The sequence below is a fragment of the Uranotaenia lowii genome, chromosome 3 (assembly GCF_029784155.1).
Source record: "Uranotaenia lowii strain MFRU-FL chromosome 3, ASM2978415v1, whole genome shotgun sequence".
NCBI lineage: Eukaryota > Metazoa > Arthropoda > Insecta > Diptera > Culicidae > Uranotaenia > Uranotaenia lowii.
In genome coordinates, this window is record NC_073693.1 from 116,204,522 (window position 1) to 116,276,610 (window position 72,089).

The 72,089-nt window shown below is 35.7% G+C and overlaps 5 protein-coding genes and 1 long non-coding RNA gene across 6 annotated transcripts in view; 3 read left to right on the forward strand and 3 right to left on the reverse strand.

Moving 5' to 3' along the window:
* LOC129758074 (mucin-2-like) overlaps positions 1 to 8,227 on the forward strand; it is an 11,966-nt gene extending 3,739 nt beyond the window's left edge. Inside the window, exon 2 of the mRNA XM_055755506.1 lies at positions 7,076 to 8,227. Coding sequence (XP_055611481.1) covers positions 7,076 to 8,164 — 1,089 coding nt within the window. The 3' untranslated portion in view covers positions 8,165 to 8,227. The remainder of the gene's footprint in view (positions 1 to 7,075) is intronic.
* Positions 8,228 to 13,859: 5,632 nt separating this feature from the next.
* LOC129751701 (phenoloxidase 8-like) lies at positions 13,860 to 22,335 on the forward strand. Its single transcript, XM_055747364.1, has 5 exons — positions 13,860 to 14,427; positions 14,494 to 14,949; positions 20,623 to 21,250; positions 21,314 to 21,569; positions 21,969 to 22,335. The coding sequence occupies exons 1-5, from the start codon at positions 13,903 to 13,905 to the stop codon at positions 22,168 to 22,170; spliced, it is 2,067 nt and encodes a 688-aa protein (XP_055603339.1). The 5' UTR covers positions 13,860 to 13,902; the 3' UTR covers positions 22,171 to 22,335.
* Positions 22,336 to 31,128: 8,793 nt separating this feature from the next.
* Positions 31,129 to 52,841, reverse strand: LOC129754354 (phenoloxidase 2). The gene is made up of 4 exons (XM_055750368.1): positions 52,286 to 52,841; positions 42,560 to 43,643; positions 31,449 to 31,707; positions 31,129 to 31,377 (listed from the first exon to the last, which is right to left on the reverse strand). Exons 1-4 carry the CDS (start codon positions 52,808 to 52,810, stop codon positions 31,176 to 31,178), a joined length of 2,070 nt encoding a protein of 689 aa, XP_055606343.1. The 5' UTR covers positions 52,811 to 52,841; the 3' UTR covers positions 31,129 to 31,175.
* Positions 52,842 to 52,999: 158 nt separating this feature from the next.
* Positions 53,000 to 53,430, reverse strand: LOC129757375 (uncharacterized). The gene has a single exon (XM_055754580.1). It carries the CDS (start codon positions 53,343 to 53,345, stop codon positions 53,085 to 53,087), a length of 261 nt encoding a protein of 86 aa, XP_055610555.1. The 5' UTR covers positions 53,346 to 53,430; the 3' UTR covers positions 53,000 to 53,084.
* A 7,872-nt stretch (positions 53,431 to 61,302) lies between these two features.
* LOC129757577 (uncharacterized) lies at positions 61,303 to 63,052 on the reverse strand. The gene is made up of 5 exons (XR_008739736.1): positions 62,265 to 63,052; positions 61,981 to 62,187; positions 61,724 to 61,892; positions 61,554 to 61,650; positions 61,303 to 61,419 (listed from the first exon to the last, which is right to left on the reverse strand). It is a non-coding gene; the product is annotated as an uncharacterized LOC129757577 (long non-coding RNA).
* Positions 63,053 to 71,527: 8,475 nt separating this feature from the next.
* The window catches only part of LOC129756260 (RAB6-interacting golgin), a 1,711-nt gene continuing 1,149 nt past the window's right edge, over positions 71,528 to 72,089 (forward strand). Inside the window, exons 1-2 of the mRNA XM_055753069.1 lie at positions 71,528 to 71,675; positions 71,744 to 72,089. The exon at positions 71,744 to 72,089 is cut by the window's right edge and continues 132 nt beyond it. Of these exons, the coding sequence (XP_055609044.1) occupies positions 71,600 to 71,675; positions 71,744 to 72,089 (422 nt within the window). The 5' untranslated portion in view covers positions 71,528 to 71,599. The remainder of the gene's footprint in view (positions 71,676 to 71,743) is intronic.

Here is a 72,089-nt window from a genome sequence, read left to right on the forward strand (position 1 = left end):
AGGAACGTTTATATAAGTACATTTGAACTTTTAGGTTTGTATGGGGAAGTTGAATATTTTGTGCTGAAAATCAACTTAATTTTTGTTGCTTTTGTAAGGCCGAGTCTTATGCTTGTGGTTTTTGTGCTAATTTCCAAATTTTTTAAAGAAAATTTTCCTTTAAAAAATTTATAAATTGGCACAAAAACCATAAGCAGATTCGGTTCCACGGAAGGAACCAAAAAGAAGAAATAAAAGTGATGTTGATTTTTCAGAACAAAATATTCAACTTTCCCATACAAACCAAGCAGTTAACAAACGTTTCTTAAAAATTCTTCAATAAGGAATTCAAAAATGACCCCAAATCGACTCAGTCTTGTATACAAGAACACAAGAAGCTTGTATCGATATTTGGTACCTCACCCTGTTTCCACTGAAAAGATAGGACAGGGAAAGGAGCTCCTTTACAATTTTTGCTTAACTTGAGAGCTTATCAAACAAATGGAACCAAATTTGGCATGGGATAGCATGTGAAACGAAAAATGGTTTAACGATCATTTGAAACTCCACCATTGGGGATTTAGGAATGGAGGAGGGAAGCTTCAAGCATTTTTTGGGCAACTAGAGAACTTATATAAGAAATGGATCCAAAATTCTCATTAAAAAGGACTATGGCACGAGAATGGTTCTATTATTTTTTGAGACCCTTCTTCCAATGAGTACATAAGAAGGAGAGAAAAGTCTTCATACCATTTTGATTAAAAACATAACACAAAAAAAATTATAAAATACTTTATTTTTAGAAATTGTAGCAAAGCACATCGAATCAGCTAGTAATTTACATTAATCCAACAATTGTCACGTAAAAAAAATGAAAAATTTTCCAAAAAAAAAATATGATGGAAACAAGAACATGGGTTCAAGTATCCCGATTATCTACTAATGACATGGAATTGTAAATTTTTAAGACTTATATTTTGATTATCAAACATACACTTAACTAATGTACAATTCGATGTTTAAAATAACTTTAAATTTTATTAAAAATTTAAATAACTTCTGTTAGCAATTCTGTATGCACCAGGAGTAAATTTTAAGAAAACATCTTCATTTAAGTGGATTTATAAATTCTCCGTAGAGCTGTTAATTTTTTTATGATAATTTAAAATAACTGTTTGCTTGTTTTCCTCAAACGTAATATTTTAATTTATTCAGATTTTGTTAACTTTGAATGTAATTATTGCATATTTAAGCTGATAAATGTTTGAATCAAAGATTTCCCAAAAAGAGATTGCCCCCCTAAGTATGCCCCCCCTTTACATATAAGAATGTATTTTGACATTTTTGTCGCGAATACAGCGTTATTTATATACACTGGATTCTTTTTTTTTAACGATCTTATTTTACACGGTTTTATTTTAAACGACTTTTTTTAAACGATTTTCTCGAAATAAGACGATTTTTCAACATGTCAAAAACAGGTTCTACGCATTCGTGCTTTTTGTCTAAACCACTCTTCGGTGGTAAAATGATTCGGACGTTGTTCCGGAAGTTCCGGAACAACCTTGGCATAAAACCCAAAACAAAGCAATTCAAAATAAATCTTTGAGCTTCCCAGTTTCACTCAAATCACCTTAGAATGGTCTTCCTGGTTGGGAATGATCGATTTACAGTCCAAGTTGGCCACTTTACTCAAAATGAGCGATGAATTTTGCCCGGTTGTTTCGAACTTTTTTTAAACGATTTCCTTTTTTGCACGAACACAACAATCGTTTAAAAAAAGAATCCAGTGTAGATGTAGAAACACTAAAATTGAAATGCATGCATATCTTCTAGGAAAATTTAACATTTTTTAACTGAAAAATTGAAAGAAGCTTAGTTTTATGATTTTAAACAACTTTTGTTGAACGCAAAACATTATCGTTGAGGAACAATTTTGAACAAACTTGAAAAATTGCATAACCACAGGGGCTTAGGAACATGACTTTCAGCACTTTACACTTCAATAATGATTTTCTTAAATTTTGAAAATTTTATAACTTACTCGTGGCTACATAGCTTCCCAAATCTTGTTAAAATTATTATACAAATAACTGAGATACTTCCACTTTTACGAAAAGTAAATATTGTTCATATTTATACGCCTTTTGACGAAGTTTATATTTCATCTCTTCTATCTCACTTAGGATCATAATTTCTTCAAAGATCAATGCAGAATGGTTGAAACTTTCAGATCTTACTGCCAAAAGTTTTTTTAGATAGAAAAACGCCATGAACTAGGATTTCTGATGCTTTCAAAATGATATTGTTTCAAAAAATAGGTTCATTTACATTTTTTCCACGTTTTCAAGATTCTCTTAGCTGTCGGTTTTTTTAAAATAAAAAATGAAGGTTTATTCATCATTTTATTGTGTTTTGATTCAAACAAGTTTTTTATCCGGTTTTGAGTAAATTGTATTAAAGTTAAAATTTCTGTATTTCAAAATTTTATAAGTTTTAATAAAACTTCGATTTAATAGTAAGGTTATCGAGTATGCTTCGAAAAAACTAATTTCAGTTATTTGGGAAATCTATTTAAAGAGGTTAAATGCAAATACAGTCTTAAAATGTTTATAATAATGTTAAAATTGGACTGTTTCTTAGCCCCTGCGGTTATGCAATTTTAAAAAAATGTCACGCAATTGTTTTCCTCAACAATAATGTTTTTCGTGCATCAAAAATTGTTTAAAATCATAAAACTAAGCTTCTGTGAATTTTTCAGGAAAAATAATGAGGTTTGAAAAGGTTAATTTTTCTTAAAAGATATAATATGAACACAGGGAAAGGAAATCAAGAAATCCATCTCTCAAGTCGCAGGTACAGACCAAGGTTGTCAAACTAAATTCTGTGAATTTATAAAAAAAAATATTATGACTTTCTGTGATTTTGCTTAAAAATTCTGTGATGGATTTCTATGGTGCTATTCCTAACAATTTCTTGAGAAAATCATGACAAATTGGGTGTTTTTTACATTTTGGTTCAAGAAATCGATAATATTTATCCAATCCAAAGTTTCAAATTCAAAATTTTCATAGACAACAAAAATAATAATTTTGAAATAACGTAAAAAAAACTTATAAAAACTGTAAATTCTGTGATTATTTCGAAAATGCTGTGTTCGGTGAAACAGATTCTGTGAAATTTGCTCACAATTCTTTGAAAATATAGATTTTTCTGTGATTTCGGTAACCTTGGTAGGGGAGAGGCGGGCTTAATGCGCATACTAAGGAGAATACTCATTTTCTCCCATATTCCACAAGATAGGAGTCTGAAAACTATATGCACATGAGTGGATATCTGTTTTACATATGTAAGCGCAATTTTTCTGTTAAAATCTTTTACAGATTTTGAGAAAATGATTTTATAATAAAAGTAGTCAAAATAGCCGATTTCCGAAACCGGGCGGGCTAAATGCGCATATTTTTTCAGCTTTATTTCAGTTCCACTTGTAATGTTTGCGCAAATTTTGATTTAAAATGGTAAAAACTGATGTTTAGCATACGTCATGACTATATAGCCTTATTTCATGGTAGTATTTTGTTAATATCATATTTTTATCAGATCAATACTAAGCTCTTTAATTGTAAGATTGTTATAAGAGCGTAGATTAGATGTTTCAATAAAAGAAACTTTAAAAAAATATATGCCTTGTCTATATTTTTAATAAAGTGTGATACGGTCAAAATTTGGTCAAGGGAAAACGCGTGTAAATCGGTGAAATCGTTTATTTAAAAATCAAATTAAATTTCTTTTTCAAGTTTAATTGGTATAAAATTCAGAAAAAATATTCAGTTAGGCTTCCGCTTTTCCAAATCCGAATTGCCGGGCCTTATACTTAACCCCTCCCGATCAGAAGAAAAAAACTAAATTATATCAAGATGAGATATTTTGATATTCATTTTTTTCCTATCTGGATGAGTTATAATTTAGTACTCGTAGGATGTTAAAATATCTCAAATTATATCAAAAAGTCCATGCAACCATAACTAATTCATATCAGCCGTTGTTATAATTTCAACAAAATTATAACTCATCCAGATAGGATATATAAACAAAAAATCTTATAGGACTTGTATGCAAAAAAAAGATGGTGATAAGAGATGAGAATCGAACTCATCATTTTTCCATTTCCATCCCATCCCGCCAGCTGTGTGTCCTTGCTTACTACTCTACCTGAGCTTCATAGAAGGTGGGTGTTTATTTTCGTATTGATCCTGAATAGCTCGATCCCGGCTGCTGGTTCAGGGAAAGCGCGCAAACACAGGCAGCCGTATGGGTTCCATAAAATTGGCCAATGGGAATTCATATAAGTGTACCTGACGTATTGGAATTTTGAAGGATCGGCCCGATCGGGATCGGACTATTGGAATTCTCAAAGGAAAGCGTGCGCACGGGAATCAGGCAGCCGTTTGTGTGGATTCAAACTGGACAATAGGAATTTCTATACGTTTACTTGAAGAAATGGAATCGGACTATTGGAATTTTAAAAGGGATGCGTGCGGACGGGCAGGCAGTCGACTTCGAGTGTCGTTTAGATGAATGGAAGACATTGAAAGTTTACCTGTTGCATTGAAATTAGAATGAATTGGAATAGGATTATCAGGATTTGAGAAGAAATACTAGAAGTACCTACTAAAATGAAGGTTCCAAAAATCCAATAGCAGCTTTTAAAGCATGCAGGCAGATCAAAACAGAGAAAACAACAGTACTGCCCAGTATTTCTATTCGACTCATACTTCTAAATAAGAGTATACAGATTGATTATAGTACTAGCACTGATAAGGTACTAGAATCAATATAAATACTTAAGCTTTGAAAATAGAAATGAAAAGATGCCTCAAAAATAATTATTTTCATTCATATAGGTAATCGATTAATTTCGTCTTAAAGCTTAAAAAAGTACGTTTGAAAAATTGTTTTCATCAAAAGTAGATATAATTATGTTTTAGAAAAAAATAAACAACAAATCTCATTTCAAAACTAAAACTGTATCAGATATAAATATCTTGCTGAGATAGGTTTGAGTAACGATTCTGATATGCTCTTCTGATCGGGCTGCCATCAGATTTTGTACAGCCACCTTGTCCACTTTCTTTGCCGCAAAAAGCCAGTTTGCCTTGAACTGATGCTCGTCCTTAGCAGTTTTTTTGGTCTTCTTTAGGTTCCGCTTGACAATAGCCCAGTATTTCTCATTTAGCGTGTTGGGAGGGTTCTTGTCCTTGGGAACTACCTGCACATTTTTGGCAGCGTACCACTCCATGGCCTTTTTACCGTAATGGCAAGAAGCCAAATCCGGCCAAAACAGTACGGAACAACCGTGTTTCTTCAGGAAAGGCAGCAGACGTTTATTCAAACACTCTTTCACGTAAATTTCTTGGTTGACAGTCCCGGAAGCTATGAAAATGCTGCTTTTCAAGTCACAGGTACAGATGGCTTGCCAAACCAGATATTTCTTCGCAAACTTTGACAGTTTCATGTGCTAGAAAATATCTGCTACCTTTCCCCTTCCTTTTGCCGTATAAAACTCCTGTCCCGGAAGCTGCTTGAAGTCGGTTTTGACGTGGGTTTCGTCGTCCATTACTACGCAGTCAAACTTTGTCAGCATCGTCGGGTACAGCCTCCGGGATCGCGCTTTGGCCGTCGTATTTTGTTTATCACCGCGATTTGGAGTCACTACCTTCTTGTAAGTCGATAGTCCGGCTCGTTTTTTGGCTCGATGTACGGTTGTAGACTATACACCCAGCTTATTTGCGGCATCTCGGAGAGAGAGGTTAGGGTTGAAACTACCGGCAACTCTCTTTGTTGTCTCAGCGGCTTCCGGTTTTCGATTTCCCTCCGATCCAGACTTCCTGGCTGTCGAAAAACGTTCCCCAAACACTTTAATTACATTTGTAACGGTTGATTTGGCAACTTTTAGCGATTTTGCCAGCTTTGCGTGCGAGTAGCTCGGATTTTCGCGATGCGTGAGCAATGTTTTGATTCGATGCTCTTCTTACTTGGACAGCATTTTGACAACTGAAGAGTGAATTCCAAAATCAAAATAGGAGCAACATTCTAGACACACACACCTTCAAAATGAGGGATGTTCAGGTTTTTTAAATGCAAAATTGAAAGAAATACGTCAAGTTGATATTGACAAAATTTTGACCGTATCACCCTTTAGAGACATTTTATCTACCTGATATGGGCATTCAACAGCTTCCAAAATCTTAATATTTATAACTTTGCTAAAAGCTTCAATAACACTTCAGTTTACAGACTCTGTACGCCTGATTATTAAAGTTGAATATATTTTAACAAAACAGTCCCCCTACAGATAGCTTGCCAAACGAGATACTTCTCGGCAAACCCTAATAGCTTAAAATGCTTGAAAATGTCTACCACCTTTTCCCTTTCGGTTGCCGTAAAATATTCTTGTCCAGGAAGCTGTCTGAAGTCTGCCTTGGCGTAGGTTTCATCATCCATGACCACGCAATAAACGAAGGTTATCGTCCTACTTATATGCTCACGAAGGCCCGCTGTCTGCCAAATGAATATACATAACCTAGCCCCGATTCATTGTCCATGGACTTCCGAATGAACACGAGTTGATTTTTGAATTTTCTGAACTGTTCACTTACAGAACAAGCCTTAATATAAGAACTGTTCTTAAAGAGTGTTGAAGGAAAATTTTAATGTTGATGTGAGGTGATTTCGTAAAGGTAAGAAATTTCTCATTTTTAAAAAAAATCGAAAAATCTCCGGAAAAAAAACAATTTACACCGTTCCAAGAGAACTTTTATCAAACACCTCTTTTAAAATTTTAAAGCTTGTAAACATTTGTATACACTCTAAAAAATAAGCTCGTAAACATTTGTATACACTCTTAGCAAAAAAAAATATGCAAACACAACAATGATGAAACCTTCTCTAACAGTAATAACCCTATAATAATCGAGTTTCAACCACTTTTTAATTTAAATCTATGGTAATAATTTTTATAGTTAAAATAAAATATCCAAGCGTGTAAGCGTTCGAATAACAATGAATTTTTAATTGATTTTTATTTATATAATAGGGCATCTTTTCCATCTGCCTGCTCATAACAGTGGCCAATGCAACCCTAGACAGTCCGGTTGCCCGCGTTTCATACGATCCCAAATGTGGATGCTACAACACCATAACGATCAGTACCCTACCAAGGCCGAGCACAATTTGCACCACAACGGTTCCTGTCTATGAAACTGTGGCCACCGATATCCTGACGCTGGGTCCGGTAACAGATTGGAAAACGGAAACCGATTTCATCACCCTCTCGTCAACCACCAAGACCAAGACGAAAACCAAAAAACACTACGCAACGACTTATACTGATTCCGTTTGGGCCACCAATACCGTTATCTATCAACTTGAACCTTCCGTTACATACGTTGATGAACACGTCACAGAAACAGTTACGGAAACAGCAACAGGTCCCACCTCAATCATTTACGAAACGGAATACGCCACAGAAACGACCACACACACAAAAACCAAATATATCAAGAAACACACAAAAACTTTAACAAAAACACTCACCGACATTGAAACAATCTGCCTGAAAGTCACCTCGACGACTGCTGCGGAAAATGTCGTGACCCTGGATCCTTCAACGACATACGTGACTGAAACCGAGACCGATACCCAAACCGTTACTTCCACTATAACTAAATGGATCACCAAAACCGTCAACCATCACGATTCATCAGAGGAGGACTATGATGTTTACCATTACTCGACCCTGCGACCAAAAACGTGTACCGAGTACAGAACGGAACTGACAACCAACCTGATAATCGGCCCCACTCCAACCCTAACAGTCACCAGCACCGAAATCTACGGAACGGTCGAAACGATCACCGTCACCGAAACGGTTCCAATCGTATCGCTGGTCACGGTTCCAACGGCCATACCGTCTGGCGCCTACGCATCACTGTACTGCCCTGCTGGCCGAGATCGGAATCACTACCGGCCAGTTCATCTTACAGCCCAGTGGCCACCGTATGGACACCATAAGTCATCCCACAGGATCAAACCGTCGAAATCGGAGCGTATCGTTTCGAAAACAACGTCTAACGACGATTACCTATCCAATTCGGAACAGGACCTGCTGGATGATCTATTTTGAAACACTAACGAGCACTCGGGTAGACTTTAGAACACTAACACGGTAGATTTAACAATGCAAAAAATAAATAAATGTAATCTCATTGAAATTGTTGAATTATATATTTCTGAAGAATTCCTTCGCAGCGTATGGTCAGTCTTTTGCTACTTACACTCTTAAATCTTTCACTACTGCTTTTTGGTGACAACGAAGTTGTAGTTCAACTCAGGCTCGAGATCCAGATCCCTGGCTGCCAAAACGAACAAATTTGTCGTTTGAGTTGAAACTTGCGGTTTTGCCGTTTTACCCTCAATTTCCATAAATTTTCAATTAATTAAGAAAAAAGCATGTTTGGACTTCAAAATTTAGAAGAAAATGAGACCCATTTACCATGCTTCTCACGAAATATACTAAAAATGAAGGACAATTAAGGGTAAAACAACCATAACTCTATTTTACGATGCGTACGGTGGCTCAAATAGCCTTCATTCGATTTCTCAAAAAAAAAAATCATACAAGATAAAGGGTGATACCCCCCTCATTTTGAAGGTGTGTGTGTGTGTGTGTGTGTGTGTGTGTGTGTGTGTGTGTGTGTGTGTGTGTGTGTGTGTGTGTGTGTGTGTGTGTGTGTGTGTGTGTGTGTGTGTGTGTGTGTTTGTGTGTGTGTGTGTGTGTGTGTGTGTGTGTGTGTGTGTGTGTGTGTGTGTGTGTGTGTGTGTGTGTGTGTGTGTGTGTGTGTGTGTGTGTGTGTGTGTGTGTGTGTGTGTCTGTGTGTGTGTGTGTCTGTGTGTGTGTGTGTGTGTGTGTGTGTGTGTGTGTGTGTGTGTGTGTGTGTGTGTGTGTGTGTGTGTGTGTGTGTGTGTGTGTGTGTGTGTGTGTGTGTGTGTGTGTGTGTGTGTGTGTGTGTGTGTGTGTGTGAGTGTGTGTGTGTGTGTGTGTGTGTGTGAGTGTGTGTGTGTGTGTGTGTGTATGTGTGTGTGTGTGTGTGTGTGTGTGTGTGTGTGTGTGTGTGTGTGTGTGTGTGTGTGTGTGTGTGTGTGTGTGTGTGTGTGTGTGTGTGTGTGTGTGTGTGTGTGTGTGTGTGTGTGGAATGTTGCTCCTTTTTTGCTTTTGGAACTCACTCTTCAGTAGTCAAAATGCTGTTCAAGGAAGAAGAGCAGCGTATCAATATTTTGTTCGCGCATCGCGAAAATCCGAGCTACTCGCACGCAAAGCTGGCAAAATCGCTAAAAGTTGCCAAATCAACCGTATTAAAGTGTGTAATTAAAGTGTTTGGGGAACGTTTGTCGACAGCCAGGAAGTCTGGATCGGGGGGAAATCGAAAACCGGAGGCCGCTGAGACGACAAATAGAGTTGCCGGTAGTTTCAAGCGAAATCCTAACCTCTCTCCGAGATGCCGCAAATAGGCTGAGTGTATCGTCTACAATTGTGCATCGAGTCAAAAAAGGAGCCGGACTATCAACTTACAAGAAGGTAGTGACTCCAAATCGCGATGATAAACAAAATACGAAGACCAAAGCGCGATCCCGGAGGCTGTACACGACGATGCTGACGAAGTTTGACTGCGTGGTAATGGACGACGAAACCTACGTCAAAGTCGACTACAAGCAGCTTACGGGACAGGCGTTTTATACGGCAAAAGGAAGGGGAAGGGTAGCAGATATTTTCAAGCATATAAAACTGTCAAAGTTCGCGAAGAAATATCTGGTTTGGCAAGCCATCTGTACCTACCTGTGGCTTGAAAAGCAGCATTTTCATAGCTTTCGGGACTGTCAACCGAGAAATTTACGTGAAAGAGTGTTTGAATAAACGTCTGCTGCCTTTCCTGAAGAAACACGGTTGTTCCGTACTGTTTTGGCCGGATTTGGCATCTTGCCATTACGGTAAAAAGGCCATGGAGTGGTACGCCGCCAACAACGTACAGGTGGTTGCCAAGGACAAGAACCCTCCCAACACGCCAGAGCTCCACCCAATTAAGAAATACTGGGCTATTGTCAAGCGGAACCTAAAGAAGACCAAAAAACGGCTAAGTACGAGCAGCAGTTCAAGGCAAACTGGCTTTCTGCGGCGAAGAAGGTGGACAAGGTGTCTGTTCAAAATCTGATGGCAGGGGTTAAGCGTAGGGCCAGGCAATTCGGATTTGGAAAAGCGGAAGCCTAACTGAGTATTTTTCCTGAATTATATACTAATTGAACTTGAAAAAGAAATTTAAAGAAAAGTTATTAAAATAAACGATTTCACCGATTTACAAGCGTTTTCCCTTGACTAAATTTTGACCGTATCACCCTTCAGATTGTTTCACTTTCGTCATGATTTTACAAATCTTCAGGTTTCTTCAAGTTAATTTTCAGGTAGGTGCCCATTTTTTCTAAACAGTGCACGTAGTGGCTGTTTATTTCGATGGTGTCCAAAGTTTCCGAAATGGAAGCTTTAGATCATGGGTGGCCAAACCATGGCCCGCGGGCCACATGTGGCCCGCGTTGGTCGTTTTGTGGCCCGCGAACCTTTTTTCATAGTTGATTGTTTTCCTTCTACATCATTTAAAAAAAACCAACTACATATATTGTTACCGATTCAATACGGTCTTTAACAAAAAAATCGGAATCAATACATTATTAAATTCAAATATTTGTTCGCGGTTAGTTTTTTTTATAAATTTTGTTTTGCATAAATATATTGGCTCACTTATTCTACATTTAATTCTTTCAAGTAAACTGTTATACACTCTATTTAACAAGCCTAACGTTGAGAGATCGACAGTTATACCAGCTGTCCACTAGTCCACTAGTTTCGACCACTTCTCACCGGAACTACTAAACTGCAAGAGAGCACGGCCAAGAGAGTATTTGGACTTGGAAAAAAGGAGGGTCCTTCGTACGCGCGATGCCTACGTCTCGTTCACTGTTGTCGGGACTCGGAAGTAGAACGCATGTATATTGCTGTGTTGAGAAAAAGAGTGTGAAGTGTACGGCTTAGAGTGCCGTTGTGAAGGGAAAGAAGCATCCCCAACCGCTCCGAAAAGCGCTCCGTTGCTTCCAGGCGCTTTGTCGGATTTTATCACATCCCGGCCACACTCGCTAGAAACTCGCCAAAAGGTTTCTGAGGACTTCCATACGACACCTCTGGAGTCCTTCCCACGTGGTATTATTACCGGTTCATTCAGAACCACATTGAACGTTCCCGGACTGTGGGCCACATTCCTGCCACAGTCGAACCGATTTCGACGTCAACAAGAAATTGGCTGAACGAACCCCTGGTGAAACAAGTTGCGATTGTCATACCCGGAAATCAACATCTTGGCAATTTCAGCAATCGGTGATCCTGAACTCCGGCGATTTGAACCGTGATCATCTGAGGTCCTCCATCAGCTTGGCCGGCTGCACCACTATCAAAGGCCTGGACAAATGGTATCCCAACAAAACGGCAAGTTAAATAAACCTAAAATGACCCGTATGTAATCATCTTAATAATTGTTAAGTGAGCCCCTTGTTTGTCTTTGGTGATCGTATTTTTCCACCCTGTTGAGATCAGCTATTGGTCGTTCCAGTCCTCCCCGAGATCATAGAGACGACCCTGAGAGAACGTAAGTACCCTTGAGCTAGCTGGTAGTTACGGCCAAAACCTTAACTTTCAATATCAAGCAAAAGAGAAACATTTTTATGCTCTTCAATTTTTACAACATTTCATATATTATTTGTACTTTGCAATCGCGTATTATGCAATAAATATTTGTTATTTAGTAACATCATACAAGTGGTATTGAAGGTTGCCTCCACTATTCTGGGAGTGTGAGAGTCTTGGAGAGTTGGTATATTTTTAAAGAGTTTGGAAGGCTTCAGGGAGATATGCTCATAAATTGCGAAAATAACTTGAATAACTCAGTACATTAAAATGATTATGGAAAAGTAAAAACAAATATTTCTATTTATTTTGATCTATAAATTCACCGTATTTAAAAATCACTCACAAGATTTTTACAAAACATAAATTTAGTATTTTTTGACTTTGTTGTCGTAAATTTAATTTGTCAGCTTCGATTGAAACAACTCAAACAGGAAAACAGAAGCTCAAAATAATTGAAATCTTTGTAAAATTATCACATCATATTGAAATCACACCATTATCAGAGTTATATCGGTACAAAACTTCTGCTATTTGTAATTCGAATTCTATTGTCGATACTTCGTTTACTAACAAAAGTTATTCAGCTTGTTAAAATTGATTTGAAAAATATAAAAACTCATACACTTTATTTGTATTTAACTTCAACAGAAAAAGATAACATTTTTAAAATTAGATCGAAATGATGTATCTCAGTATGAGTAACGTTTTTTTAATTTACGTGCAATGGTATATAAACTAATAGACAGTGTTGAGCATTAAAGCGCTGATGGCTAATTAATGTGCTTTGTTTTTGTTAGAAAATTCATTTTTTCACCACATTTGTGGTAAACAAGATCCACCAAAAACAATTGAAAAGCAAGATGACTTATACAAAGTTTCCTTCAGGTTGTGGAGCTTTTTTATCTGTAAATTCACCAAAAATTATTTTTTTATTCTTATTTGCTTTTTTTTTATTTCAAAGTAAAATAACAATGCTTATTTGAAAAAAAAAAGTCTTTTTTATGAACGGCTTCCTCACTTATGGAATTTAAATTTAAGCAAACGGAAAGTTTTAAAGAACGTTATTAAAAATTTCAAACATTTTGATTAGGTATGTGCAAATTTTTAATTTTGTTTTTTATGATTATCATTAAAAAGCGTTAGGAAATTTCATCTGAACTGCGAAAAGCTTAGGAAGGTTATTTTAAAGTTTTTGTGTTGATCAAATAAAGAAGAACTGATAAAAATCTATACTGAATCTCAAAAATCTATATTTTTAAAACATGTAAAAGAAATGTGTATTTTGTAAATTTATATTTTAGGTAAACCACTGAAATTCGTTTGCATTTAATATTGAGGAAATTTTTTTTGTGTGGCCCGCAAGCAAGTCTTTGTATTAAAATCTTGGAGTGTTTCTCTTTTCAACTCTTGAATATCGTTTTTCTCTATTGGTACTAAGTTTACGGACGAACAAAACGATTATTGTTCAAATTCAAAATTCAAAACTCTTTTAAGAAAATTGTTTAAGTCTTAACTGTATATCAAAGTAGATAAATAAATCTCTATACAAGCATTTTGAACTTTTTTTTTTTTCAAATCACATCGTTTGAGTAAAACTTACCTCATGTTTAGGTTAAACGCCAAGAATTCAGCTAAAATTAATTCTTCAATATTAGACAATATTTATATTTTTTTTGTTGATCTGTGTAATGAAAACATGATTTCATATCTTCAGAAGGGTAAGTACAATATGACGAAATAAGAAAAAGTTTGGATTGTATTCATCAGTACTAAGAATATACCAAGATCCAAATCACATATCAATCATTCAAAGAAAATTTCCATATTCATCATTAAATTTTAACCACAGGTTGACTAGGTCAAATCATTTCAAATGAAGGTTAGAATTTAGAAATGACATTGCATCGGAAGCAAGGCCATTACAAAACATGCAAGCCATTCATGGCTGCTCTTCTATGATAAGAAACGATAATGAAAGTAAGTAACAAGCGTAATCCGGCAGTAGGTTGTGGCATCTGCGGTTTTTGTCGAAAAGTGCTAGATTTCATATAAATTGTGCTAGTCGTCGGGTCAAAGTATCAGTTCCCTTCTGATCGTCCCTCGGAAGGTCACTTTGGAAGCGAGCCCTGTGAACGATGACGGATAAGAACGCGATTTTGGCGCTGCTGCAGCGTCCTCTGGAGCCCACTTTCTTGCCCAAGGACGATGGCAAGACGGTGCTGATTCTTCCGGAGGAGTACATGCCGGATCGGTACAAACCATTAACGAACGACATCCAGACCCGATTCAGCGATGGCGCGGAAGTTGAGATTCCGGTGAAAAATGTCGGCACTCCGAGTCTCGCTTTTGCCGAAGTGATCGATAAAAATGGAGCCTTTTCGCTGTTCGTGGAAAAGCATCGGGACATTGCCGGGCAGTTGATTAGTCTGTTCTTGGCCCAAAAGGATGTAACGTCGCTGATGGGAGTGGCGTCGTATGCCAGGGGCCGCTTGAATCCCTATTTGTTCCAGTATGCACTGACGGTCGCCATTCAGCATCGGCCGGATACCAAAGATTTACCGGTTCCGGCTGCAATCAGTTTGTTTCCGGATCAATTCGTCGATCCGTCGGTGTTTCCGAGGTTGCGTGAAGAGGGGAACGTTGTGGAGCAATCAGAACGGGTAGTTATTAAAGTGTTACAGTTAATTGGAGGAGAAGTTTTAACGGAAAAAACGATTTATTTCTAGACAACGATCGACATTAAACCAAACTATACGGCATCGGATCGGGAACCGGAACAACGGATGGCTTACTTCCGGGAAGATATCGGCGTAAATATGCACCATTGGCATTGGCATCTGGTGTATCCAGGAGGCGGCCCAGTCGAGGTGGTCCGAAAGGATCGCCGCGGTGAGCTGTTCTACTACATGCACAGCCAGGTCATTGCCCGCTACAATGTCGATCGATTCTCGAACAAGTTGGGCCGGGCTCCTTCGCTCACCAACTTCCGGGAACCCATCAAGGAGGCATACTTCCCGAAGATGGTCCGTAGCTCCAACAATCGAGCCTATCCGGCACGTGCCGTCGATTCGCTGATGCGGGACGTCAACCGAGTCGATAATGACACGACGGTGTCGATCAATGATTTGACGCGTTGGGTCGACCGAATTCATGAAGCCATCGATAGGAAATCGATCGTTGATGTGAGTATTTGAAACTTGATTTAACTGATCTCTAACTTACGGTCTTTTGAGTCTATAATATTCACTAGTCTTACAAAATACACCTAATTCACTTAATTATAACAAAACGATCAAGGCATAGTTTCTCATATCTTGAGATAGTTTTTTAAAGATTTGATTCTTATAGAAAATTTAAAAAAAATCGGGCAAGAGATGTGCAAATTTAATCATTTTTCGATGTCGTAAAATCTTGACCCAGTATGACGGAATGGCGTAATGATATCACCTAGAAATTTTATATATTTTTATAATTCAGTTACCAGTGTGGTCTAAACTGCATCAAAATGCAAATCAAAGTTTCACCTTTTTAATCTCGTTACCATAAGCTGGAATATGATTGTTTTTCATCACGCGTTAGTTAATTTCAAAATATCATCCATCCAAACATTTTTTATGATTTCTGCTAGTAGAATTTTTTGTTGTATTTGTTACTCCTAGATGCCCTTATGCTTCTTAAAAAACTTTTTTGGCAGAAAAAAATGTAAAATTTAATTCGAACAAATTGGTAACTTGTCCTTCATGCGTTATGACACCTCAAATAAATCAAAAATATTAAATATTCAAACTTTTTTATTTTGTTTTTCATTAAAAACGACGTTTGTAGCAACTTACCCTTTCTTTTTTTGTAGGGTTAAAATCGTATGTTTTTGTAAGTTTAAAATGACTGGAATAATCAACAATTTTTTCTGACTACTTAATTCATTGTTAGTTTGTTCATATGTTCCCCTAACATTGATCAACATTTATTATAATTTATTTGAATATCATGAAAAAGAATATCTAAATTATGACTATAGGAACGGGGGGGGGGGGGTTGGTTTGGAGGATAAAACAGACAAGGGCATCTTAAACGAAATTTTCTACTGTATCACAAAATTTTAAATTCTCAATCACATTTTGATCAACATTTATCATAATGTATTTGAATATCATAAAAAAGAATATCTAAATCATGACTATTGGAACGGGAGGGGGGGTTGGTTTGGAAGACAAACAGACAAGGGCATCTCAAGCGAAGTTTTCTACTCTACCTCAAAATTTCAAATTCTCAATCACATTTTGAAGATTTAGTAAGGTTATTCAAGATTAACTATGTTGACTCAGAACTAAAGCTCAAACCTTAAAAACTTATTCCAGGTTCAGGTTTTTCGAAATTGATGATTGAAATTCAGTTCTAAATTTTAAATTAGATTAAACTTATTTAAAAGGTTCTGGTTCCTTATTATCAAAATCAAAATTGTATTTTTGTTTTCTTAGGTCAGATTCTGTATCCCGATCAGGATTCGTGATTTTATGTTTGAATCATCTTTAAAATAAAAATTATGAAGGTGTTTTAAATCTTGGTTCAAATTATGTTTTATTTTTCATAAAAAAAAATCTTCATGTATTAAGACACGTATAACGGTTTTCAATAGTTTTAGATAATTATTTTTTGATATTGAAAAAAGAAAATAAGGAAGCATCCTCAGTTTTTGTTTCACATTAAGATTCGAAGTTCTTGAACTAAATTCTCATGCATCTTTTAAATTCTTATCTGGAATCCAGATGCAGAAATCGTTTTGAAGTTTGAAAACATATTCAACATTTAAATTTTGAAATCAGATATACAAATTGTACTCAATATTTTCACTCTTTGAATAAACAAGAGTTGATAAAAAAAATCATTTTATTTTCAAAATTTCAAACATTGTTTTATAATTGATGATTCGCAACATAAAATTATCTTCAGATAACAAATTCTGATTTAAAATTTAATCTTTTGTCAGATTCGATTTTTTTTAAAACCTTCTGCGATCCGAAACACCTTCTCTTAGGTTTCGATCTTCATTTGAACTTTTTCACAGGAATCTCAAACATTACATTTTTTTAATGAACTAAATTTTCAAAGCTTTGAATGCGGGCATTGTGTGTCATTTTATTATAATACTCATTTTTTAGTTATGGTTTAATTTTTATTTTTTCAATTCCTTAGGAAGGAAAAATACAGAAAATATCCAATTATTCTTTCCAATTTGAAACCTAAGATACAATCTTTCATTCATAATTTTTACCTTGATTTTAGTATAGATTTTAATTTCAAATAATTGGAATTCATAATCTGGATTCTGATAGTTTATATATCTGAGTTATAAGTTTGGATAAAGTATATTTATTTTGGTTTAGATTTCTCTTTCTTTGCGTTTCGATTTTCGACAGCAATACCAGATCGCATTTCTCTAAAATGATAAAAACATTATTAAACAGCTTGAACAACAAAAATCTCAAAGTGTAGTGATAAGTCCAAAATGTTTCAATGCGAATAAATTGAAATAGATTATCTAGTTGTGTTCATTGATATTCTTACAAAGACATTGATGATGGTTTTGAAGTAGTCATCCATCGCCAAATGTTGCTCGGCACTAAATCTATTGAGCTTCGAGAAGTCAAAACATAACTGGAAGATATCATTCCGGTTAGATTTCAATGAGGATACCAGACAGGGTTGCCATATGTTTTTTTCTAATCTGTATCGGCTTGATGAAAAAATCAGTATTTTTTGCTAAATAAGCAGGTTGAAAATATGTTTTCATTGTTTTAACTCAATCATAACACAAAAATTGTTAGTTATAAATGGACTTAACAATGTAGAAGCATTCAATGGAAATATTATTATAAATTGAATCCAATGTTTTCGACCTTTTAGTTTCAAGTAAATTGAATAAGAAAATTAACTAAAGGCTGATCTAAACCAAATTCCAAATTTATTTTGTTTGGCTTCAACTTACCATGAATTTCTCGTATTTTTGGGGATATTTTTTTTAATATTTAAATATTTCTGGAAATCCATCAAATTTACAAAAAAAGCTAATTTTTGGTTAAGATCAAAGAAAAATCATTGCAATTAGGTTTTGGGAATCGAGCTTTCTGCTATCTCAAGTTCGAAAAGTTATTTTTTTTATTTTGTTTATTTGAAACGGCTCATATCGAGGGTTTTAAAGAGCAAACCCTTGTTTTTGTATTTTCAATTCATTAACTTGTACAGTTGAAGAAAAAAGAATATAGAATAAGGGGAGACGAATTTATACACGAAGATCTATAGATTTAAAGAAAAGATATAATTCGAACATGTAATCTAGGTCCACCGCAGCCAAGAAAAGTTAATGTAATTGATTGAATTGATTAGTTATAGAGGTTTTAATTAGGGTTTGCGAAATATTGATGGAAATCTTTAAGGTAGCAACTATAATATTTATTTATTTTTCAGAGAACCGTTAAAACCGTGTCAATTTAAACCCTGATGATTATTTATTGAAATCAACATAAGACTTTCAAATTTCATGCATGATAAAAAGTTTGAAACTTATTTGACATTTGGATTTTGATTAAAATTAATTTATGGAGATCAACACAGGTGCCTTCAAAATTAAATTGCATTTTGTATTTTAATTTGAATTAATTTAAATTTAATAAGTGTTCCTTTTCAAATTAATAATCTAATATTTTATTCCTAAGGAGTTGTATATTAAAAACATGACGACTCAAACTTTATTTATTTTGAACGAATTGTATCAGATATGAAATGAGAATATTTATCTGTTTCATTTCAAAACTTTAATTGAGTGACAATCTTAATCACCACGATGACGAAGATAAAAAAAATCCGCTCTTGGGCTTATATAGCTCAGTTGGCAAGTCAGTTGTTTCCTGAGACGATGTCCGTGGGTTCGAGCCCAAGAGTAAACATCAAAATCAGTTGTCCTACCAGATAAGCTTTTTTAGCGATGCTAGCCATCAAATCTGCTTTTGAGTGTAAATATGACATTGTCAAAAGTTTGGCGGCTTGTAACTTTATTCAGGCGCATTCAGAGTCAAAACTTTTTATTTGTGACCCCCAATTAATTAATGCATCATAACTTTGTTATGGACACTCTCTGAAAGCTTAGAAAAAACTCTCGTTTGGGAACTTAACTGTCAATTTACTCTTCTCGCCTTAAAACGCTATATCTCTCTTGTTTCTCAGAAGATTTGTTTCAAATTGATAGTTTGTGAAACCTTGTAATGCAACTCAAATGATTCTCAGACAATGTTCAGTTACAACAATTCATTTTTACGTTAATCAAGTCTAAGAAAAATTCGAAAAAACATGTTTCGAAAAACAGACTCAAGACCAGGTACCAAATGCTCATAAAAAAATCACTTAGTGTCTCAAAAAACTGTAGTTGAAAGTTGACGTAATTTGATACATTTTGCTGCACACCTACATTTAAAAAATTGACAAAAATTCTGTATTCTTCTGTGACTGAAACAATTTTGACGATGATTTGATTGTAAAGTATTGTTTTTACACACCACTTTTTCAAAATTTATGAGGTCATGATCTGTAAAAAAAATCATTGAAATATATTATACTAAATATATTTTCAATAATTATATCAACTCCCTTTTTTTTAAACATGTTTTTTTTTTATTTCCTTTTCTTCTTGGACTTTGAGTAGCTTATAATTGAATTGTTGTAGATGAATGCGGTCTGAAAATCATATTTCAGATGCATCACGAGGTTAAATTTTATACAAGTCGGTTAAGAAACAAGAAAGATACAGCAGTGTTTGAAAATCTGTATAAAAATCTGTATCAGTATCTTATCTGTAGTAGCGTTGAAAAATCTATATAATATAGAAAAACTGTATATATGACCCCGCTTGTACTTGATCACATTTTCAAACAAAAACGATGTACATATCTCCCTATAAAACAAGACTACCGAAATGCTGGCAAAGTGTCAATAGTAAAACCTAATAAAAAAGATGTATCTCCCTGTTGATGATTTTGGCTTTCCTAAGCTTTTCTTGGTTTGGTGGTTAAACAATCTTTTAAACAACATTAGTTTGCAAACACAATGCAGCTGAAGATCACAAATAAAAGGTACAATTAGAGTTTTTTGTTTTATCCGAAAAACAAAACCCAAATTTTATTTTAAAAAAAATCATCCTCAGGATTTCCATAACGGAAATGATTCTTAATGAAAAAGTTAAGTTCTTAATGTTAAAGAAACATCTTCATCTTAAAAAACTGCACAAAATTCTATATTTTCCCTGTGTATTGTTCAACATTATAAACGCATCCAGAACACAAAAATTCGGCATTTTATGTTTCAGAAACCAATAGACAAAAATCTGCTCATTTTATATAGATATTTGAGTAACGGTAAGTGCTGTGTTAAATTTTGTAGAATGAGGTTTTATTATTAGATTTATAACAATTCAAGCCAAATTTAATACTACAATCATTAATTTGGTTCAAGTTGCATCAAGAAATTTGATCCGAAAATCTGATGATTTTATTCTTTTACTATTTTTTGAAAATTTGTTGTTTTTTCCATCAAAGGTTCAAATTATTGAATTTACCAAATAGTTTGGAATATTGGGCTTGCTTGATCTACCAGACTCTCAAGTCGGTTCTTCCTACGGCCTTGTACCACGAAACATGACCTCCAAGAATACAATCTATACTTCAAAACTATGTATGTGAAAATCATAAACGAGTTTTGAACCAAAACAAACCTTTCAAGACACCAGGCCCTGAGGTATTCATAAATGAACTAAAATCGACTCAATCTTTCATTTCACCCTATGTTATTTACTGGTAATTTTCTAGTCTTCCGGCCGTACGATTCCACTGGACGATATCAAGGGTATCGATATTCTGGGAGATTTGGTTGAAGCATCTACCTTAACGCCGAACAGAGCCCTGTACGGTAGTGTGCACAATCTTGGCCATGATGCGCTCGCATACATCCACGATCCTGAGTACAGATACCTGGAGGACTTCGGAGTGATGGGCGACGTTACAACTGCCATGCGGGATCCCGTGTTCTATCGACTGCACGGAATGATCGATGACATCTTCCGCAAGTTCCTGGAGACGCTCAGCCCTTATACTTCGGCTCAGCTGGGATACCCCGGAGTCAAGGTCGATAGCGTTGGCCTAAAGGTCACAAGAGCCAATGCTCCGCCAAACGTTTTAGTCACTTTCTGGCAGAAATCCTCGGTTGATCTTGCCGCTGGGCTCGATTTCGGCCCCAAGGGCAACGTATTTGCCAGCTTCACCCATCTACAGCACGCTCCGTTCACTTACGAAATAAAGGTTACGAACTCTACAAATGCGGTGAAACGAGGCACAGTTCGAATTTTCATCGCTCCCAAGAGAGACGATCGAGGTGTTATGTTGGCGTTCCGTGAACAGCGAGCCTATTTCATCGAAATGGACAAATTCAGAGTCAACCGTAAGTTTCTTGGTAAGTGAGGGTCACTTGAACAAGAGTCTTGATCGCCTTTTCCGCTTTCAGTGAGACCCGGTTCCAACGTCATCAACCGTCGCTCTGATGAGTCTAGCGTGACGATCCCGTATGATCGGACCTTCCGAAAGGTCGGAACGGCCAATCAACCTACCGATGTGATCGATCGCGATCGTTTCCGTTTCTGCGGCTGCGGTTGGCCCCAGCACATGTTGGTTCCGAAGGGCTCTCCCGAGGGCACCCAGTTCGATCTGTTCGTGATGGTGTCCAACTTTGACCAGGACACGGTTAACATCGACTTCGACGAGTGAGTACTATTTAATCATATTAAAGTCATAAAATTCAATTCTAAATCTCAAATTTGCTTAAAAAATTCCTGGAATGAGTGCTTTCATTGTCCCAAATCAATTACCCCAATTGTATATTTAGTTCACGACTATTCCTTGGTTTCATCGTCGGTTCATTTCTATTTCACACATCTTGTTTAACAACTCACAGTTGAATATTTTATGTGAAATTTTTCAATCCTTACAAATAAAAATTGGGTCAAAAATTCAAGTGCATCTAGGTCAGTTTATACTGCAACATTCATTTTTCCCCCAATTGAAGCCCAGTTCACAGTCAATCTAGTTTAGGTAGGTCGGTACCGCTATGTTATATCCGGTTATCTGATACGTTCCCTTTTTTTGTCTTTCTACCTTCACAGAAAAGTGGACTGTAACGACTCCCACTCGTTCTGCGGCTTGAGAGACAGGCTTTATCCAGACAAGCGAACCATGGGATTCCCGTTCGAGCGAAGCACCCCGAACACCGTAAGGACCGTTAAGGACTTTATCGGATCGAACAGCAACATGGGCACAGCAGAGTTCAACATTCGATTCACCAATACCGTCATCGCTAGGACTTGATTCAATCGAAGCGCCCGCCGTTGGCCCACCTTCCCATTTAACGATCTACGCTCCAGTTCAAGATTATTTTTTCTCGATATTTTAACTCATTTTATTAAGCATATATTGTGACCACGACAAAAGATAATTTTATATTAATATATATTAAAAGGCAAACACTTGCAATGCTGTGTACAACGAAATGCTTTCCGGGCGCAAATACCACACTCCATTATTGTAGCCATTCGAATCGTCTCCTCAGAATTAAAACGAGGTATTTGGGAAAAGAGAAAACTTACAATCTGACCGTTAAAGAAATCTAAAAATTCCAGTTTTTTTCGTTCGTTAAAATTGTTGCATCTAGCACATTGAATCGTAAATTATTTTTATATCTTTTGAGGTGTTTTAAACTCAGAATAATTTATCTGTGTTTGCATAAAAAAATTTTAATCTAATTCACAATATTTATTTATTTATTTGTGGTGGTTCCGCCTCACGACAAAACCTGATGCACAATATTCCACTACATTTCGATATCTACTTCAAAACGCTGAGACCTAACTGTCGTGCTTGGAATCGAGTTCCCCGAGAAATTATCTAATTTCACTAACAATTGGGATTGGGCCTGCTAAAAAGAATAAAGCCTGCTCTTTACTCTTACACAGATTTCCATAAGAATGACAGCTAATCGGAGTGAAATCAGAGTGAAGTGTTTAACACACGAGAAATCGTACACCGGAATTGCGAGCGCGCCCATCGCCCATTCCTCCGACACACAACCTTCCTCCGGAAATTCATTAAATGTATGACTGTTTTTTCTCAAATTACACGCTAAACTCATTTCACAAATTAGTACAATAAAATTTGATCCACCTGGATCCATCACTGACAGCTATTACGTTTGTTCAATGCATTATGAATTCCGCAGTTCTACTAGCCTTCTATCAGATATACTTAAACCGATATACATACACCACTTAACGAGAAAACGAGAGACAAGAATAGCGCTATCTGGCGACAGAAATGGAAGTATTACACAGTTCATTTTTTCGGAGGTTCGATCAGGGATGCCAGGTGTTCTGATTTTTTATCTGAGAATCGCAAAAAGTGTGGCGTAGCAAATCGAAAAGGCTGAAAATAAAATGAGTACTTTTTGAATAAATATAAATTATTAACAGCGCAAATTCGTACAATTCTCAAAACGTCATCCAAACCTTTAAACATCGTGATTGTGATATGACAATCGATTTAGCGTAAAGTTTTATAAACGAAAGAATGAAAATTGAATGTTATTAGACTCAAAAAAGTTCTAAGTCGCTTGACTTCGTAATAAATTACAATTTTATTATGACTTCTTAGATAACTAAAAAAAATATTGAATAGGCGATGGAAGCGCTACCGAATTTGAGTGATGATTTTCCATTAGTGCAAGTGGGAAGCAGCTAAAATTTCACCCAAATTATGACAGATCTTACGGATTTTTCTTAAGGAGAGAAAGAATAACTTTCGATTACATCGCCCATTACGAAGTTCACGATAAAATCTGTGCTTATCTGTTTTTCATATTTTTGTGTAACTGGCCAACCAACTGCGATGTCTTCGGTCAACAGATGACGCAGAAGTTTTACTTCAGAAGCGGTTCCTTAATCCATTCCAGGTAGGGGAACATGCCCTCTTATGCGCCACCTAAGCGAATCGCTGTTTTTCTATGTATTCCACGTACAAATTATGGTAAAAATGGGTGTAATCGTTGAAGAAAAGTGTTTTCTACAAATGCCTATGATTTTTTATCAGTCAAATTGCTATAGTTGCTTCAGAAACTTGATTTTTTGAAAGCATATTCAAAGCCACAGAACAAAACTGTGTTGCAAATACGCGCCGCTGTGTATTCAATACGCCCCCAGTAGCCGAACACTCCCGAAAGCAGCCGAAGACCGAAAACACACCAATACTTACAGACACTTTGACTGAAAAGAAAATCAAAATGGACTAATCAAAATTAAAAAAAATAAGAAAAGTAGATTTTTTGGGCAGAATTAACGCTCAAAATATGGTTTTAGACTTTTTGTTCATTTTTAATGAAAATGCGGGTGAATCAAAGAGGAAACTGCTGATATTCATGCCGATGTTTTTTCAGGCTTCATCATTGATGGAATCTTTAGTGTCTGCAGTCATAATGAATCGCTGGCTGAAAATCTGCATGCAAGAAAATCATATAATGAAAATTCAATTCAGTATTTTCTGTGCAAGATTTCGTCAGATGTGAATTTGTGCGAAAAAACAGTGCGGTTTAAGAGCTACTATTTTCGGATTATCGAAGCGCTGAATCGAAAATATGACTGCGTTTGACTGGGCAAAAATGACTGCAGGTATGTTTATAAAATTAAGAAATTTACGAAATATTTTACTTCACTAAACTCCGCAGTTTCTTGGCAATTTTTCCGGTCCTACTATGACAACTCATCATTGTTTCTGGTTTTGTACATATTTAAGGCAAAGTTTCTTTACATAATAATTCACGAAACAATATTTGTTTCCTTTCACAAAGATATTGGTCGTGAACCATGAGCGGGTCATACACGAATCCTAACATCAAATAAGGAGGGTAATTAAAAGTAATTACTGAGATCCATATTTTGTTCAGAAATATTTACAAGTATTATATGGAAATATTTTCCTTAACTCCTTTTTATTTGTTTGTTGATTCACTAACATTTTTATGGTGTGCGAATAGAAATAAAGAAATCCATTTATTATAACTGGCATCCATGATCAAGTCGAGTCCGGAATACACGCTATTTACAAATTAGAAGAATTTTTCAAATTAGTGCTTCCATTTTGTCCGCTAGAGGATGCTTATGGTGTCGCCTTCTCATTATATGAAGAAAAAAATTGTGGTGAATATTGGTTTCTATTATGTTTGCTTCTATAATCACTGCATTACTACCAGCCTCTACACTTGGATTTTGAGTAATACAGAAAATGTTTCCTTATCGAGTCTGGCAAAGAACTTTCTGAGTTAAGATTTGTCTTCAATTTTAAACGAATGGATCTGAAATTATATTCACTGAATCGTTCGTTACACTTTCTAATATTTTTGTATTAGTTTTTATTCTTCTTCTTTACTTGTCTGACCTTATTTTCCTCTATTGTCTCTTTAACCATCTTTCAAACTCTTTTCTATTACTCTTATTTTTCCGCTGTATTTATTTGTTTTGTTTTTTATACCCTCTTTGAATGAAGATCTTTCAGCAATATTTTTCTCGCTTTTTTTCTTTTCTTTGCTCTGTTAGTTCCTCTACCACTTATTTTCTTGACTTTCTGCTTTTTACACTACTATGTTTTCTTTCTTTCTATTTTCATTCATTTTTTTTGCTATTTTTATCGTATATAATTCCATATGATCAGTTTTTTTTCTGTTTCTTCATTTCTTCCTTTTTATTTCTTTCTCTGCCAATTTTATCGGCCCTTATTTTTTTCAGTTTTATTTTCACTCTTCTTAACTTCTTTCTATTCCTTTTCTGTTCAATCTTTTGCCGTTTGTCTCACTCTCTTGTCTCTTTACTTTTTTCTCCTATTCTTCTTATTGTTATTCGTTTATTTATTTCTCTTTTCTATTTTTTCTCTATTTGCTCTTAACACATTGCAGACCAAACACGAGATAACTCGTTTTTTCGCTCGTCGCAAGTCTGCTACACTTAGAAGCTTATAACTCAAATGATCTTTAATCATTAAACTATCTTCGACAAAATTGAACACAATACTTGCTATCGTAACTCAAAGAAGCTTAAGTTGTAAAATTTGGTTCAATGATTTTTAAGATATAGAGTGCCGAATTCCGGTGTTTCTCGGATTAGATTTTTTCGCAGTCCTTAATGTGTTAACCAGTTTTACTAACTCTCTTGTTTTATTGCTGTTCTTTTCTCTTCTTCCTATTATTTTCACCTATGACATTAATTTATTCTTTTAGTCTCTGTTAAGTTTGCATTCTTAACGCATTTCGTGTGTTTTTATTTATTTTGTCTCTTTTATTTTGTTTTACCTTTCTTTTCTATTTTGTCTTTGTTCTCTTTCCCACATTTTTTCGTTTTAGTTATTCTCCTATTATTTTACTCTCCTCCTATTATTTTATTCTCTCTATCCTCTTAATTATTTCTCTACATCTTATTTCTAGTCTTTTTTCTTCCTCCGCCTATTTTATCGGGTCTTATTTCTATTCAGTTGCCTTTCCATTCTTTTTAATTTTATCTCTTGTCTGCTCTTTTTTTTCGTTTTATGCCTCACATGTCTGTTTTCTTTTTTCCTATTCTCCTAATTTTTCTTCGTTTATTTATTTCTATATTTTTTTCTGTTCACTCTTATATCGATTAAAACATTCTCTTAATTTTCTGTTGTTCTTTTATTTCTGAGTTATTCTTTTAGTCTCAGTTTAGTTTGCTTATTAACGTTTTTTTTGTGTATTTGTTTTTTTTTACTTTTTCCTCTCTTATCCTTTTTATCCTTTTTCTGAAAAAATCTTAAACCGTTTCACTATAAGGATTGTTCGATCTTCTGAAAAAAATCGATTTCCGAGATCGAGTTTTCTGAATGGTTCCAGATCGATCCACCTAAAAAATCGAAGCAAAACTATCAATCTCTGCAAGATCGATATTTCAAAGTTTTGTTTAAAAGGGGTGCTGCCCGAGGGCTGGTTCAAGCTGAAGTCAATTGTTTAAGCGACAGAAAAGCTCATCAATTTGAATTGAAATGTGTAAGCAAAAAAAACATTTTTTTTTTTCAAATTCAACTTCGGAATTTTTTACTTTTTAAGACTGTTTATGACATACTAAAAAAAGATTAAATATATGCTTTTTCCATACGACATATACTAACAAGTTAAAACTATTAGCGCGTAAGAAAGGAATGAGTCTTAATATTGAAACTTCAATGATTAAAACAATTCAAAGAATTAATGTTAGTTCACTTGAGGAAATGCTAACTTTGAAAAAAAAAACTATAGATTTTTATTACTGCTTATGCTTTTAAGTACCATAGATTCAGCATTGTGCAAAGGTAACGTTTTCAGCTTTTATCTGGAAGGCTCAGAATAAGATTTCAAATTCATCAATCATCCTAATTTTCAATTTTCATTGAGAAAAGAAGCAATTTTGAAATATTAATTTGAGGAATGTAATAATCCTAATGTCGATATAAAATAAAACCTATGTATTTCAAGAAATTTGTTTTATTGTGGTCTCATTCAAAAGCTGAACAGCCTCTTATTGAGCTTCAACTATGAAACTTGAAAGTTTTGAAAAGAATTAATTCTTGACCTTAGTAAAATGCTTTAGATGCTTAATTCAAGGCTGAGTAAAATTTCAAGTATCATTTCAATGGAATTTTCGATTACTTCAGATTTTCCTCAAGGGAATAGACGAGCATTATTATAGTAAGCATAAGTAAGCATTCCAGAACGCACGTAGCCGGGCTGGGAAATTCCGGGCAATTTATCGAAAAAACTTGCCATTAAGGGCAATTGGTTTAAAAAATTTCTTACCAGAAAATATCCTTTTAAATCTAAGCAAATGTCAGACAATAATCCAAAAAATATTAAGCAATGCCTCATTGGTGTTTAAAGCATCCGCATTTTGGTTTATTTTGATGAATCAAACTTCTACAAAACCGCTTTTTTTCGAAAAATTTAAAACTATGATTTCAAACGTAGAAATCACTATTCAGAAATTTAAACTAAAGACAAAGTAAGAGGAAGAATTACCATGTCCATGTTGGTTAAAATCCCATCTAAATAAATAAAATAGAAAAGAATAGAATATTGAGTTATTGATGATTATGTGCAAAATTTCATTTTGATCCAAGTTCCCCCAGTTAAGGGCACTTGAAAATATTATTATTTTTATTGTTATTTTTCTTTATGGTTGTTAAAGTTGTTCTGCTTGTGTTTATTTTTTATTAACAGAGCATGTTGTCTATATTCTTTTTGACCTTCTGATAAACTCGCCATAAAAACTTTTGTGAAGTTGAAAAAAGCTTTGAAGAAATATAGTAGAAAAAGTTGGAAGTGAAATAGAAAACAATTGTTTGGAGACCTATACAGATATTGAAAGACAAAATGTGATTTCTGACTGACTGAAGGTTTTCGTATTTAGTTAGAGAAAGTTAGGTTTGAATAATCTTTTAAGGTTTTATTATGACACTTTACCATCCTTCTGTCTTGTTGAATATTAACAGTAATTAGAAAAGATTTCAATTATTTTAGAATTTCAAGTAGTGGTTATTCGAGATACCTTAATGATAACTCTTCGCAAGCTTCCTCATATCCTGCAAGCTTTGTGAGAAAATTTCAAAATTATAAATTTTAGAACATCCCTTGACTTTTGTGGTTTCCACCAAACAGATTCTTGAAGATAAATGAATCTATTGCATGTAAATAATATGATCTGGATCGGCTGTTATCTCATCAAACATAGCAGTGAAGTTGATAGCTTTTCTATGGAGATGAACCGGAAGTCTCGAGTGATTGCTTGTAAGCTTGGAGTGGATAACAAATTGTCTACGGCTCCACTCTAAACACTAAACTGTAACCTGTAACTGTAAAGAAACATTCGAAATGATGCTGTGGCAGAAACGACTATTCTACATGTATATCGCCTGCCTGATACTAGTTTTTTTTTTTTAAAAAAACGAGCACACACACATAGTATCTCAATGAAACTTCATGTTTCTTTGAAGAGATCTTCTTTCCTTAACTCTAAGCGTACATCTTTCGAAGTTATGATGGCTAGCATCTTACAAATGCTAAAATCGCTAGACCACAGAAAGTGTACTGTGTATGCCATGACCGGGATTCTATCTCATGAACCTTTGCGTAGAAGACTTGAGCTTTAACCACTACGCCAAAGCCACTGGCTTAAAAAAAGGAATCACCGGATATTCAAATAATTCTTAAAAAAGAAGATTCTGAGGTTTATTTCATTATTGTAAGATTTATAATAGAAATTGGAATTGTTATGAAATGTGTTTCATGTTAGGAGAATCTCTTGGATGGTTATGTAGTAGAGGTGCTTTTCTGGTAGTTTTTACTGCCGAAAATAATAATAAAAGTTTTGGAAGCGATTCATTCAGTCCTGATTTAGCTCAACGAATTTTAATTTTACGTGGAAATTTGTGGGGAAATGTATAATGCTTCATTCAAAAATCAACAGAAACGTACTGAAAGTTCGAAAAAAAAACATTTGAATATTCTAAAATTCTTGCAGTACATTTCATGTGAACAAACCATAATCCTAACTTGTACCCCAGAAAAGATATTTGATGTTTTTTTACATTTATATATTTTTTTAAATTAAGCGTTTTTGACTGCAAATTTGAAAGCTTAGGATGAAATGTGCTGAATGACTGTCGTAACCGGTGCTCACATTCGACTTATTCCCGAACTTTTTTCGAAGCATTTCCGAAATGTACATCCGTCCTCTAAAATAATCTAGTTCAAACTGAATTTCATAACCTTGTTCTTTTGGTCCAGATTTTGTTCCTCTCCGATAAACTCATTCAATCATTCTCTTTTTCTCTCTATTCTTACATACTTCCTCTCTATAGCTGTCACTTTTTCTCTGACTCTCGCATAATAACTCTTTTTTTACTGGTGTTCGTTCTTTTTTTCCACTGATATTAATTATCAATTGGTTTCTGTTCTACAAGTCAGATTCATATTTCTTTTTCGTTTATTTTATATCTTATATTTATTTCTTCTATTCACTACAATGACTATCCATACAATTGTTTTTTTTTTGTTCCTCCTCCAAAGCGCTTCCTAATTTTATTGAACAACCTATCAGCCCCTTCAAACCCCAGTTTTCAGATAATGAATGACACGAAGAAAGAGACTTGGAGTAAACGGGAAGTTTCGATTTAATCACCCCAATAACGCAGCTTTTATTGATTTAGCATATCGAATACGTTCCGATACAAGCATATTTACGACGTTAATTCAAAATACGCTCATCAATCAAAATAACTACATTGCCCACACTCCGCATTTGTTTAGTGTTTCAAACACAAAACTTCAGACCCAACTTGAAGACTCTTCGTAAAAACTCATACGAATCAAGCAAGCGCAACATTGTAGATGCCCAGTTCAGTTTCTGACGGAACGATATCAGAAGAGCCCCACCGAGATAATTGGAAAGTTGCCAAACCAGATCATTTAATAGACGGGAAGTGTTACTGCTTTCAAAAGTATCCCAAAAATGAAATTTGATGGGCAATTGGTGAAGAAAGGAAAACAAGCGCAAGCGTATAAGCATAACGAGACAAAGTGGCAAGGGGTTACCAAATTGTGCGAGCAACGTGGTTCTACGAATATACAATTGAAATGTTGATTGGATATCGCTTTGTTAAATGAAAACAAGAATGTTTAAAAACCAAATGAAAAAGTTTAATCCGGAGTGAAATGTAAATAAGAGTCAGAATACCGTCACCCTACACAATGTTCAATTTCGAAAATTCCTGCGCCGAAACCTGCCGATGTGGACAATTGTCTACATGGGGAGGCGAGGTAAATCAATGGAATTATTACATATTTAAGTAGGACCGTCGTTTTTATGTGACCGTTATTATCCGTCGAAAGCGCATCAACAAGTCAAAATTATGGTGTTTCTTGTTAGTTGCGGCAGCTCTTTCAAAAACAATTTGCCATCACTTACAGGTATCGAATTGATATGTTTATCACACAATGTTACCAGGTGGGATTCGGACATGTTTTTTCCTCTTGGAGGATCAATACCACATGAAAAAGTGCCGGTGGCTCAGAATTATTTGAGTTTTTTTCAACCTTCAGAACTAGTATCTACTCTTTAGTTTTATTAAGCAAAATTTTGAGTATTTCGGTAATCTTTTCTAGGTTATGGATTTCAGATATTGAAATAAGAATGTTCAGTGATGTTAATCATTGCCATCGAGAGCTTTATTTCGGTAATAACATAACATCTTTTTTTATTTTGACATAGTTTGATTAAGCCATTAACCACCTAAGTTCTAGCAATAGTGGTATTGCTGAAGCGGACCTGGATAGTTCCCGATTTCATGTTGGTGTAAGGACTCATGAAATCTGTCAATGTGCCCACCGAAGTTGGAGCAACACGATCGAACGGATATCCCATGGCTCGTTTGTCCGGATACAGTTTGTCCTTGAGACCACAGAACGAGTGCGCATCGTTACATGGTCCAACACTGAAAAAAATTTAAAAGTGAATTATACCATCAATTTTGATTAATATATCCAGTAAACAAAAATCACTCACTTTTCTTCCGGTTGATTGACCGCGTCCAGTGTGTAATCGGAAACCATGGCAAACAAGTCGAACTGTACTCCATCGCCGGCCGAACCCTTGGGTACCAACATGTGCTGTGGCCAACCGCAACCGCAGAAACGGAACTGGGCCAGCGCCGAAGCATCGGTCGGTTGAGCAGTGGTGCCAACTGCTCGGAAAGTACGCTCATACGGGATGGTTACGCTAGAGTCCTCCGACTTTCGGACGATTGTGTTCAGTCCCGGGTTCACTGGAAATATTGAAAGAAATAAAACATATTATTTAAAAAAAAATCTAGACTTGCAAGGAAAAACTGATTTCAGTCGGTTTTTTAGAATGTCCTTGATAGGTTTCGCTGTTTCGAGAGCTAGAAGTTTGGAATTTGACACGGATGCTGAGAAATAGTGGAAATTGTAGTCCGTTGCCTTTTTGGAGAAAGTGTTTATTTTAATATTATGTGATATTGTCGTTTACGTGATACGATTTTATGTGGAAAATAGTTGATCCAGTAAACTTTTTTCTATGAATTCAATGAAAAGTTTGATTATTGAGCTCCGCAAAACAACTTTGAAATAGCATTCAATGAATAATACCGTTGAATTTCAGTATCAATACAGCAATCATTAATATCTTTTTGACGAAAATGTGAAAAACTGATATCGTAGGTGTAGAGTCTGAACTCTGAATGAAATGTTTTTTTTTTTTCTGTTGGGGAGAGAGTCCACTGCGACCATTAAGTTGATCTATTGTGGTTTACCCCGCGTTATTATTTTTACTTTGCTATGCTACTTGACACCCCTGAACTATTGGTTGGGGTTGCAGTTGTTTACCGGTAGCACTACGAGCACACACATAACTAGGTAGGATCTCCAAGTGCAATCTCAGTTCCCTTGAAAAGATCCAACCACATGCATGAGCTGCATCATTGAGGCGTACAATTCCAAGGTATACACGGCTAGCACTTCACTAATGCTAAAACCGCCAACCTTCATCATACTATGTGTGCCAGGTTATGTCACGACCGGGATTCGATTTCATGATCGTTGGCTTAGAAGACAAGAATGCTATCCTCTAGGCCACGATCTGCTGGCGACGAATGAAATGTTACGCGAGACTTGTGGTTTGTCCCTCGTTGCAATGTCAGACGAATCAGCAGGAGATACGTCAAATCGAAAGAGAGGGAAATACTACGGCAGTTAACTGCGAGTCGTGAACGTGATCGGTCCATACAAGGCACCGTTTCTATTGAGTAGAAGTTAATTGAACGGAATAGAGAAAATTAATAGTTTTTGGTACGTCCGAAGATTCTACAGTAGGAAGTGTCTTTCAATGTATTTTCTCGCTACGCCTTAATTTGCTTGGTTATCAAATGGCAAAAAAATCAGTCAAAGTTTATATTTATTTTTACGGGAGCCCCCATTTTAAAATCGTAGCGATGTTTCGATACAATTGTTTAGTTTTGCTGGTGCTTCAAATTTAAAAAATATTACTCAAAAATTGTTCGAGTTGGGCGGTACTCTACTTTACTTTTGTATTGGCCTCCTCAGGGCCAGATTAAGCTATCGGAGGGGGATTAATTTTTCTCGGGAGGCCTAATCGAAAATGAATACTCTGATCAATTCGCATTTTCCAAAATTGTCTTAATCAGTTAAATTCAAAGATAGTTACAAAGGGTGATACAGTCAAAATTTGGTCAAGGGAAAACGCGTGTAAATCAGTGAAATCGTTTATTTAAAAAATCAAATTAATTTTTTTTTTTTTCAAGTTTAATTGGAATAAAATTCAGGAAAATATTCAGTTAGGCTTCCGCTTTTCCAAATCCGAATTGCCGGGCCTTACGCTTAACCCCTGCCATCAGATTTTGTACAGCCACCTTGTCAACCTTCTTCGCCGCAGAAAGCCAGTTTGCCTTGAACTGCTGCTCGTCCTAAGTAGTTTTTTTGGTCTTCTTTAGGTTCCGCTTGACAACCCAAGTAACAATTTTAGCTTTATTATGGTCAGCAAAATTTCGTTTGGACTATAGCATTAATCTTCATAAAAAGCTAAAGCGCATTCTATAACATCACCTGGACTCTAATAAAGCCAAAATTAGGCTATTTGGCCCTACCCTAGAAACGTCATCATGACATATCTTTGTTGGTCATCAATTCTGGTCACCAAAGCTTTCAAAAAGCTATTATAAAACATGTTAGGAATTTTTGTTTTTTTCGATTCTGTGAGTTCTCGGAGTTTTTTTTTCCAGCAACCATAATGGTTGATGAATGATGATTGCATTATTGAGATATTTATGATCTGGTAAAATTAATAGCCAAAATACCAATGTTTTTACCATATTATGAGCCTCTTTTGTACTGCCAGTCAAGATTTTAGGTAAAATGTGTATGAAATAGTATCTTAAAATAAATGCGCCTCTTCAAATCTGACGGTCAATCATGATGGAATTGATGGAAAATGGGCTTGAAAAAAATTTTTCCAATGCTTGCATTGTGAATCCATCAACATGGCGTCATTTTGTGCCCTTCGATTTTGCAACCAACATGGCGTGAGTCGATTCATAGTTTTATTATGGTTTAATGATGACCCCAAAAAAAGCTACGATTTGACGTTTCTCTCGCAAGCCAATCAATTACACGCTTAGGATGAGTTTCCAATTTCTGAGTTGTTAATCCTTAGTACAGTAAATGAGGACATACATTTTAAATAAAAACGGATTGGTTGTTAATCACCCGTGGAATAAATCATGAGTTGAAGTCAAATTTCGTTGTCTGACGCCATCTTGAAATCCAAGATGGCGGCTTTCGCTGATCGTTCAAATGTTGTAAATGACTTAAAATCGCATGAAATCCCATCAATATTTGTATTGGGTGAAAGGGCTAAACGATTAGAAGTCGAATTTCGCTATCAGACGCCATCTTGAAATCCAAGATGGCGGCATCCGCTGAACTTTTAATGCTGTAAATTACCAAAAGTCGCATTAAACAACCACTATATGGATATTGGTTGAAAGGGCTAAACTAGAAGAAGCCGATTTTTTTCTTTTCGACGCCATCTTGAAATCCAAGATGGCGTCTTCCGCTGAACTTTGAAATGCTGTTAGTCACTGAGAATCGCATGGAAGGCCCACAATATTGGTATTTGGTGAAAGGGCTAAACTACAAGAAGTCGAATTTCGCTATCGGACGTCAACTTGAAATCCAAGATGGCAGCTTCCACTGAACTTTATAATGCTGTTAATCACTGAAAATCACATGAAACTTCCACAAAATGGGTATAAGTTGAAAAGGATCAACGAGTAGAATACAAATTTCGCAATTAGGCGTCATCTTGAAATCCAAGATTGCGGCTTCCACTGAACTATAAAATGATTGAAATCATTGAAAGTCACTAGAAATTCCCACAATATGGTCATTGGGTAAAATGGCTTAATCAGTTTAAGTGGAATTTCTCTATCAAATCCTCTTGAAATCCAAGATGGCGACTTTCGCTGAACCTTCAAATGCTGTAAATAACTAAAAAATCGCATGAAACACCCACAATATGGGTATTGGCTAAAAGGGCTAACCTAGAAGTAGTCAAATTTTGCTATCAGGTGCATCTCGAAATCCAAGATGGCGGCTTTCACTGAACTTTAAAATGCTGTTAAACACTGAAAATCGCATGAAACTCCCACAATATAGGCATTGTGTGAAAGGACCAAACGAGTAGAAGTCGAAGTTTTCTATCAAACGACATCTTGAAATCCAAGATGGTGGCTCCCACTGAGCTTTAAAATTCTGCAAATGACTAAAAACCGCACGAAAGCTTTACAATATTGGTTTTCGTTGAAAGGGATAAACTAGAAGAACCAGACCCTGATTGTTTTTGGCAACCCGCTCGAACATTTTGTGTTGTTCAAATCGAACGATTCTTTCCTCAACATTGTTTTTTCTTTGTACTACATTTTTTATCATGTTTTTGATGCATTTAGCACTTTTCTTGTTTTGTCGATAGTTTTTGTTTTTTGCCATTTGCTATTTATGTCATTGTATTATGTCTATCATGCTAATATGTCTAAATTGTATTGGTCCTATTAAAGCGAAAACTATAAGGTTATGTTGTTTCTGTTATTTGTTTGATTTAGGAACATGTACCAAAATCGGATGTTTCCAAAATCGAATGTTTCCAAAAACGCTCGGGGTCTGTATTGTGGTTGCTTTGAGCGATTTTGGGTCACTTACAGCATTTCAGAGTAAAGCGGAAAGAGAAAATCGACTACTACTCGTTTAGCCCTTTTACCCAATACCAATATTGTTGAGGTTTCATACGATTATAAGTCATATACAACATTTTAAAGTTCAGTGGAAACCACCATCTTGAATTCGGATGGCGTCAAATAACGAACTTCGACTTTTACTGGTTCATTTCTTTTAGCTAATACCCATATTGTAAGGGTTTGAGGCGATTTTCAGTCATTTACAGTATTTTCAAGTTGAGTGGTAGCCGCCATCTTGGAATTTAAGATGGCGACGGACAACGAAATTCGATTTCTACTCGTTTGTTACTTTCACCTAATAACAATTTTAATAAGGTTTCATGATATTTTCAGTTATTTACAACTTTGAAAATAAAAACGGAAGCCGCCATCTTGTACTAATGATGGCGTCAAGCAACAAATTTTGTTCCTCTTATTTGAACTCTTTCACGTCAATATTGTATTGTAGAGTTATTCATTCCACTTCCGGTAATTCGAAGTTTTCATAGATTTTTATAATTTTTTATTATTTTAACTCAAAATCAACACACAGAACTTATCAAAAATGTGTAAAAATGTGCTATCTAATCTGAGCGTGTCCTGATCTGACATCTTGATCGAGAACTGTCACTAAGTTTTATGGCGGTTTAATAATCAGGCACTGAGTGCTATTATCGAACATGCAAAAGAAAGCTTGGAGCAAACTTCTAAGTTTGTGTTTTATTATAGTTTAAACAAAGCATTCCTAACTCTTTCTAAATAACTAAAACAGTATGTTTAATGGAAGATTTATGAGCGTTTTCAAAACTATCTAAAAACAGATGGTCGATTCAAGAATATAAGCATTTTGCATGACCATAATAAAACCATCATAAAACGAGCTGCACAAAAAAAGCCATAATAAAACCATAATAAAACATCGAAATGCTAGTTAGCTTGATCTGTGTTGCTTGGGAATAGCCCAGTATTTCTCAATTGAGTGGAGCTCTGGCGTGTTGGGAGAGTTCTTGTCCTTGGGAACCACCTGCACGTTGTTGGCGGCGTACCACTCCATGGCCTTTTAACCGTAATGGCAAGATGCCAAATCCGGCCAAAACACTACGGAACAACCGTGTTTCTTCAGGAAAGGTAGCAGACGTTTATTTAAACACTCTTTCACGTAAATTTCTTGGTTGACATTCCCGGAAGCTATGGAAATGTTGCTTTTCAAGCCACAGGTACAGATGGCTTGCCAAACCAGATATTTTTCGCGGACTTTGACAGTTTCATGTGCTTGAAAATATCTGCTACCTTTCCCCTTTCTTTTGCCGTATAAAACTCCTGTCCCGGAAGCTGCTTGTAGTCGGCATTGACGTAGGTTTCGTCGTCCATTACCACGCAGTCAAACTTCGTCAGCATCGTCTTGTACAGCCTCCGGGATCGCGCTTTGGCCGTTGTATTTTATTTATCATCGCGATTTGGAGTCACTACCTTCTTGTAAGTCGATAGTCCGGCTCGTTTTTTGGCTCGATGCACGGTTGTAGACGATACACCCAGCTTATTTGCGGCATCTCGGAGAGAGAGGTTAGGGTTTCGCTTGAAACTACCGGCAACTCTCTTTGTCGTCTCAGCGGCTTCCGGATTTCGATTTCCCCCCGATCCAGACTTCCTGGCTGTCGACAAACGTTCCCCAAACACTTTAATTACATTCGTAACGGTTGATTTGGCAACTTTTAGCGATTTTGCCAGCTTTGCATGCGAGTAGCCCGGATTTTCGCGATGCGCGTGCAAAATTTTGATACGCTGCTCTTCTTCCTTGGACGGCATTTTGACAACTGAAGATTGAATTCCAAAATCAAAATAGGAGCAACATTCTACACACACACACCTTCAAAATGAGGGGTGTTCAGTTTTTTGAAATGCAAAATTGAAAGAAATACGTCAAGTTTGTATTGACCAAATTAAGACCGTATCACCCTTTACAAATGATTTTTTTTTCATGTTATTATTGATAGCTTGATGTTTCTTTTTCTTCCTGCATTTAGAATACGAAATTGAGAATGAAAATCCTATTTTGCTGCAGGAATCGCAAAATTTATAATACCTATCAAAATGTTTATTTCAATATCATATCATTAAAACACATAAATTCGTTCTCATGTACTGTGTTGAAAACTTAAAATATAATTTTTAATTAAAAATCAGATTATCATAAGATTGAATTTAAAAAACAGAAATTATTATCAAATAGATCTTCTAAATGTCACTTAAATCACATTTGAAAACATAAATTCAGAATGGGAATCAAGTGTATGAGGAAGAAGATAAGGTTGACAACATTTATTCGTGTTTAGGGAACCACTCAATGAACACCACTATGAGAGTGTTTTTATGATGAAAATAATTTTAGAGAGAAATGAATCCAACTGTAAGATGAAATTTCAGGGACTAGACAAGATGAAAATTAATGGTGAAAAACATGCGAAAAAAATTCGCCTTGTCTCCCGGTAGGACTTGAACCCACATCTTGCGCCTCTCCGGGGCCCATGTATTAACATTCTACTACAGTAGACAACCTGGCGTATGAAAGTTATACTGGTCGACTTAGTCTATTTCTATTCCCATCATTTCAACTTACGGTACACGGTAAATTTGGATTATTCAGAGACTGAATAATTTCGGTTCAGCGGTCGCACCATGTATATAGATGAAAACAACTGAGTTGGAATCCATCAAAATTTTGAGTTGTTTTCATCTATTGACTTTCAAAGCCTGGAACTTAGCGAAGACGCATACGTTTTCGAACAAAATAGATGAAAACAACCCAAAGAGTTCCAAAAACCAGTGTTGATTGATTGGATGCAATGGTCGGAGACCAGTTAACGGAATAATCACAGTAATCAAGGTGAGTTCAACTTTAAATTACATTTACTATTGAGTTATTAGAAATCAAGTGGTGTCGAAAGGATAAATACAAAATTTAACAAATTTATCTTTTCTTCCAGCAATCTCTACGGAAGCCATCATTCAGAACTGTAAGTATAATTTTCTCATAATTTTTAAGTGTTAATCATCTCACCTATGGTGTTTTATTTTTTCTTGTCTTTTCAGATCAGCTCAAATTAGACAGAGTGTGCTGGCGGGTGAGCGTGCCAAGTGGGACAGCACGTAGTTCCTCCAGCTGAGTGCAGTCAATTGGCCGGCGGCACTAATTTTTTTGTGGTAAAAATAAAACCAACCGGATAAAAATGCACGCATCCATCTTCTGAATACTATCTTTTTTTTCTTTTTGACATCAGAAATTCCTTTCAAAACCGCTTTGAAATTTCATAAGTTTTTGATTTTTTTTCATTCAGTCGATCCATGAACAAGCATAAACAACCCTGAACAAAAACAACCCAGAATTCGTGGAAACGCCTACAATTCAGTTTTGAGTTTTGCCGCTCTAATCGAAATTTGAGTTTTCCTAGTTTTGGCGCATTTTGAATTGTTTTCCTTCAAATCTGAGTCAAGGAGAATTAGAGTGTGGTTGGTCTCAAATTTGGACGGGTTGTCATAACTGACAACCCGTGCAGTATATGAGAAGGCAATGCAAATCTTGCCGTGCTTAAAATGTCGAAATTTGAGTCCAACTACCATAAGTTGAAATGATGGGAATAGAAATCGACTACGAAAATGATGATGATCACATGGGAAAACAATTCCCTTCATTCCGATAGACATCGACACTCGACCAGTATAACTTTCATACGCCAGGGTTGTCTCCTGTAATAAAGGGTGATACGATCAAAATTTGGTCAATATCAACTTGACGTATTTCTTTCAATTTTGTATTTCAAAAAACTGAACACCCCTCATTTTGAAGGTGTGTGTGTGTGTGTAGAATGTTGCTCCTATTTTGATTTTGGAATTCACTCTTCAGTTGTCAAAATGCCGTCCAAGGAATAAGATCAGCGTATCGAAATTTTGCTCGCGCATCGCAAAAATCCGAGCTACTCGCACGCAAAGCTGGCAAAATCGCTAAAAGTTGCCAAATCAACCGTTACAAATGTAATTAAAGTGTTTGGGGAACGTTTGTCGACAGCCAGGAAGTCTGGATCGGGGGGAAATCGAAAATCGGAAGCCACTGAGACGACAAAGAGAGTTGCCGGTAGTTTCAAGCGAAAACCTAACCTCTCTCTACGAGATGCCGCAAATAGCTGGGTGTATCGTCTACAACCGTGTATCGAGCCAAAAAACGAGCCGAACTATCGACTTACAAGAAGGTAGTGACTCCAAATCGCGATGATAAACAAAATACGACGGCCAAAGCGCGATACCGGAGGCTGTACAAGACGATGCTGACGAAGTTTGACTGCGTGGTAATGGACGACGAAACCTACGTCAAAGCCGACTACAAGCAGCTTCCGGGACAGGAGTTTTATACGGCAAAAGAAAGGGGAAAGGTAGCAGATATTTTCAAGCACATGAAACTGTCAAAGTTCGCGAAGAAATATCTGGTTTGGCAAGCCATCTGTACCTGTGGCTTGAAAAGCAGCATTTCGGGACTGTCAACCAAGAAATTTACGTGAAAGAGTGTTTGAATAAACGTCTGCTACCTTTCCTGAAGAAACACGGTTGTTTTGGCCGGATTTGGCATCTTGCCATTAAGGTTAAAAGGCCATGCAGTGGTACGCCGCTAACAACGTACAGCATATATGTACTTCCTATCTTCAGCTTTCTTAGGGGCCGTTCACTAATTACGTAAGCACGATTTTTGAAATTATCAAGCCTCCCTCCCTCCCTGGTAAGACAAAGTAAGATTTTTCAAAAACCCCCCCTCCCCCCCTAGTAAGATCTTACGTTTATTATTCTTTGAGAAATTGACACGTTTTTTCAGAAATAGCTTGAAAATATTAAAAATGTGACTTCGAAGCAAAGCACTTTTTAAGTAAAATTTAAAAAAAACTGTATTTGAAAAGCACAATCTATACAAAACAACAGAGGAAATGCCATAACTATTAAAGAAAATATCATTCAAGGCGTAGCATGTTTGGGGAAACAATAATTTTCAATAAATTTCCACAATCAAATAAACAATATAAAATAAGACTTCGGATTTTAAAAAGAGAGATCAGGTTAGCACAAGGTATTTTTTGCCTGAAAATCGTAAAAATCTTTAAAAAAACCATTCTATACTACTAGAGATGGGACTAAATTTTTTAACAACAATCACGTTGTCAACTAATCTTAAAGTTCAGACTCATCCAGCGGTAAGCGATATAGTTCTAGGATTTTTTGGTAAATCTTTTGTAAAATTTAGAGTTGATAGTGTCTATCACTGTAATTACTGTCTACAAATTCATTATTTAAAGCGCCTTATATGTATTTTTTAAGATTTTTTCTGGATGAAGTCATTTTAAAAATATGATGGTTTGAATTAGTTTTCTATAAATTTTAAGGAACTTGCAATTTTTTCAATAATTCAAAGACATTAAAAGATAAATAACATAACATCAAAATTAACCAACTAATAGGTAGGGAGTAAAAAAACCTGAGTAATATGATTTCGCATGGCTGTGGCTGTGATGAATTTTTAAGGTAATATTTCTTACGTAAGATTTTTGGAAACCCCCCCTACCCCCCTAGTAAGAGATCGTAAGCAAATGTGAAACCCCACCACCCCCCCTTTGTGCTTACGTAATTAGTGAACAGCCCCTTAGTCGCTAAGTTCAATTTCGTTGAACTTTTGGTAGCTTTTGTTCAGTCTTTTTTTTTATAAAAAATGTTCTTTCGGATTTTTTTTCTTAAGCTTTGAGTATCGTAAAAACGAATAGTAGTACCGGTATTTCGATGCAACTTACATACATATTTACTATTTTCTTCAGGGAACGTTTTCGAATGATGAATGTGTATCGTTTCCCTCCCCACCAGACTGAGTCGGTTTGGGGTCATTTTTTAATTTCTCGAGCCCTGGGGTTTAAAAAGCTTTATTTTGGTTCAAAACTCATCAATGATTTTTCGCAGAATTTTTAGGTAATGTTTACATGAGTTAATTTGAACTTCTAGGTTTGTATTGGAAAATTGAATATTTTGAACTGAAAAATCAACATCATTTTATACTCTTCTGTGGAACTGAGCCTGCTAATGGTTTTTTTGCCGATTTATAAATTCTCAGAAGGGAATTTTTCACTGAACAACTTTGTCGAAGACCGTAACTTAATATCTTATTAGGCCAAATAGTTATCAGCTGTTGAAAAGGGGTATGTATGAAAAACGTTAAAATCAGTTGATATCTATGCTGGGTGCCTCGCGATGTATTGTATGAATAGTAGTCTTGCAAAACATTGCTAAGCACCCAGCAGTGATGTCAATAAAATTTATTGTTTTTCCATGCCTCCATCCAACACCTAATAACTATTTTGTCTAATAAGATATGATGTAACGGTCTTCGACAAAGTTGTACAGCGGAAAAATCCTTTTAAGAATTTATAAATTGGCACAAAACCCATTAGCAGGCTCAGTTCTTCAGAAGAATAGAAAATGACGTTGACTTTTCAGTACAAACTATTCAATTTTCCTTTACAAACCTGAAATTTCAAATTTTCTCAAGCTTACTTCAAAATTCTGCGGAAAATCATGGATGAGTATTGAACCATAACGAAGCTTTTAAGACTCCAGGGTTCGAGATATTCAAAAATGACCCCAAATCGACTCAGTCTACTCCCCACATTCATCAATCGAAAATGTTTACTGAAGAAGATAGTAAGTTGCTACCGAAATACCGGTATTTGATCTTTTCTTATACCAGGATTGAAGTAAAGGAAATCCTTCGATTGCTTCGATTCAGTAGAGTTTTCAATCAAGTAGGCTCATAACAAATAAAAGATTTTTTAAATCGATTTCTACTCACAAGTAACGGTCGATGTATCCATTTCGACAAAGTAGCGACGCTGCTCGACAAATCTAAGGGGGGTGCCTCTTTCGTCAACTTTCGGTGCAATGAAGATACGCAACGTGCCACGGCGTGGAGCATCCCCCTCGTTGTTGATCTCGACCCGGAACGCAAACGGGGCATGCTGCAAATGGGTGAACGAGGCAAACACATTTCCCTCAGGGCCAAAGTCCAAACCGGAAGCCAGATCAACCTGAGACTTCTGCCAGTAGGTGAGCAGTACATTGGGTGGTGTTTTGGCACGGTTCAGCTGAACACTGACAGAGTTCACCGTAACACCCTGGAATTCCAGCTGATTGGCCGGGTACGGATCGAATCGGTCCTTGAGTTTACGGAAAATTTCGTCAATCATTCCGTGCCAACGGTAGAAGAATGGATCTCGCATAGCCGTCGTTACATCGCCCATAACTCCGTAATCCTCCAGATAGCGGTAGTCCGGATCGTGGATATAGGAAATGACGTTGTGACCCATGTTATGCAAATTTCCATACAAACGTGCATTCGGGGTGAGCTTGGAAGCTTCAAGGATATCTCCAAGGATGTCGATGCCCTTAGTTTCATCCAACGGGATTTTGTTTCCATCCTTATCCAGGACGAATCCCTGGTCGATGGCTTCAAGAATGCGATCACGCCAGCGTTCCAAATCACTGACTTGAACAGTGGTGTTGTTATCGACTCGATTAACATCCTGGAATGTGATGTTGGCATGTCTTCCGGGGTAAGATCGATTGTTAGAGCTTCGAATCATTTTAGGGAAGTAAGCTTCCGGGATTGGTGCGCGGTAGTTGTTAAAATTCTTTACCCCAGCGAGTCGGTTACAGAACCGTTCGATGTTGTATCGGGCAATGAGCTGGCTGTGCATGTAGTAGAACAGCTCTCCTCGACGATCTTTTCGAACAACTTCATCCGGTCCATCGCCGGGATAAACCAAATGCCAGTGCCAGTGATGCATGTTTACTCCAATATCTTCACGGAAGTAAGCGAGTCGTTGTTCTTCTTCGCGATCTGAGGCTGTGTAGTTCGGTGGGATGTCAATGACCATCTGTAATAATCGAACAACAAATATTTTTCAAGAGAACTCGAGTGTTATTGGGGTTTTTTTTTCAACCTGATAGGGGCATTCACTACGGTCTGGTATTTCAATTTCTTAAATTTTTGCCTCTCATTAAAGTATTGATTAGACGTTAGCTGCTCACATTTTCGTTTTGAGCTTGTTTCTGCCTGATTTTCAAATATAATATTACACCAAAACTTTCAAAAACTGCTTGTATTCATAAGTTTATTTGCGTTTCTTTTTTTTATCATGCTTTATCATTGAAGCCTATTGAGCGGTCGCATTTTTTGGATCTTTACTTCAGTAAATTTGGATTTTTTTTTTAAATTTTAGCCAAAAACCGGTTTAAAAGTTAACAAAGTTTAGCTGTGGGGAAATGTGTGGTAGTGTTTAATATTGAGAAAGTGAATTTCTGGTTTTTGAATCGGTGCACCGCGGTGGAACAAGTGTTGCAAATTGAGTTTTTGAGCAGCTGTGATTTTCCAACGATACCATGCTTAAAAAAATTACACTTTCTTTATGTACTGAAATGAAGTTTTTGCATCTCGCGTATGCGCGTACGTGACTCTAAAAAATCTGTAAAGTTGCAATTAAATGTGTAGGAAATGTTGATAGTTACATTTAAATTAGTTATAAAATTCGAGAAATATTTATTTTTGTCATAACAACCTGGCAACTCTGATGAGGACAGATCCAAAAAAAAAAAAAAAAGGTTTCGAGGTTATGGCTGAGGCCAACCAGCCATCAATACCATCGACCGTTTAAACCCTGCTGAAATGAGAAGTCCCCTTATACCAAATTTGTTTATTCCGAGTGTTAACCTAGGTTTGCACTGGTGTACCACTAAATGCTGTCATCTTGTTTGTGTATTCGGTCAGTGTTGCACTGGTTCTGACCTGGTGTTGCACTGCCAACGGGCGGTGCCTTCTAAAATTTGGCCAGTGTTGCGCGAGAGCGTGTGAGTGAGTGAGGTAGCAGTACTCTGGCGAAGATTTGTGTTTGTTTTTATCGGGTTAAGTGCAAAACGGAACGAGCGTAAAAAAAACAAATACGGTATTGGATTACAGCTTTTACATGGATTAAAGATAAACAATCATGTCTGATTCTGAAATAAGTCAGATCGGATCACCTTCTTTTTTCAAGATTTTTCGTGAGGAATGCTATTACTAAATAAGGATCTCTTTTTCAATAGAGTATTTCCTGAGACAGATGGTGGTAGGAAGGGTAGCATTTTGTTTTTGTTTTGAAAAATGTTAACACCTACTAATCGCCATTTTGAACTTGGGAGATTAGCACTGTCCAATTATTTCTTCAAAAAAATCATTTTTTTCAAATTGACATTACATAACATCAACATTACCTTCACTGGAAGCAGTTTAAACCATGAACTTTATATTTTTGAGCTCCCAAACTCCCGCTGCATAACAATACCCTTTTTTCATGGTTATTTTCGTCAAAACGATTAAATGTTTGGTCGGCAAATATGAATTTCAATGTGCATTCACGATATCGAAGACGATAATAACACTAGTTTACAGCATTTTTGAACATAGTAAACTGAAGGTCATTTTTGATGTGAAGTTGGGAGCTGAATCCGAAATTGAAATTCAAAAAAGCTCAGTAGAACCGTTTTTGAGTTATGCTCCAAATATGAAATTTCGGAAAAATACTAAAAGTTCTTGTACTTAGGGTAAAATATCTCGGACGGCATAACAGTAATTTGAAATCTCTCTTTTGCATATTGAAGGTGAATAAGTTTTCTATCGATCATCTGAACAATGTTTCTGCGTTTGACCAACATTATTGCTGATATTAGTGACTTTATGAGAAAAAAAATTATAAAAAACGCATTGTTTTAGAGAAAATTTTGTTTCAACGAAAGTTTTAGACTCGATGGTAGCATTTAAAAAATCTGATTTTCTTTTGCGCTTAAATATCAATTTAAAACAAAGATTTCAAGTGGTTATTTATCAAAATCGGTTGAAAATTGAAGAAGTTATTGCTACTTTACAATAACTGAAATTTTTGGAGTTTTTAATAATTTAACGAACCGCAGTACACTTATCATAGTATAGGAAGAATGAAACATGATAAATCTCACTCGCTTCAAGTCAAAATTATGTATTAGCTTACCAGAAGGTCATATGCCAAGTTTCAGGAAGATCTGACCATAGGGAGGGGTTGCTTAAGTCTCAAACGTGAATAATGTTTTGAGGTAATTTGCCCGGAAGGAACGAAAAATACTGGTTTTTCATCAATTACTTTTTTCATCACTAGTTGATTATTTTTTATGGTTGATTTTCTTAAAGCCTAAGTTGAGACAAATATTTCACCCGATTAACTCGATTGGATTTGAAACAGAAAAGTTATTGCGGTTCAAAGATTGTATTTTGGTCAAAAATTGTCGTATAAAACACAATGCGTAAAAAGTACTCATTGCGTGTTGGACAAAATTTGCGGCCTTTGAACAGCAATAACTTTTCTATTTCAAATCCAATCGAGTTACAATCTTCGGGTGAAATATTTGTCTCAACTTAGGCTTTAAGAAAATCAACCATAAAAAACAATCAACTAGTGATGAAAAAAGTTATTGTTGAAAAACCAGTATTTTTCGTTCCTTCCGGGCGAAATATCTCAAAACTTTATTCACGTTTGAGACTCAAGCAACCCTTCCCTATGGTCAGATCTTCCTGAAACTTGGCATATGACCTTCTGGTAAGCTAATACATAATTTTGACTTGAAGCGAGTGAGATTTATCATGTTTCATTCTTCCTATACTATGATAAGTGTACTGCGGTTCGTTAAATTATTAAAAACTCCAAAAATTTCAGTTATTGTAAAGTAGCAATAACTTCTTCAATTTTCAACCGATTTTGATAAATAACCACTTGAAATCTTTGTTTCAAATTGACATTCAAGCACAGAAGAAAATCAGATTTTTTAAATGTTACCATCAAGCCTAAAACTTTCGCTGAAGCAAAATTTTCTCTAAAAAATGCGTTTTTAATAATTTTTCTATCATAAAGTTACTAACATCAACAAAACTGTTCATCATACGCAAAAACAATGTTCAGATGATCGATAGAAATTTATTCAACTTCAATATGCAAAAGAGGGATTTCAAATTACTGTTATGCCGTCCGAGATATTTTAATCTAAGTACAAGAACTTTTTTTATTATTCCCAAATTTCATATTTGGAGCATAACTCGAAAACGGTTCTACTGAGATTTTTTAGAATTTCATTTTCGGATTCAGCGCCCGATTTCACATTTAAAATATTGGTCAGTCAATCAAGTTCACGATTTTTTTTAAAATTTTGTAAACTAGTGTAATCATCGTGCAAACTATACAATTTATGGTATGTGAAAATGGAACTCATGGCTTTTTCACGGTGCAATCCTATTCGAGCATTTGAAGCTTCCTTCGATCCCGCAAAAGAACAAAAAACCTCGTAATTACCGGAGCAATATTTCCATGTTGTTTAACATATAGCGAAATTTGGCTCACAAATGATCAAGGGCAATAATATGCAAAGTAAATTTTTGCCTCAATTTCCAGTAAAAAAATTGCTAGAAACGTCTATCATTTCAAGTTTTTTGCTGGATCCGCATTGATGAAAAACCAGCAATCAATCTTTAAATTCGAATTTGTTTTTGTTTATGCTAGTTATTTCTCGTTGCGCGCGAAAAGTGTTTGTTTGTTTGTCGTGCATGCAACGGTGGTGATATCGAATTTGATTTCCTTCCATATTCCAGCAATGAAGTATAAGACCATAGGTTTGAATAGAATAAATAAAGTATTTCGTTAAAGAATCTAATAAGTGTTATTTTTGCTTCCGATGGAGAATGATGTCCAAGACTTTGCGAAACGCGGACACCCCTCTGACAGTTTTTTTTATAAAAAAAAATTAGCTAACGAAAATTGAACGAGCTAATTTCTATTTATGAATATGAATCCAATGAAGGTTTAATATTGATATTTAAATTTAAAATCTAATTAAGAATCCATAAATTTCCGATTGTTAAATATGCTGATTTCCAGCAATTGAGACAGCTGGATTTCCTGCAATTGAAGTTGCTGATCGTTTTCAGCAATTCAAGTTGCTTAAAATTTGGCTAGAAAGTCAGCGGTTTTGCTGGTTTCCAGCAAGAAAAATGTGCTATGTAGTCGAATAAGTTTTATTCAATTGTATAAAATAGATCATGGGTGGCCAACATTTTCAACAGGCCAGCCAAATTTCAGAAATTAGATTGGCTGGCGGACCAAAAAAAACAAATTGTTTAAATATAATAATAATAACAGATTTTTGAAAACGCAATAAAAACATTTGCCTAGGTCACATCGAGTTAAGATTAATGCCGTTTTCGTTTTTCTCCACTGGCGGACAAAACTTTCTCTGAATAAACAAACAGAATCGTCACCCGGGACGATGCAAATATATGATTGCTATAGTCAACCTTATGCTTACCCCCAACACTAATAACTTCTACGGGTTGCAACCGCCTGCTTGAGGTTCAAACCTCGGGCAATTCTAGTGGACTTCTGAATTAATAAACGAACACAAAAACAGCATTTAGGGCAAAACTCGTGGATAACTAGGTTGCCACTGCTAATAAACGAAAACACTATAAGTTTGTCAGGTTGCCCGGTTTTATCCGGGTTTGCCAGGATATTTAATACAAAATTTGGGAAAAGTCCGAGCCGGCTCGGTTGCTCGGATTTATTCACCTTCTTTACTAAACCAAACGAAAAAAAAATTGAATTGTAAATTTGTTTTATGTATGCCTCCAAAACGATTTTTTTTTAATTTCTATAAATATAATCTTGAAAGGTTTTGTGGAAGCCTAAAGTTCGATTTAAAGTATGCTGATAACTTTTTATGGACATTTATATTCAAGGTTATTTTTTGCTATTAATTTGCATTGATATTGGCTTAAATTTTTTCTCAACAATTTTGAAATCAAATACCCAAATTTTGCCAGAGTTTTAGATTGAAATTATCCGGATTTTTCCGACCCGGATACGTGCTGGAAAAGTTCTGGAAACCTGAGTATAGATTCATCTTTATAAGTCGTTTTTGTTACTTGCATATTTTTACAAATTTTTCTCCATTTGAAAAATGGTGTAAACATTACGCAATATGAAATGAATTATGCCTCCCAGCTTATGTACGTCAATCTTTTCAAGGCATTTAAAATCTCATCGGTTTACAACGGACATAAAGTCAATTTTATGGTCCCAAATATAAAAAAGACCACCCATTTTCAAAATTTTCAAGTTCACCGTTTTCCTTAGAAAAATTCGATAGACAAATTTTAAAAAAACGCAGAATGCGATAAATAGCGTTCACAAGCTTGAGGCATTCAAAGAATAATTTTTTCAACGAACTTTAGTTTTATCACAAATAAAATTGATTTTTCAAAGTATGGACCTTAACCTCAACTCAATCCAACTTTTTCCAAATTTTTCAATATCTCGATTTGACAAGTGAATTTGGAAGGCCTTCTATGAACGGGATAAATACGAATTTGAGTCTTTTTTAATCATTGCACCTTTTTCAAGTCAAAATTTTGCTAAAAAAAAAACGTTCTTCTGAAAGATTTGTCAGAACAAAACCGGATAACTTCCCAACTGTTAATTCTGTCTACCCAAGCAACTAAAAGTCTCGTTATAAATGTCGAACACAGCTTAATCAGCATAATCAATGTGCTTAAATTCCTTTTATTCAGCCCAAAATTTAAGTTCTTATTGAAACTTTGAAGTTCCATTACAGATTTGAACGGCCTTCTATACAGCCCACAAATAAACGTTTAATCAGTGAAAACAAAAAAATAATTCTCCTATCCCCTCTTACTTTGGCCACCACCAGCCAATGTGATGCTGCCGGTTTCTCGACATCCATCTTTATTCCTCCCACCACCTCCCTCAATTGATCTTACTTATACCGTATTTGTTTTCTCCCCTCGATCAGTGTTCCACCGTACCCGATAAAAACAAACACAAATCCTCACCAGTGTATTGCTACCTCGCTCACTCACACGCTCTCTCGCAACTCTGACAAAATCTTCGGAGCACTACCGTTCCATGGCAGTGCAACACCGTCCGAATAAACAAACAGTTTGACAGCACCTAGTGGTGCACCAGTGCAACACTAGTGCAACACTCGGCATAAACAAATACGGTATTAATTGCTTTTATTCAAACTTTGTTCTTGCCAGCACGCATGCCAGTTCCGCAACACAATTATTTGATTCGCTTACTCAAGCAATCAAACAACCTAATGGAAAAAATTAGTCCTGATACCAGATTTGAACCCGATTCTCCGAGATAATAGCCAAACACGCTGCCACGACGCCACGCCTAGATGTTGCCTTACCGCCAGCTAAAATTCGAAATGGTTATAAGCTACCTAGAATACCTGCAAGGGCAGCAAGCGACCAGCAGCAAAGACGCATGTTGATTATTACTAAGAAATATTACGAAACGGCGTATAAATCAATCATCCGTTAAAATAATATCGGTTTAAAAAAAAAATGAATTCCATGTTTATAACTGTTAAGCATAAAATAAATAAAATTCTTGAGTTTATCTTGATATTTAATTAATGTATTGCTTCAACTGACTTTCAATGTGTGATAAATTCGTGGTAAGTAAATACAGTTTGACAAAATTTTATAAAGTCAAAATATTTACTCTTTTCAAAAACTATCCTTAGCGAGTTAGTTTTAAGTTGTTCTGAGTTGAAGTTTCAATATAAATTATACATTTCAACAATTTCCAAGCTCCAAAAAATGATTTATTTATAATATGCCCTTTTGTGATGTTCGTTCACATTTCATATTCATGAAATGGCGGACATGTCTCAAACAAGGCTATTTGAGGAACTTTTTGGAATTTCAAGCCCATAGAAGGCTATTTGAGGAACATTTTGTAACTTTCACGCTCACATTCGATAAAATTCGGTACCAATTCCCTTTGGAACCTTTGTTCAGCGAAATTCGACCTTTGGAGGCACGAGTTTAAGTAGATATGAGACTTTTGATTGCTTGGGTAGTTTTTCATTATTGATGATCATAAATACATTATTTTCATTATTGAATAATATATATTTGGATTTGGTTTAGTTTTCATAAATATATCTAACCTTTTCTGTCAAAGCTTAGCAAACAATATTAAATTGGAAAAAAATACAGAGCAAACTTTCGATATTTTACATAATTTGCAAAAGTTATTAAGTTTGGATGGATGAACGAAGTTGTTGAAATTGAATTCATGTTACGAATGGTTGAAGTTGTTGTAAAAGTATTGATATTGAGGTAATAGAATTATGATAGTGATATGCTTCGGTGATTTTTTTATGATTTTTAAACGATTCTGATACGTTCTTACTACCTTTCAGAGGCTATCCAAACTTCTCATTATTAAAACTAGAGTCCGCTTGAATGCTCTTTATACAAATGATATCGTGTCACCAAAACCCAATCGGAAAACATTGAAAAATGTGTGATGAAATTTACAGATAATGTGTCAAATACCATACAATTTTGATAATTCAAAAATTGTAATTGTAAATGTTTTTTTTTATACAGATGACGGTAGCCTTTTTTGTAAAATTATATGAGACCTGCAGAGCCGAAGGGGTATAAGTGCAAAAATTATCGATTTTGAGATAATAATACCAAATGATTCTCCAAGTTGAATTTTTTAAATTTTTAAAATAATATTCGCATATTTTTACGTTCGAAAGAAAATGTTTCAAAATGTTTGAAAAATGTGTGGAAAATGGCCAAACACAACTATTTTAAAGCGTGTTTTCTCGAATTTAGTTTTTATACATTTTTACCCCTTCGGCTTATATCACTTCAAAGAGATTTTCAGATTTGGGTTTTGAATTTATTAACAGTAGATTCAAATATATTTTTCCAAATGATACTCCCAGACCATGAAAACCGAAAACCGAGTTCTCAGAACATGGGCTACATGTGGCCCGCGGGTCATGGTTTGGTCACCCATGACATAGATGATAAGCTAACTCAAATTGGGTAACGGACATATTTTCGATCAGAGGTTTTATTTTGCACCACCTTGTCTAACTCTCTTATGAAGCCACTAATCTTAAAAATTTCTAGAAAATACAGTTGAAGCCCGGACACTTAATATATTGCACTAGGACAAGGAGGTCCAAAATAAGCCCCCTGATAAAAAATAAGTCCGATAGTTAACAATAAGGAATCTCTTCGAGGAAACATCAAGTTTCATTGAGATCCTATATGTGTGTTTGTATTCATTGAAAAAAAAAAAGGAATTTTATTTATTTTTATTTACCACTAAAAAATTTAAAATTGTGTAGAATTTATTTTTTCTAAATTCTATAATAAAATCAACGGTAGAATTTCTTCACCTTACCTTTATAAAAAGCTGATTTATAGAAGACATTAAATTGCGTCGAACTTCGTTATCTGCTTATATTGAAAGATCTCAACTCTCATCGATTTTTCTTCAACCGCATTTTTTTTTCATTTTACTTTTTTACAGATCACAAATCGTTCTGCAGGTTTGAAATGATCACAAGGATTTTACTGCTGCTTAAGAAAATTAACGTTTATTAAAACCAAAATTTTACTTACTCGACTAGCTTGTTGAACAACGGCTCCTTCCTCACGAAGTTTAGGAAAAACTGCCGGATCAACGAACTGATCCGGGAAAAGTGACACAATCGAGGGAATGTTAACGTCTTTGGTATCCGGTCGATGCTGAACCGCCACAGCCAATCCGTACTGAAATAGGACCGGATTCAGCCGATCACGACAGTAGGTTGCGACACTCATCAGCGATGCCACATCCGGTTGGTTGATAAAAAGGGTGATCAAAGCCGCAGCTGCATCCCGATGTTTTGGGACAAACAGGGAAAATCCTCCCCGACGATCGATCCCGTTGGCAAAAGATAGATCCGGTGGGGCAACGTTCTTGATCGGGATGCGTTGCTCGGCATCGTTCGAGAATCGGGTAGTGATTTCCGCTCCGATTGGCCGATAGCGATCCGTCAGATAATCATCCGGAACATCGATGATGACTTTACCGTTGTCTTTTGGCAAGAATGTTGGCTCCAGTGGACGCTGCAGCAGTGCCAGAATGTCGTTTGCCTCTGTCATCTTTCTCGAGATTTGGGATGTCGATCACTGAACTTCACGCAACTGTAACGATGATCACGCACATCGTTGTTTTTATAGCCAAAAAAGGTTCGATAATAAAACCACAACCGCACCCGCAACTTTACTTACGCTTTTTATCAAACGCAAAGGGACAAATTTCGGATACACCAAATTAAAGCAAAGCAAAAATTTTGGAAATGAAGTGACATCATTTATTTTCGCTGTTTTCGTTATCCACTTATCACTTATCGACGACTGTTAGCCCATAGCTCACTCACAGCTTCAGTCCATCGGTTAACTTCTTTCCGACTCCGGCAGCAGCATCCTTCACCTTGGCTCCAGCATCCTTAGCCTTGGCCGCAGCATCATCGGCCTTCTTGGTGGCATCCTTGGGGTCTGGCGTAGTGGCGTCCACCTTATCCGGAAGATCTGTTTTCGCCTTATCGGCAGCATCCTTGGCGGCATCCTTAGCAGCATCCTGAGCGTACACGGCACAGCACAGGCCAACAACGAGCAACACCAGAGTAAGTTTCATTTTTTCTGATTTTTTGGGTTAGCTACAAGCTTTAACTGAACTTAGAAGATTGATTGACTGCTTCGTAGAACTGATGCCTCATCGAAACCTGATTCACCTTTTTATAGTCGGCAAACAGAACACGCAAATCTAGAACAATTAAGTGAAATTCGTACCCCAAACGCCCTATCGGCTGGGAACGCTTATTAGAATACAATTATAGCGATACACTTGTTTCGGAGCGTAACTCATCTTGATTCGCCTCAAATAAACAAAGGGAAAATATAACTTTTCCTTTACCTTTTTTTTCCTACACGATGATTTACAGAAATGACTAATAGCGACTCGTAAAAAGTCGATCAATAAGCCGTTTCCTACAGAACAACAACAAAAAACAAGACTTCCACGTGATGCTTCTCAGCTCATAACTTTTGCTCCGCTTAACGTGCGTTTAGCTATACAATTTCTCCAATCGACACATGTAGCGCAAACGCAAAGCCATAGTTCTAAGTCGGTTGGCGTGATCTTAACTTTTTCAAACTTAATTTGCGCTGCTCTGAAACGAACAACATTAATCGCTTAGGTTACCGATTTGATCGTTATCAATACTGTGCTTTCGATGGGTGCAGCCTACAGATTTGGTTGAATAAGCTTTTACTTAATTAGTTAATGACTATCAGTCAGTTGCTTGACCCGAACGATAAAACTAACCTTTAGCTCCGGCGTTTGCGTAATGCTCACTTTTAGGGAAGTGCTCGATTAGAAGTTGTTTTCGGTTAATCAACTGTTAATCGATGTGATTATGGAGCACGAGATGTTGATAAATTTTGTTATCTTTGCCAGGCTCGTTACGGCAACATTAGAGTGTTTAACGATTGAGGGATATTTTTTCAGTCTATAACGCATAAAGTTTGTTTGGCCTGGGCGAGATGGAAAAATCCTGTTCAAGCGCCATGAAGGGGCAAAAATTGAACAAATTGGAAACCGGAATTATAAACGCATGCTTACCAAATCGACGCAGAAGCGCTGTTTGAATCACTCACTCGACATGGAAACATCAAACACCACACTGCCGGAAATGTCTTCTCCAAAACGTGTTGCTGGGTTCAGAGAAATGTAAAAAAATCGATATTGTTCCTATTTGTTCCTGTATAAAATCATTATTATAATGATTCAAATAAAAATATATTACACGATTCGTTAGATTCTTTGTATACATATAACCGAAATAAAAACAATCGTCACTTCTTAAGAGTTCTGCAACTTAAAATCAGAGGCTTAAACGATCCAGATAAGTTGGATTCTTTAAAAATGTTGTTAGAAGAATTCCCTGCGTCTATCGATATCTTAGTTCTTGGTGAGACATGGTTGAAAATGGAAAAAAAAAATACCTGGCCACTGTTGATGGATATCGCAGCTTCCTTTCCTGTCGTCCAGATTCTAGCAGTGGTGGACTTGCTGTTCTTGTCAAAGAGTCCCTTAATGTCTCAGAAATCGAAAATTTACATATTGATGGCTTTCACTATATACACATACGTCTCGAACCAGGTTGCTCGTCAATTGACGTCCATGCAGATTACCGACCTCCTTCTCAAAATGTACAGTTTTTCCTCGACAAACTTGATTCCGTATTTGCATCTTTGAAGTCAAATTCCCATTTTTTGCTGATAGGTGACATGAACATTCCAGTCAATAAAACAAATTGCCCCGTAGTCAACCAATACGTAGATCTTCTAAACTGTTACGGATGTCGAGTGTCGAATACGTTTATAACCCGTCCAGCAAGCTGTAACATTCTCGATCATGTTGTTTGTCCAGATTTATTATTCGAACAAATATTAAGTGAAACAGTTTCACGCGATATTAGCGACCACAGCATGGTTTTGACCACCTTGAATCTAAAAAAATCCATAGTTCACCGCAAGTTGGAAAAAGTAGTGGTGCAACATGATAAATTTAACGAAGCGTTCCGTGTAGAGTTTTACAACCTTCAAGCGAACAGCCCTGCCGAAAAACTGGAAAAGCTCAGTACATTGTATGGTCAACTAAAAGAAAAATACTCAAATACGATATCTATCGAAGCCAAGGTCAAAGGATATTGTCCGTGGATGTCGCTAGACGTGTGGAATCTGAGGCGGATGAAAGAAAAAGCTCTTGAGCGTAGCAAAAAGCACCCTGCTAACGATGAATTGAAAAATACTTTGATGCTAGTATCGAAAAATCTCATTCGTGCCAAAGCTGCGGCAAAGAAAATGTATTACCAAAAACTATTCCAAAACTCGAATCAGATAGTTATGTGGAAAAACCTAAATCACTTGATAGGAGCGAATGAGTCGAAAAGGGAGATGATAAAGTTAGAGCTAAATGGAATGGAAATGGATTTAATAACTATTTTTGTAACATTGGGGCTCAACTCGCGGCCACAATCCCAAGAAATGCCCGTAGTAATGAACATCGATTCATCGGAAGCGAAAACAGTATCTTTCTTCAACCAGCGTCAGAACAAGAAGTTATTCAGAAAATTAGCAAGCTTGATTCTTCTAAGAGTCCAGGACCAGATGGGATTCCAGCGCACTTTGTCAAAACGAATCATCATCCTTTGTTAAAGGATATTTTCAACGACTGTATACAGAACGGTGTATTCCCAGAGTTTTACCGATCTTTAAAGCAGGAAATAAAATGAACCGTAGTAACTATCGACCAATATCAATACTATCGTTTTTTAGTAAGATCCTAGAACAGCTTATAGCAGATCGTGTCACGCAATTTCTAAATCACCATAAACTACTGTATAGCTATCAATACGGATTTCGAGAAGGATCGAGTACTCAAACAGCAGCAACCGAACTAGTTGATGCCATCCACAATGCTCTGGATAATCGCAAATTTATGGGCGTGCTATTCTTGGACCTGAAAAAGGCTTTTGACACCATCGATCACTCAATTCTCCTTCAAAAACTGGATGCTCATGGAATCAGGGGTAATGCGAACTCTCTACTTGCTAGTTACCTAACTAAAAGGAAGCAATACGTCCAAGTTAATCAAGCGACAAGTGACCTAGCAGAACTTCCAGTTGGGGTTCCTCAAGGAAGCAACCTAGGGCCTCTTCTGTTTATCATCTATCTTAACGATTTGCATGAGTTAAATTTGTATGGTAAACCCAGACTGTTTGCTGATGATACCTCGTTGTCATACGAACACGCTGACGTTAGTACAATAACTTCCCAGATGTCAAAGGATTTGGAAAAGCTGAAAGCATTTTTCGACGCCAATCTTCTCTCTCTGAACCTAGATAAAACCAAATATATGATCTTCAGATCAACGAATCGCCTGTCTGCGGACCACTGTCAGTTGAAAATTGATCAAACCACGATTGAACAAGTTAAAACGTTTAAGTATCTGGGTCTTAACTTTGACGAGCGTATAAGATGGAACGTGCATGTAAATGGCCTTCGAAAAGAATTAAGTGCAATACACAGTATCATCTGGAAAATATCGAGATTCGTACCAACCAAACAGTTAACTTGTTTATACCATGCTTTTGTGCAAACCAAGTTGCAATACATGGTTTCGATTTGGGGAGCAGCAAGGAAAAGTGACATCAAACCACTCCAAGCTATGCAGAACCGTTGCCTGAAAGCTGTGTACAAACGACCCAAACTGAACTCCACCCACAGCCAATTTCGTGAAGCATCGCAGTCGATACTACTAATAGCCGCATTAAGGGAACTCCAAAGCGTCATTCAGATCCACAACAAGCTACATAATCCGCTTTTTCACCATAACCAACCAATCCAGTATTTGATGCACTGGTTTCCTACAAGATCAAGAGGGAACCTAGTACACAGAAGAGCCAATACGGAGAAGATGAAGAGATCACCCGAATATTATAGCAAATTGAAGTACAATAACCTCCCAGGATTTCTGAACTCGTTACGAATAAACTCAGCTTTAAACGCCAAGTAAAAGCCTACCTGAAAACCAACTTAATTAACTACCTAACTTAAAGTAAACCAAAGCAAGAAAAAATCAACTGTAACCTAATTCAGCTGTAAAACAAGCTCGCAAGTACCCCCTTAACAGAGAGTAATCTCACTGGGGGCACGAACAGTCGAAATCCTCACTTCCAATATATCCGCCACTAATCGCCACCATACCGTATTTTCTCTGTATCCCCTCTCTGTCAGCCACCGCCTGCCGCAAACCGCCCCACCAACCGCCCACACCAACCGCCAACACCCGCCACCAAACCGCCTCGAACCACAACAACCAAATGAAAAATTATAATGTGTTAGTTAAGAAAAGAAATAATGTTGAAATCAAATATTGTAAATAAGAAGTAATGAAAAAATTATGAATAAATAGTGAGGAGGTTTTATGCCTACGGGAGCATGATAATGTCTATAAATTGTTTTGGCGCAATAATATGAGGTTCAAAGTTGGAGCATTTACGGGTATATTATTCATAAGCTTTGTATCATACATAGGAAACGGCGCCGACCATATCCTAGTAGTCAAAAGATAGTTTGGAAAAGATAGATAGAGATAATGTAAGTCGCTTTATCATTATCTTTATCTATGGGAAGGGAGAAAATGAGTAACTTTGGAAGTTGGCAACCCTAAATAAAGTTGCACACTATGTCTGTTTGCCAAATTTCGTATTTCATTTATTTGTGGCACCGACCACGAAAAGCCTCCATTATAGTAGTTTTTGAAAAATGGCTATTATTTCTTCAGATTTGTAGATTCGATCAAACCTTTTAATCTCAATCAATCACAAACATCTTTCTACACCTAATGAACAATGTTTTGAAGAAATTTTCAAAATCACATTGAAATAAATGAACAATCTAAAATACTGTTTTTGAACTTTTATGGGCCATAACTTCTATAAACCTCAAAACAACGGATTTAAACCTGTTCAGTAGGGTGTCCCAAAATTGCATTGTCTGGGAATCTGGGTTCTTTAGCAATAAAATATTAAAATGAACAAAAAATTAATCAAACCTGAAGTCTAATAGATTATAAGACAAACAAATAATCTATGAAAGATTTAGACAAATGCCGGACTGGAAACTGAATTTCAGAATCAATAACAAACAATAAAACTTTGTAGTTACCTGAAAATATGTAAATGTATTAAAATGAATGAATTATGAATTAAAAAAAAATCAGACATCCAGCCGAAATCTTTATTTTAGAATCGTATTCTAAATTTTTAAAGCTGGACCCAGATACAGTGTCTGATATTCAAATATGAACTTAACTGAAAAAGCTTCATTTGATCAAGTGGTTTTAAAGTTTGCATAATTTAGAATTGGAACAAACTGTTGCTTATATTGAGTCGCTCCTGGTGTACGGAATTGGAAGCTCTTGGCACCCACGTGTTCCGGTTCGATGGGTGGCTTCTGGTGGACGATGAATCCCGTGTCAAGGCTGACTTCGGGCAATTCCCAGATCAGAAATTATACTTGGCAACGGCTCGGGGAGATGTTTCAGCCCAAATTAATTTTTTTTTTACCGACAAATGCACAATGCAAGAAAATTTTTGAATTGGCAGGGCATTTGCAGCTGTGGCCAATAACGAAAGTTTTCGTTACAATTAAGACAATGACGTTGGAACTATACCAAAAACAGTGTCTCCAAAATCATTCGATCCCACGACCATCCCATAATGTTTTGGCCAGATTTGGCAAGCTGTCATTACAGCAAAGTCGTTCAAGAAAGGTATTCAGAGAAAGTGGTCCAGTTTGTTCCGAAAAACCTTAACCCACCCAACTGCCTCCAGTTCCGCCCTATCGAGAAATACAATCATGAAGAGGAGACTCAAGGCAAAGGAAAAGGTTGTCAAAGACATCATTCAGATGAATACAGGGTAGAATAAAATAGCTAAAACGATGGAAAAAGAAGATGCACGCCGCCTAATGAGCCGTGTTACAGGATAAAATCTAGAATTCCTTTGAAACCGTGCCGAATATTTTGATCCGTATTTTTTCTTATAAGTATGAAAGCACACGGAAAATAAAAAAAAGGTAAAATTTACCTTTTTGCGAGGTGAATTTTTTCCACCCCTCTTTTTAGGTAAATTTTACCTTTTTTTCATTCACCTAGCAAAAAGGTAAATTATACCTTTTTTCAATTCACCTAGCAAAAAGGTATATTTTACCTTTTTCGCATTCACCTAGCAAAATAGTAAATAATACCGTTTTCCCATTTACTGATTTAAAAGGTAAATGCTGGTTTGTTTGATTGTTTTCTTCAATAAGAATTAAAAAAATACAAAATTCTTTCAAAAATGATATTTATTGGAGATAAATAGGGACTGATAATTCGGCTTCGCGTTCTTCTGAACCGCTTTGGCCACTTAATCCACCTGCGTTGCGTACATTCATGGCCTCCTCCGTTCGACTAATCCTGTCAGGTTCGGCTTTTCCGGCTGGAGGATGACGTGGAATACACCTCAAAGCTCTCTGGGCCGATCTGAAACAAAATCAATAGTATTATGACGAGAACCAGCACAACTAAATGATATTTAAGAACACTTACCATTCTATTCCGATTTTCACATATTAGGCACAAAGCAAAACTTGTTCCTAGAATGACAAAACAGCTTAACCTCAATGAACGGGTTCGGCGAATAGTTACTTTTTTTAGAAGAATTGTACCGTTTTGTTTGGCTCAATCCAGGTCAATTACACCTCGCCACGAGGTAAGTTTTACCTTATTTGGATTTACCTTTTTTTCTAGGTGAATTATACTTTTTTATCGAGCTCAATTCAGGTGAACTTCACCTCGCTACGAGGTAAGATTTACCTTTTCTGGATTCACCTTTTTTCTCGGTGAATTGTACCTTTTTTCAAATCTCGATTCAGGTAAATTTTACCTCACTGTGAGGTGAGTTTCACCTCGAAGAGGTAGAAGTTACTATTTTTGCTTTCACGAGCGTTCACCTTTGCTAACTCGGTAAATTTTACCTTTTTATTATTTTCCGTGCACTTCATTTTTATATATACACCCAAAATAATAAATAAACTGAGCTTTTAATGCATCCTATCGATTCTACGTGTGCTTTGTAGTAGCTACTGTTTTTCTGTATAACTGACACATGCATTTCACGTAAAGTCTAAGTAGATGAATTGATATTAGTTTTCTGCAGTTTTCTCACGGGTGTAGTAGTAAATTCTGATTGGAAAATCGAACTGCTAGTCAGCAAACTTGATTTTTTGTAGTGAAAAAGCGGCAGCGGATAATCGATAAAGTCGGAGGTCGAATGGCGAATGCAAATTCCGGTAAATTCAATTAGTTTTTGGATCGATAGCTGAATTTATATCGTCATATGCTTCTTATTTTTTTCTAGGCGAGAAATATAAGAAAAAGAAGGAGCATCATTGGAAACCTTAGCACCGTAATTAAAATGGAAAGACGATTCCAGTCTGGAAGATTACGGAGATGTCGGTGATGAAGGCAGTCAAACGCTTCCGGATGGAATTTCGTCTTGCCCGGTTTCCCCAGTAAAGAAATTACCGGAACCAATATGGGTTATGTCCATTATGGCAACAGAAAACAGTCGCGTCATCCTCACAAGGTAAACTACACAGTTAGAAAAATCCACGGATTTTTACATGAAAGAGCATGGGTAGAAGGGAATCGGGTAATTACACGTGAAACTCCAGTTCATTACATGTAATTCTTCTTGACATGTAAAGCATTTATAACACGTAATTACACTTGACATGTAAAACACATCTCATGTAAATCTTTCCAACAAGTTTTGTTTACAGGAAATTTACATTTCAATTCTTATTTTCATATCAGTCTTATTGGAATTTGTTTGTTCATGGAATACTTTGGATTTCAATAACGAAGCAGAGCGTAGTTTAATCATACCATTTATTGGACAATGCAAAGTTTGTGGTTTTTTAAATGTTCTTTAAATGTTTAAGTCACCGTTGTTGTTATCTTCTCGTTTTTTAGATTGATTTTTTTCGGTTATGGCTGTAACACATTGGAAGCACTTTTGGTTCTGTTCAATCCTTCGGTGAACAAATATGTTCGGTCGAAAATGCATAAATGACAGAGCGATGACCATCCAGATCTGTAACATATAAACATATTTTTAATGGTACGCAAATGTAGAATGAATTTCATTATACAAATTTGAGATTAATGTTTGGAGCTGGCACAATAAGTTAGTTGAAAATTAATATGTTTTAATAAAATTTTATTTACCATCCCTGGCGGTCTCTTTACCGCTAGCAGTGCTCAACAGATGATGCGTGCCAAAATAGCTATTCGGCGGAGTCTTCGCATCCACGAGTTCCTATTCCTGAAACACAGTTATAATTGTTAGCCGGAAAAAATCCACATAGAATTAACAACTTCTTTTTGAGAAAACTTACTCGACCAGAACCTATTTCTTTTGGTGCCTCTTTCGAGTAATTGTGATTCCGGTGTGCGCTTCATGAAGCTTTTTTCGAGTCCATTCACGCCAAGTTCGTTTTTTTCAGAAATCATGGCTTTATTGATGGCCAACTCTTCCGCTTGTCATTCGATTTTGTGAATTTTATCCTAAGGAAAAAAGAGTAAAATTACAATTGATATAAACTAGAGCTTATTAACAGGTTTGATAATATATGCCGAACATTAAGCAACTCACCTGATAATCAATTTGAGTTGCGTTGCATAACTGCCAGGCTGAGAACGATCTGTCGCAGCCAGCTGACGCAGAGAAGAATCCGTCCTCGACTGAATAGTTCATCAACTGAATAGTTAAAAAAAAACGTTACATTTGCAAGGGCATGTGAGAGACGAACAATTACTTTTGTGCTTGTAAAGCCCTCACAGGAAATCGGAACACTCTTATCTAGATTAAAATTTAATTGTGTTTAGTTAAAAAAATGTGTATTTTCTTTTAAGAGCATGCCGATCGAACTAATATACCTGCAGATTTCATCGTGGTAGAGCTTGCTCCAGACCGAAAATAGAACTACTTGACCAAATTCCTAATGTTCTCAGATTTGGGGTCGATGGCAGAGAGAAAAAGCCAGTTCTTGTCCACGCCAGACGCGGAGATTGTGGTGTTTTGTCCTCACCGAACAGCCACATAAAAGCAAATACATGCATGTAGTAACATTGTTGATAAATGCCAGAAATCATCAAATCCAGTAAATTTTTTCGACATGGTAGTGGAACATCCTCGGTTGAATAACACCGTTTGAATTGTCGAAATGAAATGTACCTTTCTGCCGCTCATCAAATCTGTCCTTAGATTTAGGTTCTTCAATCAGAGTTCGTTCAGCGGCATTCATTTTCTCAACTAGTTTCGATTCCTTCTTGGCCAGAGCCGTTTTTCTCATTCGTCTTTCCTGTTGAGCACCAGCACCTCGAGCCGTCTTGCACTAGAACTTGACCAACTTCTCGATGTTGACTTCCTTTGTCTTGGCACAACCTGTGACTGGTTCAGCAAAGTCGTAAACAAACGGGTCACACTACCGCACGGTACCCGGAAATGGAACTTCTGCAGATAGTCGGCAGTTTTTTTCGTTTCGCCGAATACAAAATTTAGCGAAACCCTAACCTTGGCACCGGAGAACTTGGCTATCGAAAGAAAGAATTATCCTGCCTGGTCACAGCGGAAATATAGAATCCGACCTAAAAAGAAAAAAACAAAATTATCTAAAAAAATAACAAAATTTTGATAAATCGACGTACACAATCACTCTCCGGCTGGCAGCTTAGTTAAATTGAAATTTATTTACATAATTACTCAATCAGCAGATGCGGCGAAATGGGCGAAATTCAAGTAATAATAAATCTGTTCAATGAAGTCTGGTCGAAAAAGGCTGAAACAAGTAAAAATGGATTGACAGTTGATCACCTGCTTCTTTCCAATTGACTTAAATCGATCGAAACGATTCCTGTTGCCGAGCCGGATCAGTTTCGACTATTTTCGACTATTTTAACTTGCTTCATTGAACAACGAACTATCTAGTTTCAACCAAAAATTAGCTCATTGAACAACTAGCTACAGAAACCAGTAGAAACCAATTTCTACATACGATTGAACGAAGCTAATATTTACGTTTGAACATCTGCGACAAAAATCGAGCCGGAAAATTACCTAGATCAAAAGGGCGTAACCTAAACCTTAAACATGGAAAAGTGTCAAATGAGTTTCGCTTTAAACACAAAATAATATTAATTCACTAAACGTTATAAAGACGAAACAACATGAACAACAGCATTTAGCGAATCACAAATGTGTCCGTATATTATTGATTTCCAAAAAGTTGTTTTTTTGAGTTAAATTTTATTATTTACATTTAAATTTTTAACAAATTTTACTGTGAATTTCGAAATATTGCACAATAAACAGTTTCGAAAACATTTGATTGAGTTAATTAGAAAATCGAAACTAAGGGAATTTTATTCTAAACGACTCACGACCATTTCAGAACTTATTTGATTATTTTGTAAGGCAAATTTGAGAATGAATGTTTGATCGTGTCATGATTTGGAGCAGGGGCAAATATAATAGCGCCAGCACTAAATTTTACTTCGGAAGTCCGGACTTCCGATCCCGAACTTACTTCCGAACTTTTGACAGTTGTGTTTAAAAAAATAACAGTGTATTATATGCAACGTTGCCACACATAAATTGGTATCCACCAGAGTATCTCTACATACATTAAGCGGGCCACAGACTACACAACATTGGTGCAAATGCGATGAAATTTTGTCGCTGTGAACACGATTTGCATCGTGTATGGCACTGCATGTATGAGCGCCCAAACGGTTTGAGTAATATCGGTTGGGTTCGAAATATTTTGTACAAACCACCACCCTCTGCCGGGGTGGAAATGTTTTTTTGTTGCTTTTACTGTTTTCGCCAGCAATCGTTTGTGTTCGCGTGAAATATACTCCTACGGGCATGAATGAGATACACAAACGATTCAAATAAATTTGTGGCAACGTTGATTTGAAAATTTCTTGGCGCACGCTTAAATAAAACGACTCAATGTGTTTTGGTCGGAAGTCAGCCATGATACCAGTTCACCAACTGGGTTGCCAGGTGCCCAGATTTGTCTGTAAAACCAAGACTTTTGACCCTTCGTCCAGATATTGGTCAGACACAGATTTTGCCCAGATTTTTGCTGAGAGTGCCCAGATTTTACAGACTTTCAAAATTGAGTGATAAAATCAATATTCATGCAGTGGATTTGATCTGTAAGTGCCAGATTAGACTGAAATCTTGCTTGTATTCATTGGTATTTGACCAATCATTCATTAAAACAATTTTTTTAAAAATAAAATTGGCATGGTACGTGGTAGGAAACAGTGTTTGTTATATAGTTCTCAATATAATCCGAATATCGCAGGATAACCTAACCCCCCCCCCCCTCCCCCCCCCCCCCCGCTCACAAGCATCGTCAAATTTCTTGTTTAGTACAAATTTGTAATCTTCCCTATGCCCAGACACACACAGACTTTTTTTCGAAATTGCCCAGATTTTTACTCCTCAACACCTGGCATCCCTGTTCACCAACGACGTTTATAAAATTTTTATCTAAACGCACAATACAATAGAGTGTAACAGGTTTGACAAAACGATGCCTCTAGATGTGTTAGTTGGATGTCTTCAAAAATGAATGAAATTATTCATTTTGTATTATGAAGTTCTATTAAAGATTATTGAATACGGAAAGAATTAGAATATTAAAAATTGATAAATTTTTTGAATATGGATTAATATTTATAAAATTTTTATAAAAAATATGTTTTGAATTATTTAATTAAAATACTACAACTCCATGAACCTGATGTAAATATAACAGCGCAGCACCTTTTATTCACTCTCCTTTGGTTGATTCTTTCGAAATAAACATTCGAATGGTTTTAGCCGGTGTTTAGTAATTGAAAAAAAAAAGAAATTTGAGACACCAGTTAATTGAAATTCTAAAAAGCCGGAACTGTGTTAAGAACCGATGAAAATCTACTACAGGAAACAACTGCTCTCTTCGGAATTGGGGACAATAGAGAGGCCACGATATCTATTTTTAAAGTAGTAATATTTAAGTGATCACGAAAGATTATAAAATTGTAATTTAAAACATCTAAGTTTATCCGGGACGGGAGAGTTTGAGTTAAAAGGCTGGAACTATGGTCACGGTAAAAAATCTTTGCAGTTCTGCAGGCCAATGAAAATGGTAAGTATGACAATGTTAACCGAGCTTCTTTCCAGCTGTGAAGAGTTGATGTTAAACTTCATCTGTGGTTATACTCACCGCCTTCATTCTCATTCAAATAATATTCAAGATTCCACTTCAGACGGCTTCCTTGTACCACAGAGAACTTGAACTGTTTTTGTAGGACGTTCATAACAATTTCGTAACTTTCCGCAATCATTTAGTAGGCATCCGTTTCATTTTAATCCATTTGGTTTTTAATTGGTGACCGTTAAACTAAAAAAGAATCACATTGATTTATTAAAGGAAAGTTGGTTTCCTTCAATTACCTTAATATGTTAAGCTTACTGAATTAAACGCTGCAACTCCAATTGTGATCCAAATTTCAAGTTTTATTGCGGTTTAAAATTGTTTGATCAACTTTCTTCATTTGAAATATAACGAGGGTGCGATGTGGGTTCTGGTAATAAACATTAAGTACCAAAGCTGCAATCGTTTCAATTCGAACTAACTGAGACACAATATTCGCTACTGAATTCAACTTCAACTATTCAGACAGAAAAATTATGCACATCTTCAATTTTAAACACCCATTTCAGTTTAAATTCATCTTGACGAATTGTTCGCGACTTCGTTGAATTACAAATGGCTGACCTTTTTGAAAACCTAAGCTCACTAGCTTTGACATGTAAATGAGTTTGCATGCATTGGCAATTTACATGTTTTGTTTGAATTAAGAAATTTCACATGAACCAAGCTTTATAATTACTTGAAAACACCCGATTCCTTTCTACCCATGTTCTTACATGTAAGGTTACATGGTTCGATTCCAAAAACTCAGAATTACGTGCTTCGTAATATTACATGTTTTTTATCTGTTAATTTACAATACACAATAAAATAAAATGTGATCGGAGGTTTACATGAAACAAGCTTAAAAATTACATGAAAATACCCGATTCCTTTCTACCCATGTTCTAACATGTGAGGTTACATGGATTTTCGAAATTGGAAATGTTTGTTTGTGTTTTTTACATGTCTTTGCGAGCGATTTTCATTTTCGAGTTCAAAAATGCAAAATTCCGTGCAACGTAACATTACATTTTTTTTTCTGTGTATTTATTATTTGAAAAATGTATTTTTATTATTAAACATGTTTCAATTTCCACAGGATTTTACAAAACTCGCTAGCAGAGAGATCACGGAATTGTTTTTCTAAAAATAAATAAAGTTAAGTGACAGTGAAAATGTGTGTGAAAGTGTGACGACAGTGAGCAAGAGTTGAAATAAATTTTATTTACGATAAAATTTAGATTGTTTATTAGGCCGGAACAAATTTCAAATCCTTCTTTTATCACTAGGAGTTGAAACATCGCGAGGGGGGGGACAATAAAAAATAATGCGAAAAACAAATAAATTAGAACAAATTGTACGAAAGCTTGTATGCAACCAAATTGAATACTATATTATTGCATAAAACCTACAAATCAAGTATTTTTTATATCAAAAAATTCAATAAAATCAAAAATACAAAATGTGAATTAACTTCCATCTTCCAAAATTTGGTTCTTGGTCTTGTAATCTTTCGGATATTTGAATTTTTATTTGAAATTTACTTAAAATACTTCAAACTTTATTTATTCCCCCCTTCGGGATTTTGGAAATTTCGAAGGGGGGGTGACAAAAGAAGAAATTGATATTTTTTACAGCCTTATTTACCGTAATTAAAAAACGAAAAAAAATAATAGGAAAGATCAAAACATCATTCCTATACTAAACACATTTCACGCAGCTTTCGTCATCACATCGCGTTGAACTCACTAAAAATTCACGTAAGTTGTACGTGATGTTCACCAAGCAAAATTCCTATTAGGGGAGCGTTCACTTATTTTATTCGTACAAGTTACGTGAAAATCAATTGGATAAAAATTATGTAGTTTTTTACGTAGCAGCTACGTGCAGATTATTTTGGGTGTAAAAAAAAAAATCTTGAATGCAATAATAAATAACTGAAATGCAGGTTATTGTTTTTTTTTCCAATTCTATCTGAAGCTAGCTTTTACAGAATTATATACACTGAGGTTTTTTTTTACGCGGTTTTTTTTTACACGGTTTTTTTTTACGCGGCTTTTTTTACGCGGATTTTCGAATTAACGCGGTTTTTTTTACGCGGATTTTCGAATTAACGCGGTTTTTGAGAGAAAATATTCTAAGACTTGAGACATGAGACCTGAGACATGAGACCTGAGACATGAGACTTGAGACATGAAACATGAGACATAAGACCTGAGACATGAGACATAAGACCTGAGACATGAGACATGAGACATGAGACATAAGACCTGAGCATGAGACATGAGACCTGAGACATGAGACCTGAGACATGAGACCTAAGACATGAGACATGAGACATGAGACATGAGACATGAGACCTGAGATATGAGACCTGAGACATGAGACATGAGACCTGAAACATGAGACATGAGACCTGAGACATGAGACATGAGACCTGAGACCTGAGACATGAGACATGAGACATGAGACATGAGACATGAGACTTGAGACATGAGATCTGAGACATGAGACATGAGACCTGAGACATGGAACATAAGACCTGAGACAGGAGACATGAGACGATCTGAATTCCACACTGTCAAATAAGCCTCACTATATTCTACTATTCTATTAATCTAATTGATTTTGTTTTTTATCTTAAAAATAAACTATCATTGTACGCAAATTTTTAAATAATCATGGTTCCTACGCGTTTTTTAGTAACGTGCTTTTTTGCGTGAATTTTTTAATTAAAATGGATTTTTTACGTGGATTTTAGAATTTCGAGGTACGAGGTTTTTTTTTTACGCGGATTTTCGAATTAACGCGGTTTTTTTTTTTACGCGGATTTTCGAATTAACGCGGTTTTTTTTTACGCGGATTTCCGAATTAACGCGGTTTTTTTTTACGCGGATTTCCGAATTAACGCGGTTTTTTTTTACGCGGTTTTTTTTACGTGGGACGGAATACCGCGTAAAAAAAAAACCTCAGTGTACACTAAATGTACCGGAGGTTGACGGTTTTTCAAATTTTAATGATGATTACGACTCATATAATTTTTTTTTTTGCAAAATTAACTACTATTTGTCTAATTTTAATCGCCACTGCAATCATATAAATTTTAAAGCAATGTGGTCACTTATCACGTCCGACTATCAGTTTCATAATCTTTCTCATTATAAATTCTACTTAGTTTCTATGAAATTTGCCGCAGTAAGAATTTTAGGACGTATTTTCAAAATTTATGATCAAATACAAAAAAATTAAAGAAAAATTCAAAAATAATTCTTCAAATATTAGGTACCAAAAATAAGGTTATTCAAGTTTTTTTCTTAATTGGTTGAGCAAAACTATCATAGAAAAAATTTTAGTCACCAAAACCGACCATCCCCCATCAGGGGGTTTCAACGCCCCTGCTAAGGGGTATAAGAGCAAAAATGATCAATTTAAAGTTAATGATGCCAATCTGATTTAAATAATTTTATTTCAATGCTTTTTTGGTTGAACGAAAGCTTAAACTTTCTTTCAATGTATGTAAAATGGGCAATATGGAAAATTTGAATCGCGTTTTCTCGTTGACCTTTCCAACTTTGTAAAAACACCAGCAAATCAACTGATCAGAAAAAGTAACATGTGTACATATATGCTACAAAATTATCAAAAATAAGAAAAACTTCAAAGTTGAAGAATTTATAAAAATCGTTTAAATGGTCGAAAAATCGGTACCGCAAAGGGACAAAATTATAAAAACAGTCAAAACTTTTAAAACAATTAAATTGTAAAAATTGAGAATCGTGTTAATAGTTTTTTTTTTAAATAAATTTGCCAAAAAAGTGAACATTCTAACAAATATTTTTTTTTAAATGTTAGAATTTTAAATACTTAAAATGAATTCAAAAAATGGTTCAACATATAAATGATTAAAATTTTAAAAAAAATCATTACAATTAAAATAAATCGTTTAAAATGTAAAAATTGATCAAATTGTATAAATTTTCAATATTATAAAAACTGTAAAGATTGTAAGACCTTAAAAAACTGAACAAAATGAATAAAATTTGGCAATTGAAGAAAAGGAAAAAATGGTCAAACTTATGGAATTGTTGAAATTGTAAAAATTATAACCATTGTTATAATTGTAAATATGGTAAAATGAAATGGTAAATTAAAATAATTCTAAAAATATTTATGAGATTAAAATAGAAAGATTAGAAAAATCGCTAAATTAGTGAATTAAGTTACGTTTTTGAGTATGGTATAGATTTTATGTTATTTAAAATCTTGAATGAATATTCAATGAATGTAAAAGTAAAATTAAATTAGGTATAGCAAAAGAACTAAAATGTATATGCAGCTTCTGCTCAAGTTGTAAAAATTACCATTTTTAATCAAAATTATACAAACTCAAAGATATTCTTATTTTCAAATTCATCATAATGATCGATTTTTTAAAATGATCATTATTATCAACTTTTTTTTTAAATCATAGTTATTATCAAAATTATAAAATTATCAAATTTATCAGTTTATACGGAAAACTACCACATTACATTGCTTATTTTCTTGAAAGTACAATTTTGTCGTATTCTTGCAAGGAATATCTAAATAAGGTAGTGTCGAGAGCCATATTGGATTTTTTTTGTAACGTCACATAAACGATTGTATCGAAAATTTATGTGAGAATGGTAGGAATTTCAAAGAAAAACACGTCTTAAATCGAAATCGAATTCCAATTTCATTTCTATTTTGCTGTAGGGCCTCTATTTGACTATGAAATGGAGTTTTTTTGTCCTTTGAAGATTGCATCAAGGTTTTTTCTTAATTTATTAATGAATGCAATGTCGCCTTGAACCTAAAACGTGCAAAAATGGAGAAAATATCAACTTCAAAAATGTCTTGCTGGTAGATATTGAGTGTTCAACTGATTGTCATGATTTTAATCCAACCGGTTTACCATATACAATTCTTATGTAGAACAATTGACATTAATTTATGATTGTTAACTCAGTTTACTAAAATGCCAATAAAAGATTGTGTTTTTGTATAAAAAATTGTGTTTTGATCTTTTTATTGTAATGAGGAGCTTAAAATGCACTGACTTGAACATTTTCATGGAAGACTATGAACTAATTTTAAAGTTTTGCAAATTTCAGTGGTTAAAATCCACCATTTTTTCGAACTTCGATGATCTATTTTTTAGAAAAATTAATTGAAAATGAAACTTTTTTTGTACCCATCTTGAAAAGCAAGAATCCTTCTACAATAGCATGTTTTCAAAGTGGAAAATTTCCCGCAGATTCTTTGAATTATCATCGAAAAAGAAAGTTTTCCTAGTAAATTAACAGATTTTTCGTGATTGTGACGTCTCAGCCTGTACCAATACTAGAGCAGGGCTGCCTTGGCACTACCTTCTTTAAATATTCCTTAGTATTCTTGAAGTTTACATTTGAAAAAAGCATGCTTTGTAAATTGCGCAAATTAAAAAAAAGTGTCAAATTGCCTTGAAATTTGATAAAAATTGTTTGATAATTTTTAATATGTCTGGTTCTCCGTGTCTTGAGTTATACATTTCGTACAACATTGAGTACAAAACTTGTGTGCAATATTCACGCATAAATTACGGATCTCAAATGCATGTTTAAACACCCTTATAGTGATAAAATGGAAACGCATATAAAACTAGAGCATGAATTTTTCCACTCTTCTTCATTATATTCAAAAATACTTACCCAAACACTTTATTGGAAGTTTTGGATCAAACCGATACGAAATTCTAATTGATTCAATTAATGATGAACGATGATGATGGACACAGCATATGAAGCCGTTTCTCAAATACCGAAAACTTTCAAATGGTAATCTTTCATACATCTCAAATTTGAACATTTTTATTTTAACGTGCGAGCGCATTTGACGTTCCGTTTGCGTGCAAGCTTCGTGTAAACAAAAATTGCAAACGTAAACACTTGTTGCTGATTATAGTGATAGCTTGTGGGCTTGTTGTGAGAGCGGCATAATTTTGGCAATTTAACGAAAATGTCGAGACAATTTGTTGGTTTTTCCGATGCTGATATTTACAAGATCACGCGCCAATCGAACGGAAAAGATGCCGGTATTTTTTGGATTGTTGCTTATCAGGTATCTGGATGTTTGATCTAACTATTTTGTTTATTTTTGTAGGAAAAAATCTTACACGTCCTCACCAAAAACCTGTGCGACTAGGAGGAAAGGCAGTCCCAGCAACAAGCGATCCCGAACCTGCCCAGAACCCAACTCAGTCTAATGTGGCCGACAGCAGCACCAGTTGTGTGGATTCCAGTATCTACCCTAACCATCCGATTCAGCAAGCGGTCGCATTTAAGCCACTTCCGGTCATGATGAATGCACCGGAAGACGAATCGATTTTGGTACTGCCACATGGTCAGCAACAAGCTGGAGGACCAGCTGGTCCCAGTGTTGGAATGTTCAATGGGGTTTCGTTGATGGACAAACCTACACTAGCCGGACTTCCAGCTTCTACGCCTAT

Bases quoted from the DNA above. Each gene is read 5' to 3' on its own strand.
- LOC129751701 (XM_055747364.1), top strand. From the start codon at position 13,903: ATGACGGATAAGAACGCGATTTTGGCGCTGCTGCAGCGTCCTCTGGAG. The intron at 14,950-20,622 runs GTGAGTATTTGA...GTAATTTTCTAG, and splicing joins ATAGGAAATCGATCGTTGAT to TCTTCCGGCCGTACGATTCC. The intron at 21,570-21,968 runs GTGAGTACTATT...CTACCTTCACAG, and splicing joins GTTAACATCGACTTCGACGA to AAAAGTGGACTGTAACGACT.
- LOC129754354 (XM_055750368.1), bottom strand. From the start codon at position 52,810: ATGACAGAGGCAAACGACATTCTGGCACTGCTGCAGCGTCCACTGGAG. The intron at 43,644-52,285 runs GTAAGTAAAATT...CGATTATTACAG, and splicing joins TTGTTCAACAAGCTAGTCGA to ATGGTCATTGACATCCCACC. The intron at 31,708-42,559 runs GTGAGTAGAAAT...CAATATTTCCAG, and splicing joins GGATACATCGACCGTTACTT to TGAACCCGGGACTGAACACA.
- LOC129757375 (XM_055754580.1), bottom strand. From the start codon at position 53,345: ATGAAACTTACTCTGGTGTTGCTCGTTGTTGGCCTGTGCTGTGCCGTG.